Consider the following 72089-nt stretch of genomic DNA (forward strand, 5'->3'; position numbering starts at 1 on the left):
AACTATCTATGATCAGAGTTCTTTTTACTTTTTTGCTCATTTTAAAAAAAAGGTTGAGGTCTGCTTTTAGAGCAAAGGAGAGATTATCCAAGTTTCCTCTACAGGCAACAGTGGCTATGCTGGGTCAGTGCTGATGTAATACCAGGGAAACTGAGATTAATAGAAACTGATTAAATTTTAAAAGTGGAAAGTTTAATAAACTAGCTGACCAATGGGACTATCATTCAAAGCATTTGGTCCGGAGTAACTGGGGCACAGAGCTTATATCGGATTGTAACTAGCAAAGCAAGTAAGTGATAAAAGAAGCAAAAAGAATGCATTTAGGTAACTTTCTTGAGTATCATCAGGCAGCTATTGTACAAGAAAAATAGGTTTCTCACATACAATGATGGGAATGGGCTTGGGATGTATACAATAGTGGAATGAAAGAAATAACAGGATGCATACAATGATGGGAATAGGCTTAGGATGTATACAATGATGGGAATGAGCTTAAGGGGACTTTCTAGAGTCAGTTACAGAGAATAATGACTGGTCTTATTTTGGAAAACACTTTTGCAGGGTGATGCAGCTGAGAACAGGAATGGGAAGGGGCATTCTTCTACTTGTCATTTTGATCTATAGAGTGAGGAGGTCAAGTTCGAGTTCTCATGAGAAACCAAGAAGAGTTTTTTTAGGTTCAACAATCCCTACTCCTTTTTAAAAAAATTTATTTATGTATGTATTTATTTTATTATAGCTTTTTATTTACAAGACATATGCATAGGTCATTTTTCAACATTGACTCTTGCAAAATCTTCTGTTCCAACTTTTCCTCTCTTTCCCTCCACCTCCTCCTCTAGATGGCAGATAGACCAATACATATTAAATGCTAAATTATATGTTAAATACAATTATCTATATACATATTTATATAGTTATCTTGCTGCACAAAAAAATCAAACAACTATTTTTTGGGAAAGATTCAAATCCTAGAATCTTCTTCTATATAAGTTAAAGGCTGCATAAGCATTATCTTAATGAATTCAGCTTGATGCTGAACAAATGTGACAAGGTTTGAAAGTATACAAGGACCAATTGTTATTATTAGGATGAAGAGTAGGAATGGGCCCAACAAGGATGTAATAGGGATAATTAACCGGGGGGAGGAATGAAGAGGGACTAGTACCAGTTCTGTCCTGCTATCTGTTCCTTTGGGGACTCCAACTCTTTGAGGACTAGAGCCAAACTTTCTCTGATCACCCCAGAATTGTTGGCAAAAATCAACATTCCTCATTCAGGGTAGCACAAAGTTCACCCTACTTTTGATGAGAGCTGCAGTCCTCAGGGCCATTGTGCCAGCCAGGTCCTATCCCACAAAAAGGGGAAGGAGCTTGGTGTTGTTCAGGGGAGGAAAAATGGATGCTGAGCCGGTCCTATCCTTCTTGCCTGGGAGAAGAGACAGACACAGAAACAGAGCCACAAGGATACAGAAAGAGTCTGGGTTGCTGTGAAGAGTCCCAGTATAAATGCATTGCACCAGACCATAACGCCATGCAAACCAGGAATTCTTGGGAGCTTGGTACCAGACAGTGTCATCAGCAATGGGTGTGTTCTGTATCACAATTAATGGACTGGGGATCTGATGGATCTGACGATGATGTGATTAAACAAGTGCTTGTCCCCTGAATGCCTCTGAGAATAATTTTGGGTTGGTCCCATACACATGTCGACTGAGTCTGAGTTCTAGTCATCTGGTCTGCTAAGGCTAAGCCAGTAAAATAGGGAGGTTGGGAATCAAAACAGATCCAACAGTCACTTGCCAGTCAAGGATTGCTATAATTAAGAGTGAGATGTACACTAAAAAGAATGTTTACAAAAGAGCAGAGATGTCAGGGTTGTTAGGCTTTTGAGCCTTGTGCGAGGTTAAAACTTCAATTTGGGGAGAGGAAATTGATTTTCAATAGACCTAATACTAGGTCCTATGGGTTCCTTATCAGGTTTTGGGTTTAGGATGGCAGCAGCTGGTGCTGGTTCTGCCATCCACAGTGCCAAAGGGCCTATGGGCCATGGCTGACAGGATTAGACCTGACAATCTATGAGACATCCAGAAGTTTGAGAAGCTGATCCAAAAAGAAGAGGTATATTCCAATAAGTGTCAAGAGGGTGCCCGGGGGCAAAGATAAGGGATCTCTTGGGATATGAGCCTTATTGGTGGGCAGTGGGTCCCCATACCTGAAGGGGGGCAATGAATTTAGTCTGATGTACAGGGAAATTTATTGCTCCCATCCTAACTCATAGGCACACTGAACTACGCAGGAGTAATTTTTGTCAGTAACTCATCCTTATCATATCTGGAGCCCAAAGAGTCGGACCCTACCAAAACATTCCCTCTTTCCTCACCTTCACGGGGCAATCGACATGACTCAGGGCTTTTAAACTGAAGGCTTGGCCCTGTTTGGCCTTCTCATTGTTAGGTATGGGATCATACCTAGAAATTGAACGACCACCTGGCCCCCGACCCAAGAATCCATAAACAGGCATAAAGTGAATTTATAGTCATAAGGAGTAGAATGCAGGAAACTTGGAGAGAATAGATACTGCTTAAAATCTTTAAGGATATCCCCAAGGAGTGACGCTGAATTCACACTCTTGGAGAATGGGTGGGAGGGATCCCTGTGAAAAAGTCATAGCCCCAGTACAAACAAAAAGGGAAATCACAAGCAGGATGAGAGACAAGAATTAGAAGGACCAGCCCACCCAAGAGTTTCCCACAACAATTTTCCATAAACACAGAGTCAAGAATTCAGGAGTGAACCAGTCTCAGTTTCAGTGGGTCCTCCAAGATCTGTCTTCCACTCCATAGTGACTGTAGGTTTTAATCTGCCATAATGGATCCAGGAGGGGATGGACTCGCCTTTCACAGCAGAGTGTATAGTAAGGATTATAGTGTAAGGTCCTTTCCACTGAGGTTCAAGACCAGTTGTGGAGACTCTCTTTACCAAGACCATGTTGCCCGGCTGGAAGGAATGTGCTCTATCAGTGGCAGGAACTGGAAGACCATCCTGGATGAGATGCGACAAGTGCTTCTGAATTTTATGCAGGTTCTGGAGGAACTTCATGAGAGGAATTAGAAATTTCAGTAATTAGATCCTCTCTGACTAAAGGAAGGCGGTCTACCAAATATGATCTCAAAGGGAGTTAGCCTTGGCTTATTTGGAGTATATTTACTTCTTAAGAGGGACAATGGAAATAATGAAATGCGAGGTTCTTGTGTTTCCATGACAAGTTTGGTAAGGAACTTTTTAAGTGTCTTATTCATTCTCTCTACCTGATCCGAGCTTTGTGGTCTATATGCACAATGAAGTTTCCCCTCCATGCCCAATGCCCTGTTATTACCTTGTGATATTTTTGCAACAAAAGCTGGGCCATTTTCCAACCCTATGGCTACTGGGAGTCCAAATTGGGGTATTAATTCATGTAATATCTTTTTAACAATTGTAAGGGCAGTCTCATTCCTTGGGGTGACTGCTTCTACCCATCCTGAGAAGAGATCTACAAAGACAAAAAGATACTTATATCCAAATATTGATGACTTCAGTATAATCTATTTGCCATCTTTCTCCTGAGATACTTCCTTTTGCACAGTAGCACATCTCGTCCCATGACATCTAACTAAATGAGTGACACCTTTTATGTAATATCTATCAGTAACTGGTGCATCTTCTTTTCACACAGGTGAGTGGAATCATGCAGGTCCTTTATAAATGTTCTACTTAATGCCTGTGAGATAAATATTTTATTTTCTATAACCCACCAGGGGACCCTCCTTCTTCCCCCCCTTTTGTATGGCGAAGGAATCTAACCTAGGTAAGATTCATCAGGGACACCATACTCCGTCACCCAATCACCTGCAGAGGCTGCAGGAGGGCACGAGTAGCTTGCAAGCATAGAGATTTGTCAGGTGCGGCAAGGAGATCATCAACATACTGGACAAGGGAGCAGTAAGGATGTTCCTTACTGAAAGGCTGCAGGATCCAAATGAAGGGCTTCATCACACAGAGTGGGGGAAGTTTCAAACCCTTGGGGCAACTGGGTCCAGGGAAGTTGCTCTGAGAATCCTTTCCGGGATCTATCCATTCAAAAGCAAACAATGGTTGGCTAGCAGGCCCAAGGAGTATAGAAAACAAAGCATCCTTAAGATCAAGAACTGTGAGGTCAGCGGGTAATAAACTAAGAAAAAGGTAAGGGTTAGGAACAATAGAGTGAACAGTTGCGGCTCTTTTCTTGATTTCCCTGAGGCCCTGTACAGGATAATCAGAAGGGCCAGGCTTTTTAACAGGGAGGAGAGGAATATTCCAAGGGGATTTTACATGGAACAAGAGAGCCAGCCTCTTGCAGCCTGTTAATATGAACAGATACCCCAAGATGAGCTTCCCAGGGTATTGTCTGAGAAATAGGGGAAGCCGTGGCAAGCAGATGAACAACTACAGGAGAAGGATGAGCAGCCAAGCCAGGGAGGTTGTGTTCTGCCCATACTTGAGGAAAATCCAACTGTAAGTTAGGAAGGAAGGAGAAGGGAGCAGAAAGAGAAGCAGAAAAGGCTAGTAAGGGATGTTCAAATTGTAGGGGTACAGTAACAAGGAGCCATAGGGGGTTAGGAGATTTGGAATTTAAGTAAGGGAATGCTCTTCAGAGAAGGATACAGTTGCTTGGAGTTTCCAAAGTAAATCCCTATCCAAAGGGGATGTATGGTGTGTCGGGTATAACTAGGGAGGAATGGGTAACTGTGCCATGTCCTAGATGGACCGTGTGTTCAGTAGTCCAGGGGTAGATTTGACCAGTTGTTCCCTGTATGGAAGTTGATTTAGTGGATGAGGGGCCATGGGGGCTCTTAAGAGCCGAATAAGCAGCCCCAGTATGCACCAAGAAATCGACAGGTTGACCCCCAACATGCAATTGGACCCATGGTTCCCATGAGTCAAGAGAAAGGGAACCAGGGCCCCTCATGCCTTCTCTGTAAGGGCAAGAACTTGTCTGGTTCCTGGTTTCTTTTAAGGGCACTCATTCTTCCAGTGGCCCATTTCTTCACAATAGGCTTTTTCTTCTCCTAGCTTGCAACCAGAATACGGATGCCCTTATTCATGGCATGAGCTCGGAGCCAGGATGGAGGGTAGGAGACAACCTGGAGCCATACGTCAATGTAAGGATGTTGATCTGGACGGCCAGAGCCCCCGGTGACAGTCTGATGGACTGCCTGAACTACCTCTCTATTATACGTGCCCTCTGATGGTCATTCTACCCACCAGTCAGTCACTCATCCTGACAGAAAAGCCTGAGTTTGTTCTTCTTCCATGACACTCCCGAGTCATGGCCCCTAAAGGTTTCTGAAAAGTGACCAAGGAAACGGTCTTGACACTGAATTGCCCATTACAGAAATTAATAAACCAGGAAATACCCCACGAAGTGCTGGCCAGCTCCTGACCACACTGGCCCAGGTGTGTTTTGGCTGTGTCCAGCAAACACTCTTGGGAGACCAGACAGCTGGCAACCAGACAGAAATGGAGAACAAAGAGACTTACCCTCCAGAGGCTGCAAACCTGAATCTCCATACCTAGGCCAGATGGGGTCTGTCGGTGGTGAATCTGCTGGACCAAGTCACCCCTGGGGCCTAGAAGAACTTCTCAGGGCCAGCTCCCCTGGGAGTAGACAGGAGAAGCTGATCCCAGGCTCACCCCCGAAGACTGGACAGAATGCTGAACCTCTCACTGGTACCTCCCATGTAATGCCAGGGAAAACAGGGAAAATGCCAGGAGAGTAGAGACTGATTTAATTTTAAAAGTGGAAAGTGTAATAAGGTAACTGACCAATGGGACTATTGTCCAAAGCATTCAGCCCAGAGTAACTGGGGCACAGAGCTTATATAGGATCATAACTGGTGGGAGTGGTCTTGGGGTGTATACAATGGTAGGAGTGGGCTTGGGGTGTTCACAATTATGGGAGTAGGCTTGGGGTAGGAATGAAAGTAATAACAGGATATATACAATGGTGGGAATGGGCTTAAGGGGACTTTCTAGGGTCAGTAATTCCAGAGAACAAGGACTGACCTTATTTTAGAAAACTCCTTGTAGGGGTGATGACCCAAAGCAGCAGAGAACAGGAAGGGGAAGGGGTATTCTTCCACTTGCCATTTTGATCTACAGTGTGAGGACGCCAAGTTCAGGTTCTCATGAGAAACCAACAGGAATCTTTTAGGTCCAACACTGACTAACTTCTGGTGCATTCTGAGGTTTAGGGGCACACTTTTTTTGTGTTTGTGTTGGATGTCTTCCCGCTCATCTGCTGATCTACTGGCTTGGAATCTACAGACTAGCAGAGCTGCTGGAAATTCCTTCTGGTAGATTCCCCAGCGTGCCCTGGGTCTCGTTCTGCCTGCTGCACTCGGCCCACCTCCCTCTGGGCCTGATTGAAACAGACCTTTTCTGAAGATCTTCCCAATTATCTTCTGCTGTAAATTTGTCACACTCCCAATATCTGTGGGTTCTGTTGCTCCAAAACCAGAGGCTTAATTTGCTGTTAATTTGAGGGATAAAGGGGAGAGCTCAGAAAAAGACTGTCTCCTCTCCTCCATCTTGACTCCACCCTCGAGGTAGCCAGATTATGAAGGGCTCCGAGCACCCCAGTGATAGGGAGCTGCTGGAGTTCAATGATGACATGATCAGAACTTGCTTTAGGAAGACCACCCTGAGGGGTGGACGGAGTGGGGAGAGACTTAAGAAGGGACCAACCAGCAGATTACTGGAATAAGCTCCGTATGAGATGACAAAAGAGAGAAGGGTGTTCATGTGAGAGATGTTAGGAAGACAAAATGATCAAGCTTGGCAACAGACTAGCTGTGGGAAGTGAATAGTGAGAAGCTGAGGATCTCTAAACTGTGAACCTGGTGACTGGGAGAATGGTGGTTCTCTCCATAGTAACAAGAAGTTTCGAAGCGGGGAGGATAGTTTGAGAAAAACCATCGAGTTCAGTTTTGGACATGTTGGGATTCAATTATGGATGCAACACTCAAGTCAGCAGAGTGGTTGGAGCTGAATAATCATCAGCATAGAGATAATCATGACTTTGTGAAATAGCACAGAGGAGAAAAAAGATCTCAGGACAGAGCCCTGTAGAAAACCTAGTTACATCCTCTTGGATGTGGATCCAGTGAAGAAGCTGGTGTGGTTGAACAGATAGGAAAGAATGTAGTAACCTACTGTCATGAAAACTTAGAAGAAAGTATCAAGGAGACAAGGGCAATTGAGTTTTAAAACTGCAGAGAGGTATAAAAGAAAAAAGAATCAATTGGCCACTTGATTTGACAATTAGGAGATCAGTAGACTTGGTTCAGTAGAAAATGGAATCTACTTTTTTTTCCGGTTGAAATGATTAGCAAAGCGGAATTTAAGTCTAGCACCTGAGAACTTCTGTCATGTATCTATTTCCTAGGAAAACTATCTATCTTCAGATACTGCAAAGGTCAGCAATCATCAAACTTTATCATCAAAACTTTAGCTCATGACCTTTCATGTACGTATGTGTAAAAGTATGTTTGTTTTATTAAGTAGTTTATTAAGTAAGTTTTATTAAGTAGACTAGATGTTTGATAAACCCAAAGATCCCAACTATCAGGGTAAAATTATTTGATTAAAAATTGCTGGGAAAACTAAAAAGATAAAAACTAGGTATAGACAAATAGCTGACACCATAAACAAAGACAGTCCAAATAGGTAGGTGATTTTAGATGTAAAGGATGTATAGAAGAGAATGGGGGGAAAAATTATCAGTTGGCTCTATAGAAAAAGGAAGAATTCATGATCAGATGAAGAGAGGTTTACAGAAGACTAAATGGACATTTTTGAATACATAAAATTTAAACGTTTTTGCATAAACAAAATCAATTCATCTAAATTATAAGAGAAACAGTTAAAAGGGTAAAAGAAAAATCTTCATAGCAATTTTCTCTAATAAAGATCTCACTTTAAAGATATGTAGGGAACTGAATCAAATTTACAAGAATAAGAGCCATTTCCCAATTTGTAAATATTTGGTCAAAGCATATAACCAGGCAATTTTAAAATAAAAGAAAATCAAGTTTTTGAGAGGCATATTTAAAAAAACCCTGTAAATCATGAATTTTTAGAGAAACATAAATTAAGGTAGCTTTGAAGTACCACTTATCCGATTTGGTAAAATTGCCAAAACGATGACAAGTGTTGGAGGGATTGTGAGCAAACAGGTACATTAGTGAGCTATTGGAGGAACTATAGACTGGTCCAATCATTCTGGAAATCAGATTGGAAGTATGCTCCAAAAATTGTAAAAATTTTGCATATTCTTTGACACAGTGATACCAATATTAGGTCTATACACCAAAGACATCAAAGAAAAAAATCTCTTTTTGTGGTGACAAATTATTAGAATCGGAAGGGGATCCTCTTGGGGAATGGCTACACAAATTATAGTATCTGAATGTTATGGAATACTATTGTTCTGTAAGAAATTATAAAGGAACTGGCTCCAAGGAAAACAGATTTAAGAGTTGTATGAATTGATGCAGAGTGAAGTGAACATAGAATAACATTATACGACAGGATGATTAAAATCGGATAACTTTGCAGGACTTTGGAAATCTGATCATTTGATAACCATGATTCTAGTGTATTCATAATGAAATATGCTACCTACTGCCTTTCAGATAAGATGGACTCACATTGTAGACTGAGTTTTTTCTTCTTTTTTTAATATGATCAATGAGGGAATTTGCTTTGCTTGACTTTTTCTAACGGGATTTGTTGCTTTTTTTCTCCATGGAATTCTACGAGCAAACATGCCCCCGCCCCCATCATTCAGTCTTTCCCTTTTAAGAGCATCTCTCACCATGAGTTCTGTGGATTCCTGCTCGAGTTCCCAAGTCCTTCAAGTGGATTTACAATCGTCACCATGGATACTGGCCTCTGAGTTGCTACAACCTGGCACTCAGCTCACACCTGTGGTTTTCATGCCCTCACTCCTCCTGCTCAGGGTGATGTTACATCACCCATGTCCGCCAGCACCTGTTCAGCCCTTCCCCCTTTTACCCCTTCCTGAAGAGCCATGTTTCTCAGCTAGAGTTTTGATTAGCATACAGCTATTTACCGGCTCTCCAGTTCCCCCTTCTATTTCCCTGTTGAAGGAAATGTACTTTTGTACCACCTCAGGGTGAATTCTTCCCTTTCGACCAGTTCAGATGAAGCCCACCTCATCCTTCATGAGTAACACCCCCCCACTCTGTGCCAGGGCCTGTACCCCCGGCACCCCCACTTCATTTGTAGACTTCCAACTCCCTTTTCTTAGAGGTCAAGACATGAGGACTTCTGACCCTCCAATTAGTAACTAGACCTCCCACACAGCCATAGGATGGACTTTTATTTTCAGGGAGTTTGCTGCTTTGGGCTAGCTTTTTGTACTTTGGGAGGCCTTGAAAGCATTTTTAGCTGAGGACTGCCTAGTGCTTATAATTAACGTGATCTTGAGCACCTCAGGCAACTTAATTTGAGCCTCACTTCTACCCGAGAAAATGGGTATGGAAATACAGAACAATGTTTGGATTTGGACTGGCAGATCACCTAGTAGGACTCCTTTCCATTAGGATGCAATTTCTTCATTTGTGGGGACTGTTGTTTTTTAAACAATTTTCACACTCTCTCTTGAAGGACCCTGCCTCCCCACCAACCCTAGCCACCCTTTTTTAAAAAGCTTTTTCCCCCAGTTCTTCTCCTCAACTGGGCAGTTTTAAGAGTCTCTTCTTAGCAATCTGCCTCCCACAGACTGGAATTTTTCTTTACAGTTCTTTATCTGGCATTCTCAAAGACCACCAAAATAGCATCACTACATTGTCAAGGACTGGCTGGTGGGCTCAGAATGCTCCGCCACAGGTCGGAACATTTGGGGCAGATTCTCTAGAGCACAGCATCTTCCCTGATGAAGGTAGACCAATACCTGTAATTGCTTCAGGAGGTTCTGTAGCCAAAAGGAAAGGGAACATCTTGGTTAAAGTCTGACCTGGACCCATAATTAAGTTTGGGTTCTCCTTTGTCTCAGATTGGACATCAAGGAAAAAATATGCAACCCTTTCCCACCCTCCCCCTCCCTCTTACCCAGATGAGTAATAATACCCATCTATATGAAAACTGATCAATAGGGCTGGAACCTGGTAAGTATTTAATGTTTGTTGAATAGTTAATTTAAGAACTATACTGGAAGATCCCCATGTAGTCTTATCCTCTCCTCCCATTTCATTATAATGTGTATGTCAAGACAATAATCAATTGGAGCTCTGCTTATAAAAGTGTAAAGAAAAATGGAGGGTCAAGGTTGTGTTAACATCTGGTGTGTGTGCTTACAGAGAATGACATCCACACATTGTACGATTAAAAAAAGAATCTTTTTGAAAGGCGTATCTGAATTTTAGAATTCAATGTTTATTGCTCATTAAGATCTTTGAATGAAACTGAATACATTTTCAAAAGTGAGTCAACAAAACTTCATTATCTATACACAGCTTTTTAAGAACATGCCTAAGGGATAACGTAAAGGTTGACATACTTCATATTATACAGATTATACTACTAGAGACCATGTTGATTTGGGGGGGAACTGGGCAAAGAATGGGGGGACCAGGACCCTGAAGGACCAGGTGGTGTTCTCAGGTGCACAGACAACTCCTAATGTCAATCCTCTTCCTCCTCCATGCCCTATATTTGTACTGACTAAATTGTGACCACTACAACTAGGAAAGCTGTTGGGGGGATCATTTGCATTGTGTAACACAGGTTTTTCGGACACCTAGGCTTCCTCACATATAGACGTGGAGGGGCCCCTATGTTCTTGAAAGGTATGCGAGGAGAATGCATACTTGAGTATTGATCAAGCTAAAAACACTTTTCGAACATGGCTTACTAATCAAATGAAGACCAGCCTACTGAAATGTGGATAGACTTCTAACCAGGTAATTGGCCTTTGTGGACTAAAGGAAAGGAGTATCTGGATGAGAACGTTACCGAGTCTTGTAATATACCGAAGTACAGCAGTGCGAACTGATAAGAGCGTATACAGATGCATCTGTTTAATTAATAGAAAATGGCAGTAAATATAGGGTAGTTATAAGGTCTTTACTCAACTTTAAACTTTGATAACTTTAGATAAACCCAACAGAAGTCTACTGGTAAACATAAGGGAATTTCTTCAAGTAATTTATGAAGCAGAGTTAACAGTATGCTAATTTTTATTTTTCTTACTTGTGGATTATTTTATATATTGTGTTAACTGCAGGTTATTTTTATGTAATTAATTTTTTAAAAACTCAGGTCATTAAATTACTGAGTATAAACTAAAAACTGACCTGAAAAAAATATGTCCTAAAAAAAGATAAATTAAAAAAATAAAATAAAATCAAGCTGTCTGGGTATTAACTCTTAGATTTCAGTTTCTACCATGTAGATGTCTCAAGTTATTAAATTATACAGTGTACAAGAACTGTAAAGTGTACAAGAACTTGTATTTAGTTAAGAGGGAAAAAAAATCTAGATATGAATAAGTGATAGCTAATATTTATACAATGCTTACAATGTATCAGGCACAGCATTAAGTGCTTTACAAATGGGAGCTCTTTGGACTGTTATCCAAATTTCAGAATGAAAAACTCAGAAGGCAGAAGCATTATCCAAGTTTTGCTGTGCTGGCAACAGGGGTCTTCTGGCTTATCCATCAGGTAAAAAGCAGGCTAGTTTGTTTACGTCCTACTCACTTTTAGAAAATAATTAGGATAAAATAAACTCTTAAAATACACTGCCTGAAAAAGCCATCTAGGATGCTAGATGGTTCATCTTAGTATGCTATGTGAGAACACACCTGAGCTGTACCAAAGGGTATCCTGTGGATGTTGCCAATGGAATTTATTTACTGAGTGACTTATAGAAAACTTCAAAAAAGTATTTTGTTCAAGTTTAAAGCACGAAGACCACAAGGCTCAAAAAGAAGTGCTCACAATTGGGAGCTCACAATTATAGGAAGAAGCCAGAATAAAAGCATTTGTTGAGATAAGCGCTCATTTTCAAAGGCAAATAAATGCTTGGTTTATAAAAGATAAAAATTAAAAGGAAAGACTAGAGACTAGAGTTCAAAGTCCTTTAAATTGTTTCGGAATATTCCTATATAGGTTTCTTAATATTTCACAAGATTACTAAGTAAGCACCCATAATCTAGGGAATTAGCATTACAAAACTATAAATTTGTAAATTTAGTTAACGTAAAAAATACCGGGAATATAAAAAACCAGGAGTTAAAGAAAATAGTTGAAAATCTTTTTAGTCACCATGAATTAGAACCCAATGTAACTCTGCTAACAGAGTCTCCTTTCACCCTGCCTTGAGCTTTTATTAAACTTTGTTCCCTTCATGCTTGGGACTTAATCAAATGAACCACTAACTAATTCAGAACATCCAACTTAATCGAGGTTTTCTTCAAAGGTCATCATAATGTCGCTTTGCAGATTCATGTCAATGGTGCTGGCCATCTGCGGAAAAAGGAAGAGAAACGAAACCAATGTTGAAAACTAAGATAAAGTAGAAATCTCTTCGGAATGGATTGTTTACCAGAATCACACTGCTTACCGTAACCTCACTTTCTGAGCAGTTCAGATTACAGATTAATTTTCTACTTCACTTTGCATATATGAACAAAGTACTTTTGAAAACTTTTTGCATATTATTTGGTAAAATTTTAAAAAGCTATTAAAATGGGGGAAAGGTAAAATAAAATAAAAATCCTTATGGGTTAAAAAACAAACAAACAAACACTGGAAGCTTCCAAGAAACAAAAAATCACAAGGGATCCTCTGGCAGGTAAGGATTCCTCTAGCCACAAGGAAAAAATCAGAACAGTTTACAATAATACAGGTGGCACAGGAGCACTGCCCAGGATTGAGAATCCCCTAAAGGAGGCAGAGAGCATCGTCAATCATCTAGAGGAGAAATCGGCAATTTTCAAGTCTGAAAATATCCACCAAACAGCCAGAGGCACCACTCTGCAGTCTGCCAACAAACGAGAACTGGAGACCTGGCCCGAAGAAGAGGGGACCTGGGTTTGGGACCAGAAGCAAGTCTGCATCTGACAGCTGGCAGGGCCCAAAGGTGTTTACACAGAGCCCCCGTCCCCCCTTTCTGAGGCAGGAACTCTGAGGAGGGGGCCCGGGCCCGGCTCCCGTTTTACTTACGGCCTCCCTCCTTCTTCGTTCTTGCTCTTTCTTTCTTGCCAAATTGCGATCTTTGATAAGCCTGTGAGCTTCCAATGGGGCTGGGAATGGCTTCTGTACCTCAGGGTAATAGTCATCTTGAACTTTATCTGCATTCTTGTCCAAGTCCCTTTAAAAAGGACGTTTTTGTTTCATCAGAAAATAGTGAAAACTGTCCCAGGACTTTCTTGCCCGACGAATACGCTTAGAGCTTGTAAATAGTTTATTAGGCAACCTTGGTTACTTTAAGACTAGGATATTCAACCTGAAGTCGCAGTAACTTCAGCTTAAAAAAGGAAACTGCGGCGGCAGCAGGAGCGAGCCCGAGCCTACCCTCCCACCGCAGTCCCCTCCCCAGAAAAGCCTCGTGGGTGAGAGGGAGAGCTCGGGGGCTGGAGCCTCCCTCCCAGGGAGAAGGCAGCCGGGGGGCTCGGCCCCCCAAGTCTGCCAGCTCCAAGCTGCCCAGGCCCGCAGCCAGCCTCCCGTCAGCCTTCTCTCCCTCCTCTGCAGGGGCCTGACATCCCCATGCCCATCTATGCTCCAAGACAGCAGGCCTCCTGGGCACAGACACTGGCACCGTGTGCGCCATGGCGCCCCCTGGCTGCCCAGGTGGGCCTCCACGCCCCCCATGCCCAACTCAGGGGTTCCTGGCAGACACTGGAGCCGTGTGCCACGGCGCCCCCTGGCTGCCCAGGTGGGCCTCCACGCCACCAGCCCCCCACGTCCAACTCTGGGGCCTCCGGGCACAGACACTGGCACCGTGTGCGCCATGGTGCCCCCTGGCTGCCGGGTGGGCCTCCACGCCCCCAGCCCCCCACGTCCAACTCTGGGGCCTCCGGGCACAGACACTGGCACCGTGTGCGCCACGGTGCCCCCTGGCTGCCCAGGTGGGCCTCCACGCCTCCCATGCCCAACTCAGGGGTTTCCTGGGCACAGACACTGGCACCGTGTGCGCCACGGCGCCCCCTGGCTGCCCAGGTGGGCCTCCACGCCCCCCACGCCCAACTCAGGGGTTCCTGGCAGACACTGGAGCCGTGTGCCACGGCGCCCCCTGGCTGCCCGGGTGGGCCTCCATGCCCCCCACGCCCAACTCAGGGGTTCCTGGGCACAGACACTGGCACCGTGTGTGCCACGGCGCCCCCTGGCTGCTCGGGTGGGCCTCCACGCCCCCAGCCCCCCATGCCCAACTCAGGGGTTCCTGGGCACAGACACTGGCACCGTGTGCGCCATGGCGCCCCCTGGCTGCCCAGGTGGGCCTCCACGCCCCCAGCCCCCCACGCCCAACTCAGGGGTCCCTGGCAGACACTGGCGCCGTGTGCCGTGGCCCAGACCCTCCCGCACCTCTGTGGCTCAGGCTGCAGCTTGAGCTCCTCCAGCTTCAGGCCCAGCTGCTTCCTTCTCAGCTCCTGAGAGCGAGTCCTCACTTCTTTTTCAATGGCTGCTTTTTGGAACTGCCTGAAGAGGTTATCTGACGATTTGGATGACACGGACGGGGAGACCGTTTTCCCTAAATTGGTCCAAGAGTCCACGTTTCTGATCTTTATATCCTAAAGGAAAGTTTTAGTCCTTAATGTACCCTTAAGAACAAAGAAACGCAAATTCCTGCTACAGCAACAAAAGCACCTTCCACATCCACAATAGAGAGAAAGCTCAGAGGCTTCTTTCTATGAAAAATGCCCATCACTTTTCCTTTCTCTCCTACTGGTGATAGTTAAGGACAGGTATTACACATTTCCAATTTGGAACAATTTTCACTAGATTAGAAAAGAATTACTAGTTTTAAAAGTTCATTTTAAATATTGCGATCCACCTTGTGGATGAAGGGGAAGGGAAAAGAAGAACAACATACAAAAATCAGACCCAAGAAGGCTTAGCATAGGGAATTCTCCCCCTCCCCCCAGCAAAGTGGATCACACACTCAACGGGGTCAGAGACAGGATCTGAACTAAGGATTAAACTCACTAAGTTTGGTAAGAAATGCTGGATTCTGCTGTGGGGAAAATACAACATACAAATGTTACCATTCATGGTTCACAAAATGTATTTCATATACAAAAGCCACATTTATAGTAGAATCCAAAAACAACAAAATTTATGAGCAAATTTAGAACTGGAAACGGTAGATGTAAATGCATGAGGCTTGGTAAATTAAACTTCAAGACAAGGAAGAGGTTTGAGACCAGTATACACAAGATTTAGCCAAAAATGTCCACAGAATGATTAAAGACAGCTGCATCCTTTGGACGCCGCAATAACTTTGCCCCAAAGAAGGGCCGAGCAGAAAGGAATCCTCTCACCTTCTTCACAGGCCCTTGGTCAAGGTCGGGCTCTGACACGCTCTCCTCGGTGCCGGTGGGCTGCATCCCGGCCTCCCCTACAACACAAGTGGCCTGTTAAAGGTTTGGGCTCGTGGCACAGTGCCAGAAGTACTGACTTGGGAGTCCAAGGACCCAAACAGTGGCCGCTCACACTTACTTTCCACTTTTCTCACAGGGTTGCAGTCGATTCCTTCCCACACTGTGTTTGGAAGCGAGCTTGACTTTCCAGCCTTCACTACAGACAGGGCCTCATCTTTTCTGTCACCACTTAAGGAAGTATTCTGGGGGAAACACACCCCGAGGTAGCTCAGTGATCTCCCGAATCAATGATCATACTGGATCGTGGAACTCTGAGTCACAAGTCACTTTCTCAAATTGTTTCCACCAGTCAAAGATTTTTTAAAAAATGAACATTTCAGTATCTAATTTGATAAATTGATGGCTCCAACAGCAGCCAGCTAGTCAATGTTAATAAGCAACTAGACAGACATACAAAATACTTCTGTTATACTTGTCAGAAAGGACGAGGATAAAATATGGATGAAATAAGGAGTGGGCCCTCAATTTAAAAACCTACGCAGCATGGGACGAGTAAGCCTGGGCTTCAAATACAAAACAGGAGCAGTGCTGGACTAGGATAAAGTCTTTCATTTCTAAATCTGCGACCTTACTGCAGGATGTGAACTTTTTTTTTTAAAGGCAACCTATTAAAGTCCCAGAACCAAAACCCCCAAACAGAAGCCTTCCTGCATTTTCATTTCCAGAAGAGAAGAGAAGACTCTTAGAAACCACCTGCCCATCCACCCTCCCCCACCCCCCCGGGACCCTGGGATAACCACCAGGACATTGGTGGCCCCCTGGCCCCTACCGGCAGCTGCTCCCCATCAGGCCCCACTGTCTGTCTCTGAGAAAGTCTTAAAAGAGAACTAATGATTCCACATGGAGTGGAAACTACAAACACTACTACCTGCATGAGGAGCCTGAGACCAAGTCCATAGAGATCTCCCTGGTCAATTCAAAGCCAGCGCCAAAAAGCATTCTGACAAAACGGCTAGAGACCCTTTCACACCCTCTCGAGTGCAGAGACAAGCGTTACCTCTGAAGCAACGAGCAAGTGCTGATGGACCCCCGAGGCCTCGGGCAGCCGCTGTCCACCTCCCGGGGACACAGTTTTAGGAGGACCTACAAATGAGAAGAATGTCACTACCACATATACAAATATGCATTTATACAGCCCAGGATAGAAGCGCAAAGTAACCAGCACAAGCGCCCGATCTGGCGCCCTTCCCCTAACTTCCTTTATTGGTCCACTCTGCCTCAGGTCCCAGAAGTCGGATCCATGGGTGTCATGAATCCAACTCCAGGATCCGCTCCAGGAGAGTGGGGCTGGGAGCATCCCCAGGAGGGGTGGCCCCGGGCCCAGCTGATAGCTGCCCCACCTGCTTTGCTAAGAGGAGGGGGCCTGTCCAGGATAGGGACCCCGCTAGGAACGAGTCTGGGCACAAGCAGCGGGGTCAAGGCCGGGAGCTGCCGGGGTTCCAGGCTGGTCTGGAGCCCCAGCATGCCGCCTGCAACAGGCATCCCAGACCAAAGGGAGCCAGCCCTCGAGCCCCTCTGACCCAGCCAGCGGGGAGGGAGTCTAGCCGTGGCCTCCTGAAGCTGCCCACGGCCCAAGCCCAGGTGTGGGTGGGGAAGCAGAGCTCCGGAGGATGGACTGTGCTAGGCCATTCTGGGGCTGTGAAGGTTGCACGTCCCCAGCCTGAGTCATCCCTGGGATCAGAGATACCACACTCAGTACCCCAAGAAAACAGAAATAGGAACAGTCCATGCGCTTCCTCCAGAACATTCAGGGCCTAGTCCTAGTAAAAGTAAGCAAACAATAAAAAGAATCTTACTGTAAAAAGCCATTTTGTTGACAAGTCCATTCAAGACAAATCCCCAAGAGAATTGCCCCCAAACAAGCCAAGCTTCGAAGAGAAAGTTTGGACACTGTGCACACAGCTAAAATAAAGCCTGGAGTAGAATCTATGTTTCAGCCCAAGGCAAAAAAGGCAAGGGTAGCAATCATTATCTCGGACAGTAACAACCAAAATAAAAAAAAATATATATATATATTTTGCTCCAAGGCACTACACATAGAATGAATTACTCCAACACTTAGCATAAATGTACACACACACACACACACACACACACGAAATAACAAACAGATAAAAATTATTAAAGGAAAAGCTAAATGAGTTTACAGGAACAAATACAAAATAATATAGTTTAATTCTTAAGAGATGAAACAAAAGTTTTTAAAGAGAGCTAAAAATATGGGGAAAGAAATGAGAGGTATGAAACAAAGAAGTGAGAAGAAAAATAACAGCATTTGAACAAGGTATAAAACATTGTCCAAGAAGCAAACTCCTTTAAAATTAGAAGGATTAAATACAAGCTAATGATTTCATGACACAGCAAGAAATATAAGAACAAAATCAAAAGGCTGAAAAATAAAAAGAAAAATCTAAGTTCTCACAACAAAAATAACTGACCTAGGAAAAATCTTTAAGGATTGACTGTTGCCCTTCATTTTCAAAGGGGACCAAAATGACACCTTGTGTTAAAGAGTCAAATTAAGTATTTCTGACTATGAGACTGCTGGAATATCACAGCCAAAATAAAGAGTGAAGACATCATAAAAGTAAATGCTTCTCTTACAATTAGAAGCTAAAATAAAAAGGATGCCTTAGCACCCCCTGGGAAAAAAAACAAAAAAAAAAAAACTTCCAAATGAGAACTAGGAACAACACAGGCAAAATCCAGAGCTTCCAAATCTAAGAAAGCACAAATATAAATATTAAGAAGACTCAATCAGAATCACCTATGATTTAGCAGCCTATACAATAAAAGAAAGGAAAACATGGAATCTGATATTGCAGAAGGCAAACACACAACCAAAAATAACTTTACCCAGTAAAAGTGAGTAAAAATTCTACATGGAACAAAGATAAAATTGAATCTTCAATGAAAAATGATTTACAAGCATTCCTGATAAAAAGATCAGACTTAAACAGAAACTTTGAACACACATAATTGGGTAAAGAAACACATTTTACACAAGAGCAATCAAGAAAGAATAAAAAAAAAGGAAAAGGTATAAATAATAGGAAAGGTAAGATTCAGAGGATTGGAAGATGAATTTTCAAAGGTTTAAAAGAAAAAGAAAGTAAAAGATTCTGTCACTGATCTTTAGTTGAAAAGAAAGAACAGAGGAACATTAACAGATTGGATCAAACCTAGAACTAGAAATGGACTCACTACACTCTCCCTTTATGACAAATAAAGAATATAAGAGTTCAAATGCAACATGCCTATAAAATGGAAAATAGCAGAATGAATTATTTTTGTTTTGAACAAGAAAAATCCAAATGCAATTAAAATAAAGGACTGGAGTCGAATCTATGTTTCAGCCCAAGGCAAAAAGTCAAGAATAACAGTAACAATCTTAGTTAACAACAAAAATTTAAAAAGATAAAACAGATTTTACATAAATACACAAACATATATATTTGCTAAGCATATATGCATTAAATAACAGCATCTAGAAATTCTTTTTAAAAAAGTTAAATAAGGTTAGAGAGACAAATAGACAATAAAATTATTTTAAAAAATAGGGTACACCAATTTATGCTTCTCAGACTTGGATAAATGCAACCAACCCTTCTCTCCTCCCCTAGTAACTTGAACACAACTTGAAAATACATTAAATATGGCAGACTTCTGGAAAATAATTGGATGGGAATAAAAAGGAATATGCATATTTCTTAGATATGCATGGCACCTACACACCTACACACACACACACACACACACACACACACACACACACACACAGAGTCCATATATCAGGGCATAAAATCTCACAAATGTAGAGGTTAAAAATATTAAACACTTTTTTTTATATACTACAATCAATTGGAGATTAAATTGTTGGTGGTTAATCATATGTATCTCTGTGAGGTTTTCTTGGCAGATATTAGTCTGCCATTTCCTTCCTGAGCTCATTTTACAGATGAAGAAGGTAAAGGAAGAGGCAAGGAGGATTAAATGACTTGCCCGGGGTCATACTGCTAATAAATGTCTGAAGCCAGACTTGACCTCATGAAGAGAAGACATTTGAATTCAGGCCCAGCAGTCTCTCTCCAGTGGGCCACCTACAAGTTGATGCTAAAGAATGGAAGGGTCAAAGAACAAATCAAAGAAACAATTTCAGTAACAAAAATGAAATAATGAGATAATGTAACAAAATTTTGGGAATTCGGCCTAAGAGATTCTTAAGGGAAAATGTAAACAATTTCATCAGTTAAAAAAACTACAAATTAGGCATGTCACTAAAAAATAAACAAACATCAAATTAGAAATCTCAAAAAAATCTAAGGAGAAATGAACAAAACCAAAAAATCTCAAGGAATAGTTATCACAACCAGACTCACTTCACAATTTCTCAAATGATAGTTTAGTTTTAAAATCCTTACTTGAAAGAGATATGTTCATTTGTGCTGGTGGAAGGCTTTGCAAAGTCTGTGACTGTTGAGGTTCTTGGTGATTCTTAAGAGCCAATAGATCTTGATTTAATACTTCACAAGAAGACAAGATCTGGAAACAAAAAAACAATTATTAGAAAAATACTCCCTTTGCAAAGAAGAATATATTTGCTAAGTAACAATTTAAAATGTTATAAGCTATTTAAGTGTTCTTATAAGTATAATGAATCAAAGTATTTTAGATCTCTTACAAATACAAATGTGTATAAAGGTGTGTGTATATATATACACACACACACTATATATGCATAAACAAGTTTCATTATAAATATTAATCTTTGGCATTGCTCATGAAATATTATTATACAAGATAAAAATATACTTATGAACAATTAAACCAGAATATGTACTTTCAAATGAATCCTTTATGCCCCTAGGAAAAAATCATATACTTGTTTGGAGGCCTGCTTTTCAAGGTATTTAAAGTTCCACACATTAACACCCTCTCCCTGCTTCCCCCCTCCCAAAATTCACTAATTAGGACTATAAAACAAAAGTATGATCCAGCTTAATCAACCATGTTATTCAGAAGCTTTAACTCTGGATAAGATTTCATTAAAGATTCTTAAAAGATTGGTCATAGACCCTCAAGATAAAATTCCAATAAAATTTTGAGCTTCACTGGAAAAAAAACACATGGCCCCTTTGAAAAGGTGAAGACTTTGAGAGAAAACTCCTGTAATTTTAAAAAAACATACATACCCACACATTTGTGTGATTATATGCTTACTCAGCTCCTATGACCCAGCCCTCCCTATGTCAGCACCATACAGGCGATAACTCTCATCTTGTTACCACTCACAAGGATCCCCCCACGCCATTTCTCACATCGAATCCAACAATCCTTAGTATTTTCCCCATTTCTGGTCTTTTTCTATTTTACTGCTGCCCCCCCACGGGCCCTTCTGTCCCCTGGTCCCAACTACTGCTTGGCACTGTTCCCCTGGGGCCCCTCGCCCCTATTGCACCCCAGGCTGAAAGGAGCTGATGGAAAGCAGGCGCCGTTGCTGCCTGGGCTCATGACCCATCTCCAGTACCTGGGCAGACAGGCTCTCCCTCTCACCTGGGTGACAGCCTTTATCGTGTCCTTGGTGCTCCTGTGCCCAGCCCCTACCACCCTCCATCTCCAGGCTCCTTCACCTCCCAGGGCTGGAGTCTCCATCCCGGGCTGTCCTTCCCAAACCCAGATATCCCGGGAGGCTCTGGGCAGGGTTCATTATCCCCAGGAAGATCCATCCAGAGCTACATATGCAGTCCTCTCTGGAATACTAGCTCCAAGTCACAAACAGCCTTTAGGACATTTCAAACAGATTGCCCTCAGACATGTCAAAATGGTTTAAGAGAAAGCCAGGATTCTGCTATCTCTTTTCTCAACCCTTCCACCCTCTTCTAAACTTTCCCCATTACTAAAGAGAATGCAAAAGCTTTTACAATTGTCTCATTTTCATCAAAAACAGCTTTAAGAAATGGTTTACTTCAATAATGAGATCACAACAAAATTTATAATATTGCAAGATTAATTTTCCAACACCCCCCCAACAGTCAAACTTTTACCTCCACTAATATATATAACGTTAAACACCAATGAAAGTACATACCTGAAACCACTTGCATTAAAAAAAAAAAAAATCAACATTCTGATTTACATAGACTTCTGAAATATGGCTAAGTGTACAGTGCCTATTGTTCTTATTCTCTCCCACAAGTATTTATTTTTACTTTCCCAATTCTGAACCCATTTGACTCCTACTTCAACTAGCCAGGTATATCTGAAAAGTAAGAGATTATTTAGCCCTCAAGCTCTTTAAAGGAGAAAGATTATTTTATGGCCAAGTAGGAAATATAAAAGGCACGTTTACTCTAGTTGATAAATTTAAGCTTTGGAGCCCTCTCTTTACATTGGAGGGCAACTGGGGAGCTGGATTAAAGTGCTGAAGCTGGAGTCCACACTCCTACGCAAGGAGACAGAGAAGGAGACGCCAAATCACACCTGCATCCTGGCCAAGAAAGCCCCGGTGGGGTCCCAGGGAGCCAGACAGGCAAAGGAAGGACCGCAAATGCGGGGCTGATCTTATCTGAGTCTCATAACAACTACCAGTTGTAATCACCCCCTTCACTGAAGGGGAGGAGAGGGATGATTTGAACCCTGTACTTCCTGACAACAAAGGCAGAGCTCTGCCTGCTATACCAAACTCAATGCATTTGTGGTGGTCCTGGGCAGTTAAGGATCTATGCAAAAATAATACTGGGGCTTGAGTTGGCCAGATTTCAAACCACATTTTCAGTATTAAAACACGTTACACATTCTTAAGAAACCTAAATTACTTGAGAATCCACTTACCTTCATTTTTCCTTTGGAGGGGGAGTCACTCGGTCTGAGTCCAGTTAACTTAGGAAATGTTTCTACAAACATACAGAAATCCATTTCTCAGTATTTATTAGTTTAGAAGGTGACAACAGTTTATTTGCAGACTGCCCTATCTCCCATAATTTGTATTAATAGAAACTGGATCACTGAAGACTGATTTGAAGGGAATTAAGAAGCAACTCCTGATTTGCGTTTTTATATAGTATCTTCCACGGCCCTTTCATGGTTAGTCAAAAATTTCTAGCAATTAAAGCAAACAATAAAAAAAAAAAATCCCAAACCATTCATCTCCAGTAAAACAATCAGCCCCACCTGCCGCGCTCCCTTCCAGGTCCACACCACAATCCTAGGCCGTCTGACCACCCCCAGCTCTCTGGGGCTGGGATGGCGGCCTTTGGCTCGCTTGACCTCGGCGGCAAGGCTACGCTACTCTCCAGCCCATAAGCTGCTCCAGGGGAGCCCTCCCAGATGACCGAGTCCCAGCAAGGCAGAGGGACCCGGTTCGGAAAGAGCGGGGGGCTGGTGGTGGGGCGGCTCTGAAGAGCCCGCGGCCTTCCAATCTCTCTCACACCGACAGACACACGCACGCAGACCCACACACAACCTACTAGAGCGCTTGTCTTGGTTTAACCATTCTTGGGCTCCATGGAAGCTAAGCCTAGTCCTTACTGGCACTATCTGTCTAATGATACCTTCCTAATTTCAATAATTACCTTCTGTCTCCTAAAATGTTTGGGGCTAGATGTTAAAATTGCCACATGTTCCAGCTGACAAAAGAATGTTAAGTTCTTGAAGTGTTCTCTAAATGTCATGACTGACAGTATCAATTAATCAAGAATTTGAGGATGGCAGAGAAAAAAAGGGGAGAGAAACGTGTTAAGTCTGCCAAATTCTACGACTTCCGCTTAAAACAGAATGACTAACCTACTTGTGTTTATCTTTCTTTACAAAAACATATATGCTTCATAAACATATGTGTGTGTGCGTGTGTGTGTATGTAAGTGATACGTGCTCCATTATTATATTAAAGACTATTCCGTCAGCATTCCGATACAGGTTTTAGAAGTAATTAAAATTAAATGTAAACATCAAGTGACCACAATGTTTAACAGGAAGAATTCTTATGGCCCCAACTATGAGATGCAGGTAATTTATAAAGCTGTTCAACCATGTTGGACAGATACTCTGCACGGGCCATGAGCCAGAATAAAGTAGGAGGCAATGACTGGCCCCTTGGCCTTTGGCAAACTGCCCACGGGCAGCATCACAGAATTTTCCAGTTGGCACGGAGGCTTATTTTTAAAAAAAATTCAGCATTCTTTAAAGGATCACCCAAAGGACAAACCAAGGGGCTTCTGGCAGGCACGAGCAGGCCCCAAGGCTCACGGGCTTCATGTAGGCAGAACACCGGGGAGAGCTTATGACTGAAAATAGAGGTGGTCAGATAACAGGGAATAAACCAACAGCTCACATGCTCCACTGATCCTGGTGCAATATGGTTGGGAGGAAGGGCTCCCAGGGCCTGTCTGGGGGATGCTCTGGGAGGCAGCGTTTATGGGAGGACAGCATCCGAGAGCGGTCCAAGGTGAAAGGGCAGGGACGGCTGGGCATCTGCTGCATCTGGGGGTGCAGGGAGGACTGTAAGAAGGCTGCAGCTGTGGTACACTATTCCAGGGAGACTAAATATAAAAATTACTCTATTTCAGAGCGAGATTTACAAGGCATTTCCCTCACAACAGCCCTGTGAGGTAGGTGGTACAAGTATTATTGTGCTTATGTGCAGGTAAGTTTCAGAGACAAGATTTAAACTCAAAGTTAATGTCCAAGGAAATTGGTAGGGTTTATTTTTTCACATGGTTGGGGGAAAAAGACTAGCCTACATATAGATAACGTGGGTATAATATAAAAGTACTCTAAAGGGGGAGGGGGGAAACAGCCCAAAATTCTATAGAGATTTAGGGAGAAGTTTTTAAAAGATAGAAATGAGGAGGTACTACAACTAATTGAAAGAGAAAGAACAAGATAAAAATGTCCAATTGGAGGCTGATATCTAAGAAGTAAATATTTAGCAAACTTGGATGGTCTGCAGAAAATCACATTACTTGATTTGGATGAAGAACTGGCAGATTGGATCACAGAAATTGGGAAGAAATACTGTAGAATTGAAGACGGGCTAATATTGTTCCAAATCCTAACAACGATATAAAGAATGAGCAGTAGGCTGGATTTTTATTTCGGGTGAGAATTTAGAACCTATTAAAAAAGGATTACAAATATTAGTAATAATGTAATAAAGTGCTTTGCTACAAACCAGCATGCAAAAAAAAAAAAAAAAAAAAGAAGAGGACAGGTCATACTAATATAACTGATAAGATTATTTAAGAGGTAGCTAGAAAAAGGCTATTCACTGTTTTTAAACAAAGCATGTGATAAAACCTCTTAATATTTTTCTGGTGTAAAAGATGGTAAGTCAGAAGCTAGTAAACAGTATAAACAGATTTAAAATTGCTTGAAAAGCTACACTGAAATCATTAATAACTTGATTTACCAAACTCCATAGGTCTGCCTTAAAAAAACTGAGCTTAGCACTGTACTGTTTAAAATTTTTATCAATAACTTAGATTTAAAAGTTGTGCTTATCGAAACTGCAAAAATAACTAAGTTGGAAAGGAAAGGCAAATCAGGGATGACAAGAGTCGATTTAACTTCAATAGGCTAGAACACAATCAAATCTATTAAAATGAAATGTAACTGTCTTGAATTGGATTCCAAAGAGAAGTTAGAATAGAAAGTATCTCATCTCGAAAAAGAGCTGAGGGTTTTACTGGGATGCAGTCTCCATGAGCCGACAGATCAAAGAGACAAATAAAGCCCCAAACCAACCAAAGGCCTCTAAGAGGGCCTCCCGGAAACAAAAGCACCATAGTAATTGCTCTATTTACCCCATCAGACTCAGGGAAGCTACGGAGGAGCAAGAGCATGTAGAAGATGGGTTCGGGCAGCCAGGCTATGTTCAGTCCCCAGCGAAGAAGCTTAGAAATGGAGCAAGGGAAGGCCATCCAAAGGATTCCCCAAGGCAGCTTTCTCTGTGAGCAGCATGGCCAAGAAACGCCGCCGGGGAGAGGCCTAGGACTGCCCCCCAGACTGGCTGCTCAAGTTCCCCGAGGGACGGACGTCCTGGCAGCATCTCCACCCATTCTGCTAACAGAGCCAGGCACCAGGGGGTGCGGGGGCCCCGGTCCTCCAGACCCCTCCTCTGCCCTTCTCTGCAGCCTTCTCCCCCCTTCTCCCAACCGTGTTTGCTCCCTAGGTTAGGACACTGCTCTCCTACCTGACTACTTTTTATCCATCTTCTTGGCTGGGTCTCTCTCCAAGGCCTCCCACTCCGCAGGCTCCATCCTGGGCCCTTTCCTCTTCTCCCTCCTTCCTAGCTTGGTTGGTGGGTCATCTCCTTGGCTCCCATGGAGGCGACGATCATCCCTATGCAGGGAACTCTGGGCCCTACTTCCTACACTTCCCACCTCAGGGCTCCAACACCTACTGTCCCCGGCTCGTCCTCCGCGACATCTGGCTCTTGGTGCTTTGGGTCCTCGACTGCCCTCCATCCCTTCCCACCGCCATGGCACCCCTGGGGGGCTCCCTGCCTCCTTGTTCCCTCCTAGCCGTAGCACCCCTCCATCCAGGACCAAACCAAAGCCTTCCATGACCGGCTGCTGGCTCCCTTGCTGCCCCTGCCCCCCGCCGGCCTGGCTGCACTTCCTCCTGACTCGGGGCCTCTTCTTGCTACGCTGCCCCCCTTCCCCGGAGCATTCCCCCCTTCTAGATCCCCTCCCCCTCACACTAACCTTCTAGATCCCCTCCCCCTCACACTAACCTTCTAGATCCCCTCCCCCTCCCCCTCACACTAAATCTGGTATCCTGGGCCGCATCAGAACGTGGGAGGACTGCCCGTCTGCCTTGCTTGGAACCCCGATCCCCAGAGCTTAGCACCGCGGCCGGCACCCAGGAAGCCTAACTTAATAGAGGCTTTCTGTGACTGGATTCAGGAACAGGAATAAAAGCATAGAAGTGAATTAGACCTCAGAATCCTTCCTGTGCACCTATCTTACCTGGCCCCCAAGCTCCCCAATAAGGGACATTCCAAAACCTAGAAATGGATTGAGTATAATATTGAAACCTTCTCTTCCAAGGGACCTATTAGTGAACAAGAAAGTAATTAGCCATTAAAACTAAGTCCTAGACTCTCAAAGAATAGATATCGCTACTTCATATTTTATTTAGACACTATTTAACAGAAAAGTTAAGGGGGTCACAAAACTGATCTCATAGCTCACAGCTCTGAAATCAAGTCAACCTCAAAAAAGGATTTTAAAAAGTCCTTTTGTTTTGAATTGCCATCAATATGTAGGAGTACTAAAAAAAAAAAAAAAAAAAAGACCAAACACCCAAACCCCAACCCATGCGACAGCCATTTTCATTACATGGCATGAATTGGTCTTGTCTGTGATAGTTACATACCTGTTTACACTGGCTTAAATACAATTTTCTTTATACCCTTAGTTTTGGCTGTTTATCCAAAAGGGAATATACTAATATACTGCTGGCAATTTTCTTCTGCGTTTTACCCGATTAAACATGTGAATTGACCCTGGACTAGGAAAGGGGCTAGGGATATTGATCAAGGTAATGGGGCCCAGCTGATTGTCACTCCATGCACGCCACCTTTACTTCGTGTAAGACTCTCTTAGGTGCCCATGGCAGAGGCATCCACGCAGGTCCTCCCCCAAAGCTCCCTAGCAACCCCAATTAAGTTAAAATATAACTGGGAAACATCTTGTGAAAACTTAATAAAAAAGCCAACAACTCAACATGTTAGTTGTAATTGTCCGGGTCAAGAGAGAGCTGACACCCAGTTTCGTCGACACCACTGCACTAGACAAGCCTCAGGCCTCCCTGAAGACCCCAGCTTTAGCCAGGTGTTTAGGCTCCTTCACCTGAAGGACTGGCTCATCCTGACTCCACATCAGGAATAGTTCTATACCTAGATCGATATGCTGCCATGACTCTTCTGTCCACTTTTGCCTTATTCTGTTCTATTGTTTAACGACACTTAACCAGGCAGCTATTATGCCCTTACAAAGCTTACCAATATTTCCCTGAGACCTTACCTGGAAGTTTGAATACTTTTGTGTCAGAGACCTCTTTTGAGCCATGGAGTCCTCAGAAAAAGATCTGTTGCCCACACTACTGAAGCAAATGCTAAAGCTAGATGTTATCTAAAGATGTACTTGGACAGGGAAAAAAAAAAATCATAGGCCCATCTCCTACAGGTCTCTTGACTGAAATCTTTATACACAGGACTTCAGTCAAATGGAAATTGGAGTACTTTTGAAATGCTTTTCCCACGTCTGTAGACTCTCTTCCTCAGAAATCAATGTTACAAAAAGCTTTAATTCTTCAGTTGCAAGTGGTATAGGAATCTTACTTCAAAAAAAAAAAAACTTCCCAAATTTAATGTTAGTAGGGAAGTGAAAAGCTCAAATTTTAAATTTTATGTCAAATATATACAGTATATTAAATGCTGAAAGGCAGGACACATCAAACCACTTAAAGAAGACAATGTGATGATACACAAATGGTAACAATACAAATACTGGTCTAAGGTTTTTAACATCAAACCTTCAGAGATAATATAATTGGGTTTATCATTTTAGTACTAAGTCATGGTGAAAACATTTCAGCCTATCTTCTTTTCCTCCCATGATGCAGATACAACCCATCCATGCTTGCCCATCCCTCTGGTCCATGTCTTCCCATAAATTCACTGGGGTGGGAGTGGCTACTCACAGCACAGATGCTTTTGCATTTGCTTGCAATTGCAAGGATACCATTAGAGCACGGAGGCTTAGCTTCCCTGTATCTTGCTAGTAGACTACTAAACCACCTATTTTTCCAACCAAATATTTCTGATGCCAGAGAATGATGATGCAAAATTAAATGATATGGGTTAAGCTCAACTGTGGATTCTTAATCTTATGGAAACCCCTTGTTTCTCTGAAATTTGTATCTTGGAAAAAATCATTAAAATGTCCTTTGATGCTGTTGTTTAATTTTTAATGTTCACTACATCCATTCATAGGAAACGGTGGGTAGCTAACCTTGTCCCTGAAAAAACATCTACCCCTTATGGTCTCTTAAAACCTAGGGGAGTAAGGTTAGGACGACAAAAAAAGACATTTGATGTTTTCTAAGTCCTTTCATAGAAGTCCTTCGCTTATTACACTTTTGGACAATTTAACTAGGCTCAAGTCTAGAACAAAAAAAAGGGCATCCCCAACCTCACTTTATGGAGTCACACTGTTTTCATTTAAACAAATGAAAATAACCTTTTCCATTAAAGGTCACCAGAGTTTAACAGGAAAGTAGAATTAAGAGGGTGTTGAGATTTATTTACTCTATGTACATACACACACATACATATACACACGTACACACACATATATGTATATACACACAATGTATACCCACACACATATGCCTTTCCAAGAAATTTAAGTATCTTGCTAATCTCAAAACTGGATGAAAATAAAAAACAAAAAACTGTGTTCTGTTTTGTGACTTGAATGATTCTGGACACATGCTGGCACACAATCTTTAAAAAGCAGAAATGCAAAAGGCCAAATTACACATAGTCCTTGAGAAACACAAATATTAACTTAATAGCATTACTGAAAATAGGTGAGGTACAACTGGAGACGATGAAAACAGTGGAGGCAGAATGCACTGAGGATGACAAAGATAGCAGGGCTTGGTTGCTGGCATGTGCAGTCATAGCTGATCACATACATACTTGTTGGCTACCTGCCCGCAGGAGGGCACGGATTCCTAAGAAGGAAAGGCCTCTTCTCCAGAAAAAATGGGCCCTCAGAGATTTCTTGCCTTTGTGACCTGCCAGCGGCAGGGAGAATTTAAATGACTCACTCTTAAGTCACACTGCCAGGAGTCAGGAGATAGAGGTAGACACTACAATGGGCCACCTGCTTTGTTTCGTTTGTATGGACTAGAATAATCAACCTATTTGTCACCACAGGTAAATTGGCTGCTAGAAAACCTCTAAGGACACACTGAGTCTGTGCACAGGTAAGCATCCCTCTCTAAGAATCTTAGTACTTTCACAAAAGCAGCTGAGAAATGCCTAAGCCCTTTGCAGTTTGTCAAAATCATAACACATGGAATTTTTAATGCTTACAACTAAAGAAAAGACAGAGCAATTTACCATGTCAGTTCACAAGCTCTTTATTGGATGAAAAATTACAAAGAGTAAGTACAATTTTAAAACACTAAATGCAACTTAGATTTTTATGAAGGTTGCTTTTTGTTTAAAAAAGTCAAATGGGGGAAGCGGGGGTGGGGGAAGAAAGTTTTACAATATCCCGAATTTTTTAACCGTTTAGCATGACAAGTTTTAACTAAAGTTCAAAATGTTTAGTACTCTATAAAAATGCAATATAAAGTCATCACAATATAATTGAGGAATGTGAAATCCAGAAGTCGGTACTATATAAACTCAAACAAAATAATGTCTAAAAGTTACTGTAAGCCAGTAGGCAGAATTCTTCCAAATAGCAAGAATTTTTCATGTGACAATATTGTATTATTAACTAGGGCTCAGCCTTGATGCTGCTTAGTATATAATTCATTTATGAACAAAGAAAAAGGAAACTTTCAATGCATGAAAAAATATCCCATATTCTTAACTTTAACCTCTGGCCAATACATTTATTGAAATTTTTGCCAACTCATTAGTTTTGTGGCAGTGATTGTGAGTGAACTGTAAGACTATTTTCTAAAGCAAAAGACCCAATGAATGAAGCATGAGTTACTTCTTTGGACAGAATTCTCAACTGTCTCAAACTTAACTGTACAAAGTAACAGATTTAGCACAAGTGAGAATTTGACATTTGAAGTGCACAACCATTTTGCTATACTTTGAATAAAAAAAAGGGAAGTCTAATTCGAAGGAATAGCCGGAATGGTTGGTTTCTCAATTCAAAACACTAATTCAGTTCAGAATGAAGTATCATACACAACAGAGAATACATTGTACAACCTCGCTATCCATGATAAATCAGATTACAGTCACTGTAAAGTGAGATGCCTTTAGTGACCCTTTAATTTTGTGATAAGCTAATGTAGAGCTAACATTTTATAATGTTTTATTAAGCAATTGTCCCTATTTCAGTCAACTGTTAATTCTCTCTTGGACATTACAAGCCTATCAGAGACTTATACAAGTTCACAAACTTCAAGGCAGGAAGATAAGATTGGGATGGAAAACAAGGCAAATGGATCTGGCAGTACAAATCATCGCTTCCTGTTAGATGCAACAAATATTCCTTCAAGATAGCAGTTCTAGCCTTTCAAGGAACACATGTGCCACCTACACAGAGAGACTGAAAAAGGGCAGCTAACCTGATTCGGAATCGCTGCTATCGGAGGAGCTCGAGTCGCTGCTGCTGCTGCCCGAGCCCGAGGAGCTGCTGCCGCCGGCGCTGCTGCTGCTGCTCTCGCTCAGCCTCGTGGCCCCTCCAGCTGCCTTGGACACTTGAGTTTTCTCAGCTGGAAAATAGGGGGAAAGATGATAAACTACCAGGAGAATTAAGGGGCCGCACCAACACTTTGAAACAGTCACCTACATTTTGTTTGGCGTTTTCTAGAATTTAGCTGGTTACTGACATCCAGTAACCGCTTTTCCAACTCCTGTTTTTTCTGTGAATGAAGCTCTTCTTTGGATTTCATTATTTTCTTAGCTGCATGATTTAGGACAAAAAGTGAGCATGACCACAACCAAAGACAAATACCAGTTAGACTGCTGCTAATTTGTGGAGCTACGTACCATGAAGTTTCCGGGGTCTCTTTCTCAGACAGGCCATGACGTATTTTTCCAGTTCTCTCAGGGTTGATGCTTTTAGTGTTTCAAAGTCAATTTCTATCTCATCAGGATTAGAATTTCTTAAAGATGGTTCTCTCGACTCTATTATATGGACCACTCGCCCAAGCTTGTCTCCGGGGAGTTTGTTTATATCCAAGCTTAACTGTCTTTTCTCATCATAATTCATAGGCTTAGTATTATCTTCATCCTCAGATTTATACGTCAACGTTTGTTGCTTGGTCTTTTTTGGCTGACTGTAATAAATATTACTTAGCTTATTAAGTTTAGGTAATTCAGCGAAAGAAATATATAGAGATTATAGATACTTAGCTATCTGGGTGTATATATATACACACACACACACATATGTACACACAAACACCCACGAAGAAGATGAGGTAAATAAACAGATAATTATATAAAAAGTTCACCTGTTTTTCAGCTTTTTCTTTAGTTTTATTTGCTTCAATTTCTTCCTCTGACTTTCATCCTTGTTGATAAATTTCTTTTTTTCTTTCTTCTTCCCTCGTTTAGATCTTTCATTCTTTTTCTTTAGCTTGTGGTAAGGTACTTGAGACAGAACTTGTAGTTGTTGATGAACAGCTTTAAGCTAATAAGGATAAATATTTAACATTTTAAATTAAACATTAAAGAATTATAAAACGAAGGTGGCTGCAAATGTAGATATGTTATCATAAATTAACTTAAGACCCTCACATTCCATTGAAATCTGCACATTCACTTTTATTAATTATCCTAGGAGAAAATATCTCCCCTTTCCTTTAAATTAATAGTTTCCAACTTTCAGATATGAAACAGACCAAAGAAACATGAAATTTAATTTTAATTAAAAAATAGATCCAGAAGTTGCTCAACAGGCTAAAAAATTTCCAAAAGAAGCATGTGTCAAAAGTCTCTATTTTAATCATAAAACAGGTAATAACTAGCAATTCATTAATGAAAAAAAAATTTTTTTTGAAGCTTGAAACTACATTAGTCCATGAGGCATTATTTCAAAAAAGGTTTGTAAATTGCTTAAAACCAGACATCATTTAATGTAGCTAAAAATATAGAAATTTAAGAAATTTTAATTAAATAAAAACCATTTCCAATTTCTTTGACCGTTTTACCTAAACAATCAGCTTGGTTGATTTAACTGGAGCAACCACCCTCATGGTGCACCAATATGGCCTTACCAATCCTCCCTAAGAAGGGACAAACCTGCTCCTGAAGTTTTGCCAAGTGCTGGACTCGTTCATCAGCTGACTCTTCAGAAGAGTTGTCTTCGGAGGAAGCATCACTGCTACTTTCTCTACGATATGTTTTTGTGACATCTTTTTTAATGTAACATATAGGCATCCTTTCAATAGGTTCATCAGGGATCTTAGCAAACTGCATCTCAAAAACATCCTAAAACGCAAAAACCTTCCATTTAACATACGCTTAACTGCCCCTGAGGAATGACAGCTGTAGACTCCATCCATCACAAGCACAGGGAAGACATTCCAGCTTAGGCACTTCTCTGTGCCTCAAGAGGCTAACTCCTACCCCTCTAATTCTGGATGACTGATCCTGTGTTCTCAACTCATCCAAAGGGTTCTTCTCATCTCTTCTGAAAGGGTCTCCTGCTAAGTGAAACAAAAACTAGCATGCTACAGAGGAGGCTACACGCCTTAGCTCCCATGAAACAAATCCCACAAATCAAGAGGAAAAAAACAAATTACTTTGAAGTGGGCCACAAAGACTGCATGCTCCACCCTCAACCACACTGAGGGACCCTTTATTAATAGTGACAGATTTATTTAAATTAGATAGCAAAACCTCAAAAGTGCTGAACTGCGTGTTCAAACTCTTAGGAAAAGATTCCTGAATATTAGTTGTTACAAAAGTCACACAAAAACAAATTAAATTCTTAAAATGAAAAAATTGCAAAGAACTGAAATAACATCTCACCTGAAGGGTTCTTGCCATTGCTACAACTTCATGATCTGGAGGGTTATACTTGTAACAATTCATAAACATTAACCGAACATCAGCAGCAAATTCATGTGCATCCTTATATTCTTGGTTGTCCATTTTTTTCTATAAAAAATAATTCAAGTGTTAAGTGGATAATAAGTTCCAAAAGCATACAGAAACAAAAGGCATCGATATTTAGTGCTTCCTTGAAGTAACTCACATTTTGGCACACTGCTTCCCCTCTTTCCTCAAGCAAAGGACACCCTGCATTGGATTAAAGTACACCTGGCTCTGTGGCACAAACAATCCTAAACAAGGCAGTAGCTAGAGAGCAGGGATGAACCCAGTGACTAAATCTGGGGAGCAGGGGAGACGTGGAACTACACGGGACAAAGGCACACAAGGTGAAAACTGCCTAAGGAGGCAAGATTGCCCCAGGCCCCATATCTATCTATGCCAGCGACATCCAGAAGTCCAACCCATATTTAATAAAGACCACTGGGAGCCGCAAAGAATCTGTCAACAACGACCTCAATATTCAGCCCTCTGGACCTCTGAGATCCAGAAGGGACTAGCAGGGCAGACTGTACCACCCAAAGCCCAACCCAGTTGGACATGTAGCATCAAGTCAGGAATTAAAGCTGAAGAGGAGAGTAAACTAGAGATTAATAAATCTAAAAAACACTTGCAAACCTAAAAGTGCTCCAAACAGCAGCAAACACAAACTAAAAGAAAAAAAACGAACAAAAGATAGGCTTTGCACAAGGATCCTCAAATTCCTGGAGGGTGGGGGGAAGGAAGTGAGAATTTGAAAATTGAAATGAAAGAACCGGAGAGTGACTATATAAAATGTAAAATGGCCAACTTATTGAGGAAATGGAGTTCCTGTAAACTAAAACAGACTAAGCCATCCATGACTCCAAAAGACAACAGCACAAACAGAAGACAATAACTACTTCATCAGGAAAGCAGGTTGAGGACAATTTAAGAATCATTGGACTATTTAAAAACCACAATTAAATACTATCTTGGACACTATATTTCACAAAGACAAACAAAAAGAATCCACTCAAAGCTCCTAAAAGGAAGCTCCACAGGAAAAGTCCTGGCAATATTGTGGCCAAAAACTCAGGGGGAACACTGCAAGCATCCCCAAAGGGAACGGGCAAACACCAAAGAACCCCATGATATGACAGTTTAAACTATAATATCCACCTTATAATAAAGAGTAACTGAACCTGCAAAGCTGGACCTCTCCCAAATCCGTGGCCAGATAGGAATATTGAATGTAGAATCCAAAGCAGCTTACAAAAGTCAATTTAAGTAACTGGGAAGAAACTTCACAATGATTTTGTTCTAACATTCTGGGGGGAGGGGCGGAGGTGGGGGAGGGACAAGCAAGTATTCCTCTGGAAACTTATAATGATGAACCATATATAGGGAAAGTTAGTCAAGAAAATAAAACTCTAGGAATGAAATGGTTCTATTCTGAGGGTCTGGGAAGAAAAGACCAGAAATACTCTGTGTAGAAATGGGTTAAGAGAACACAATTTGTTATTTTTCTAATTGGGATTCATGAGAACATACTGTGCACAGAGAGGAAGGGATGGGAAAAACAGGTATCAAAAAGATCACTCCTCTGAAGTGGACAACAGAAGGATGAACAAGATAATCATAGAAACATGGCAAACTCCATATGGACCCAAGCAAAGACTGGAGGAGAGGGTAGAAGCAAAACAGAGGAGAAAACTCAGGAGGAAATAGTTGCAAGCAATTTTCCTGGATGTGAAGGGTGATTAAAAGGGAAAAAAAAATTATAATTTAAATGGGGTACCTCTCACTTGGGGAAATGTTGGAACAGATTGTAGAATATAACATAGGAGACTATCATTATGCCAAAGTAGAGGAGGACACATTTTAGAGAATCCCGGCTACCAAGAAAGAATGCAGAGTCAAGCATAAGCAGGGGCTAGAGAGCCTCTATAGGAAGCCAGAGGCCTTAGGATGAAGAAGGTCCTGGGACAACAGCCACAGACCCACCCACTCCTGGAAACTCATACTGGGGGGATTCAGTGTGCTTGCAGCAGCCCATCTTCTCTACCGGTTCCCGGTTACACATTTTGTCTCTTGATGGGAACACAATAAACACCAAAAAGTCTGGGATTCATAAAGCTACAACTGTGAAACAAAAATCAACTGAAAACCTTAGTCCAAAGACACAGGGACTCTAGAGGACTAGGCAAACACAAGACAAAACCACTTACTTTAATTGTTCCAAGATCCATTGGATTTTTAACAACATCATAGTAATTATGGAGTCCTAAAGCTGTAACATCAACAGGTTTATAAAAAGGCCAAGCATATGCTACATGTTTCTTTGCAAACATTTCTTTAAGAATCTCATTACAGTATTTTAATTGCTCGGTTAATTTAACACTTTTCACAACTTTATATTGTTGCTGAGAATCTGGTACAATATTCTTCACGACTTTCTCTTTTAAAAGTGGTATTTTAGCAGATTTGTGTTCAACTAGAGTTGGTGAAGATTCACTACTTGCTGTAACGATTGAAGTTGTAGGGGTTGTAGTATCTGCCTTTCTTTTCACACCCCTTTTAACCTAGAAGAAAATGCAAAAATTTTAACAATTATAGAATTTAATTTTTCAGAACTCACAGAAAATATAGGTTATGGCATTAAAAATGAAAACGCAGACAAATTCTAATAGTAACACTTAAAACAAGAGTTCCAAAAATCCTCTTAAAAGGGAAAAAAAAAAAAAAAAATCAAACTTTTTTTTTTTTTACAAAGCATTAAAAAACAGAAAAAAGAATAAGGTGTTCAAACATTTTAGTCCCTTAAAAATTATATTTATTAGATGATTTTATTGCCATCTCCCTGTTAAAATTTTGCTTGACACATAGAAAAGAACATCCTGCCTTACTTGGGTAGTACAGCTCGGCAAAGCTGCTTTAGCCACATGCAATGGAGAAAGTGCCGTCTGCGGACACACAGGTGGTGGAATCGCTTGCTGCTTGGCTATCATGTCAGATGCCTTGGGAGACGGTTTCTCCTTAATAGTAGAAACTCCTGAAGATGGCTGAGTACCTAAGACAAGGTTCAAATTAGCCAAATATTAACAATGCTTTCAGAATTCCACTTTTGTGGGATTTTTATTCATACATGTACATACACAATATTTATGTGTTCTATTTGACCCTCATTTCAACTTGTAATTTAACTGACATCCCTGAATAACATTTTCAGCTTTTTCCAGGTTTCCCCATTTTAAATTGAGCAGAAGACTGAGGGCCTTGATTAATCCAAGGGGCTGACAACAAACGCGCGCTGGTTCAGCTCCGAGGCTCCTCATCCCAGAAGTGACCGGACCAGGGACCAGCACCGAGCAGAGCGGCCGGCACATCCCGCACACTCCCCAACGGTTACCAACCGCTCCAAGGGCACATCTCCCCTCGGTCCGTGCTCAGAAGGTGCGGAGATAAAGCTCATCCTCCTCCAAGGAGAAAGCCTTAAGACCCAGGCTGTACTGGCAAAGTCCCATCCTTCAGAAGAAGGAGCTCAGTCACGATCGGAGCATTAGCCCAAAGCTACATTTAAATACATTCTCTTTTTCCTCGTTCAAGATTCCCGTTCTCTCAAATGCTAGTGGGGCAGCCACAGCCCAGAGCACGGAAGGACTGTCTCTTGGTTTGGCCATCTCTCTCTAGGCTAGAGGGGCACAGATGATGGATCGCTTAAGTAAAACGACTTCTGAAGACTGGTATACAAAAGAATACAAGGTTAATATTTATTTTCCCCCGACAGTCCACCATAACTGGCCAATCCTGGCTGTTCTCTGCCAAGGTTCCGCCCAGTTCCCCCTTGCTGGTCAAAACCAGAACCTCAGCAGGACTGAGAAGGTGCAATCGTAGAAGCTGGCAGATTTTCTCTTGTAGCCAAGCACCAGCTTCTGATGAGAGAAGCTGAGGCACTTCGGGAAGCTGAAGGGCCACACAAGAAAGGTGGGCTTTGATTCTTAGGAGAGAAACCAAATGCACGACAGCAAGACTTACTAACAAAATCTGGACAAGAAACCCCTTAATTTTTAAGCCAAAATACAACATGACTCTCGACAGGTCTGACCAAGCTCTCAGCTAACGGCACTCTCCCACCCGTTTTGCTTCTTACCTTTTCGTTTCCTTTCTTTTCCACCTATTACTTGTTCTTCTGGAGGCATCTGAGACATTTTTTGCGTAAACAGTTTCTCTAAGGCTTGTGCCATGAGAACAATGTCATCACCTGGCTACAAAACAAATTAAAGACTCATGTTTATCCAGTTTCAATTCCATCATTTAAAAAATATTTGGGGCATACAGCATTTGGCACATCGCAGGAGGCTACATTAAAGCCAATCAGAAAAGTTACCGCACTACTCATAGTATCTCTAAACTTTAAAGACAGACTCTCCAATTGAAATAACATTACTCTATATGATTATTATAACCAACTTTGTCTCTGAAAAAGGGCCTTGGCTGAAAAGCCAGAGGGAGGCAGATGTGGGAGAACCTCAGAGGTCACTGGGACCGGTGTGCTCCCACTTGGACTGGGTGGCCTCTGGCTTCTTGCCTGCCTCTAGTAGGCTTCTCTAGGAGACCTCTGTCCTTCCTTTCCAGACTTCCCTTCTCTACCCCAGGCATTCCTGCCTCATGCTGTTCCCTCCACCTGGAATGTGTCTCCTCTTCCTTATTGCCATTAATTCCCATTCCTGACAGGTACAGTGCAGCACAAATACACTACCTGATGCTATCTGGGTGATCCCCCCCAGCCTTAAGTTTTCCGATTAATACCTATTTATAGTATAGTGTAAGTATAAGGGGAATACTACCTGTGTCCCCTGTATTGCTGTAAGGATCAAATGAGATAATACTAAACACATAGCAGTGTTAAGCATGCAGGAAATGTTACATAAATATTAGCTATTATTATTATTCTTCAATGGATGAAGACAGAATGTATGTAACTGCAATCATAAATTGAATATATTTTTGCAGTACCCAATACTATAGATATATATATAAACAACGTAGCAGAACAACATACCTTATTGTATAAATAACAATTGGAGAACATTGTTTTCAAGTCTTCTATACATTCTGATGATTTCACATAGTATTTATGTTCCAAGCGCTTTTTAATTGTACTCAAATCCATTGGCTTCTTAATAATGCTGTAATAGTCCTGTGGGGTTTAAGTTTAGAAAATGTAAATGCTAACAAGAACACATTTACAATTAGTGCACAAATAAAATAAGCAAACATTTAACTTAATTTGTTTTATCATGAAGATAGGATCTGAAGACCAAATAGCTTTGTAATAATAACAGATTCAGTCTCTGTCACAGGAATAAAAGATATACAATTGCACAACTAACCTTACATCAAAATTGACAGATGTGACAAACTTGGCACCAAACTAAGAATAGCAAAAACTAGTATACTCTATTTGAGAAGGGAATAGACTTACAACATACATTTTTATTAATAATTATTCATTTTTATTAATAAAACAACAACAGTTTGCACCAAAATTTCTCAAAGAATCTATTTGAACCTAGAGGGGCCAGGGGCATAATCTAAGAGACATGGGCACCACCAACACCCCAGATCTTAAATACTTCAAAAATCTACCATCATTGCTAATCCAGTGAGCCTGTGCTTTCCCCCAATAAGGTTCCAAGTGACCAGCTCACAGCAGGGGACCAGGTTTCTGGCCTGAAGATGTCGGAGCTACACACTCGGTTCTGGAGGAACCCAGACAACTTTACGAATGGCACAAAATCAGGCTGAAGGCTTCAGCAAAAGCTCCTGGAAATCTGAGACCTGCAAAAGCCTCAGGCCCTACCAATGACTGGGGGACCCTGGTTTCGGCCCTACCTGATGATGCTTTTAAGGATAAAACATCCATAACAGCATTTTGGGGACAAGCCAACTGCAATTCTAAGGCCAGAAAAAGGATCTCCTGGTTCTAGAGAGGAAATGTTTTCTTGTTTTGTTTTCCCTTCCTCTCTGCCAGGTGGGTGGGCCGGGAAGGAGGCAGGGGTCTTATGGCATGTTCTCCCAGCAGCTTCTTGGGCACGAGGTTCTCAATCTGACTCTGCCAGCTCGGGGAGCGTGGAGGCTCCCTTCATGCTGTGCTGAAGGCCGCCTGCTCTGTAACCCAGCTGATTTTTTCCAGAGTTGCCTGGAACTAGAACTTGCCTAATCACAAGCTGATGGGAGTCAGAGGATAATCTGAGCCCAGGCCCTCCTACCACAGCACGGCCCTCTCGAGCGATTGGGAAACAAGAGCACTCCTGCCTACAACGCGGCTCCCAGGGAAAAGCTCAGAGCGCCAAGGCAGCCAGCAAAGCCAGGTTTGGGCCGCCCGTGGGAAGCCCTCGGGGCTCCATCCACCGCACCCCAAGGTGCCCGAGCCCCCACTCACCGGGAGCTTGAGCTTGGCAGCATCCACGGGCTGCTGGAAAGGCCAAGAGAAGCTGTGCCGCCACAGCGCCTTCAGGACCACCTTCTGCAGGAACTGCAGCTGGTTTGTGAGACGGCCCGTTTTTTTGGCATTTATGTACTCTGGTGGAGGGGGGTTGACAATAGCCATCTGTCGACTTGACAGAGACATCGTGAACAGCTTTTTCCTGATGGGGAGTTGTTTTCCCTACACATATATCCTGGGGAAGGAAAAAGCAAGATGGGGTCAGACTTAACTGAGGCGCCCAAGAAGTCAATGCCCCAGCTCCTCCTCGTCCCCCCCGGGGAGAGGAGAGCAGGTTCAGCACCCCTGGCCAAAGGGGCAGTCTTCTGCTACTGGAACCTCGGGGCTAGGCCAGTGTCTGCCATTTGACCAAACATTTTTTATTCAATCAAAACCATCTTACCCTTTACCTTTTTTCCCTATAAAACCAGAGTTTGTTCATTGTATAGTCTGTTTTTAAAATATTTCCATTTACTGTAAAGTTTTACTTAAATTCAAAAGTGCAAAAAAAGATGCTCCAAGTCATTATTAATCAGAGAAATGCAAATTAAGACAACTCTGATATACCACTACACACCTCTCAGATTGGTTAGAATGACAGGGAAAGATAATGCAGAATGTTGGAGGGGATGTGGGAAAACAGGGACACTGATACATTGTTGGTGGAATTGTGAACACATCCAGCCATTCTGGAGAGCAATTTAGAACTATGCTCAAAAAGTTATCAAACTGTGCATACCCTTTGATCCAGCAGTGTTTCTACTGGGCTTATACCCCAAAGAGACACTAAAGAAGGGAAAGGGACCTGTATGTGCCAAAATGTCTGTGGCAGCCCTGTTTGTAGTGGCCAGAAACTGGAAAATGAATGGATGCCCATCAATTGGAGAATGGCTGGGTAAATTGTGGTATATGAATGTTATGGAATATTATTGCTCTGTAAGGAATGACCAACAGGATGAATACAGAGAGGACTGGCAAGACTTACATGGACTGATGCTAAGTGAAATGAGCAGAACCAGGAGATCATTATACACCTCAACAATGATACTGTATGATAATCAATTCTGAAGGACATGCCCTCTTCAGCAATGAGATGAATCAAATCAGTTCCAAAAGAACAGTAATGAACTGAACCAGCTACACTCAGCGAAAGAACTCTGGGAAATGACTATGAACCACTACAGAGAATTCCCAATCCCTCTATTTTTGTCCACCTGCATTTTTGATTTCCCTCACAGGCTAATTGTACACTACTTAAAAGTCTGATTCTTTTTGTACAGCAAAATAACCGTATGGACACGTATACATATATTGTATTTAACTTATACTTTTAACATATTTTAACATGTATTGGTCAACCTGCCATCTGAGGGAGGAGGTGGGGGGAAGGAGGGGAAAAATTGGAACAAAGCTTTGCAATCGTCAATGCTGAAAAATTACACATGCATGTATCTAGTAAATAAAAAGTTATAATAAAAAATAAATAGTAATACTTAAAAAAATCCTTAAAACAAATAAAAATACCTCTATTTGTTTTCCTAAAAATATTTGCAGAGTTGATGATGTATTTGGAAGAATACCTACTAGAAAAAGAAAGACACTCAAGTCAGAAAGTGGGGATTACAGATGGGAGAGTAATCAAAAAGTTGTCTCTTGGACAAGATCACAAACCAGTTAAATATTGATAGAAAAAAAAAAAAAAAAGATTCAAAATGTTAACATCCCATATCCAGCTTTACATTCTTCATGTTCTATTCTAAAGCCTGGCCAATCCAGCCTTCTTCCCTGTTTCTTATTATTTAACCCATGCATAAGATACATTCACTTCTTCCTTAAAAAAAAAAAATTATACCATTAAAAATCCATCCTCTTCCCAAGCTGAAAAAACACAAAACTTTGTAACTAATATGGATAGCCAAGTAAATTCTTGTAATTGGTCTCATTCTGTATCACTCACTCTGCTTCCCTACATTCCTTCAAAGCTAATTTTTAACAAACCTTAATTTCTTTTGTCAAACTGAGCTCTTCCAAGAGAAAGGAAAACTCAATGGGGTAGAAAATTATTCCCTAGGGCTAATGAGGCCCTCAGCAAGATAAAACTTACTGGTTCATTTGTATCCCCAATGCTTTTGCTTTTGCACACAAAAAAGTGTTTACTGTTTTTTATTCATTTCAGTCAAGTCCCTAAAGTACAAAAATTCAGAGCTTGATTTTTCCTGTTTATTTAAAATGCTACAGGATCATTAGGAAATTTACTTCTAGGGCAAATCAGCAATCTGCTTAGTTTTCCTATCTTTCTTGGCTTCTACAACTCCAAGGGACTGGATACCCTCACCCTAAAAAACAGCCTCTCCCGACTTCTTCCTTCTTGATGATCACAAAATTAGCTTTAATGAGTCCACTGATCTCATCTACACAGGGGAATGCTCAAATTCTTTATTTCCAACTTTGTTCTAGCTTCTGAATTCCATGTTTTCATTGACAATTATCTATGAACATGTCAAATTCAACTTGTATAAAACAGTCCTTAAACATTTATTAAGCACCACTATGTTCCAGGCACTGTGCTGGAAACACAAAAAGGAGGTCAGAACCAGTTCCCAGTCCCTCCAGCAAACAACCTTTTCTTCTTTCAAACTTTGCTTTTCTTCCTCCATTTCCACAATTAATTCTTACTCTCTTCTCTAGGTTTTGATCTGGATGTCTCTTGGTTTCCTCCTACTTTAACTGTCTGACCACCGAGTACCCTCCTTTCCCTTCTCCTATGGTGGAGCTCTCTCCTCGGTATATTTCACTTGGTGATCTCAAGGAGAAATACTGAAAGTTGCTAGTCCTTGTCTAAGCCACCCAAGGCCCAGACATGCCCCCGTTAAGTCTGAAGTTGGGAAGCAGGGGCTGGAAGGGGCCAAGAAAGAATCCCACCATAAAGTGATGATGGGGTCAAGGAGGCTCAAGCCACAAAACCCAGCCCAGAATGGCTCTAAAACACCTATCAGTAAAGACAAAGAAAAACACAATTTGGGCACAAATTTAATCAGAGTCCCTGGAAGGGATGAGCCAGGAGTTAAAAGTCTTTACCATGTGATGAGAGTGCTGGAGGAAAAAAATATAAAAGAAACAAGCTTCTGAAGAAAGAATTAGAAAGTATATTGTCACCAGAGAAGCAGAAAACCTAGCCTGGACAAGACCTGAGGGGCTCCAGGCCTAAGACCTTCCCCTCATCCCCTCTTTCCCCCCAGGCCATTCACAGCTCTGACCCTGGTACCCCAGCACTATCCCTGTAAACAACAGAGTCCAAACTGAGGGACCTAAGCCCTGTGCCAGGCTTGGGAGGGTGGGGGGAGAGAGAGGCATGAGCCTCTCCCCCCATATCAAACCCCACGCTCTGCCCTCAGATGCCAAGACCTCCAATCTACCCGGATACAATCTCGGGGGCAAGGAGGGGTGTTCATGCCATGCCTCAGGGCACCCAAGGTCCAGAGCCCAGAGTTATTGCTTGAGAAACCAAGGCCGCTAAATGACAGTAATGAGGCTGGGATGCATTTGAGAACCCTGGGACAAGATGGGATGCAGTCCTGGGGTCCAGTCACTTCTTGAAATCCTTAGGAATATTAGAGCTCAAATGTAGAGCTTTTTGATCAAAGAGAAAAAAAAAAAGCAGCCAGAAAGAACTCAGATTCTGAGGTTCCACAATTGGACTCACACCTCATTTAGCTGCTACTAATGGAGAGTTTGAAATCTGATATTCCAAAAGGCAAAGAAAACTAATTGTACAATCAGTGGGGAAAAAAGTAGACCTCTAATAAAATAGAGGACTTCCAAGCATTCCCAAAGACAAGACAAGAGCCGAGTATAAAGCTGACATGAAAACACAGAAACCAAGAGAATGTATAAACACAAATAAACAATCTTAAGGGACTCAGAGGGATGACACTATCAGAGCCTCAGAAGGCTTGGCAATGGTTCATTGTGTTTTGATCATCTTAAATGACGAAAAAGGGGAAGAGGCGATGTGAAGGAGGACAGGGTAAATTCTCACATAACTGGGGGGGTCAAAGTAGAAGTCTACACAAATGGAGGTGGGGTGACACAAACCTTGCTGTGATTCAAAATGGTCAAGAGAAAATACACGTTTTGTCTCCATCACACACACACACACACACACACACACAATTGGCTGTTTCTCAGTCCATCTGCCATGCCTGACTGACCACCGTGGACCAGTCTGTCCAGTGGGTTTTCTTGGCAAAGACACAAGAAGAGGTTTACCATTTCCTTTATCACTAGATTAAGGCAAACAGATGGCTTGCTCAGGGGTCCACAGCTAATAAAAGTGAGATAAATTTGAACTCAGGTCCCTCAGACTCCAGGCCCATCCCACCTACCTGCCTCGGGGAAAGATTAGTGAGAAGCAACATAATTGACAAGTATAATTGTGAATAAATTGATGGCCTTCAGAAAATGGAAAAAGAGCAGAAGGAATTACAAAGTAGGACCTAATGTCATCTCATTTACAAAAAAACACTCTTGAAACAGTAAAAACAAGGGGCTGGAATTACATTCTTGTTGTTTAAAGCAAAAGTTAAAAAATTAAAACAAAAAAAAACAAACACACAAACAAAAACAGGAGTAGTAATTATGACTTAAGAGCATAGATCTAATCAAGAGTTTAAAAAGAAAGCAACATTTTGCTGACAAGTATCAGAAAGCGAATTGATATCAACACTAAACATGGATACACCAAAATGGTATAATAATTAAACTCTTAAAAGTTAAACAAATTATAAGAAGAAATACATTAATTAATAACAGGATTTAAACTGACCCCTTCTCAGACTCAGAAACTAAACAAAAGTACCTGAAGGGAATTTCAGAATAAACTAAATAAAAAAGATCTCGGAAAAATAATAGAAATTGGAAAATAGAAAAACACAAAGGACCATGCACATATTTCTGAGCTGAGAATAAAACCTCAAAAATTTTGCATCAGAGCATAGGAATATCAGAATTAAATGTAAAAACAGTCAATTTTTTTAGATCATAATGCAACTAAAAAAACAACTGTAAGTTAATGCATCTAGAATAAGGAAGTAATGGAACGAAATCAAACTGATTAGGAATTAACCTAAAGAATGGGTGACTCAAAAAACAAATCACACTCAAGAACAATGATTTCATGGAAGAAAATAATCAGGGAATACAGCCAGAACAGTACTTAATTGAAAAATTTTCTTTAAACACTTCTATGAGAGTACAAGATTAATAAACTGGGCATTTAACTTAAAAAACCTAGAAAAATAAACTATAAATTCCAAATGAACCTCGTAACAGAAATCCTGAAAAATCTGAACAAAATTCATTTAAATTTTAAAAGAATGAATAAAAATAGGAGCCATAACAAAGCAAGAAATACCGCTCTCCACAGGGGCTTTTCCAAATCATTTCATCTGCCCTTCAACACCACCGCTCCCTCCCCCCCCGGCCCCCAACACACGAGATCTTTGCCTCACTAAAAAAAAAAAAAAAAAAGCCAATCTGCCCACATTTTTTTCCTTCTTTCTCATCTTTCTCTCAGAGAAGCCTTCTGCCACGTTCTGCTACTTGAGATAGGAAAATGAACAAGTGTCTCTATTCATTACCAAGAGTGGACCCTTCCATCCACAATAAACCCCATTCTCTCCTCTCCTCCAACCTCTTCCTGGCATATCCCTCATCTCCCTTTCTCCTAGCTCCTTTAAAAAGCCATCCCGGCTCAGTAGCTAAACTTGTTGGAAAGGACATCTACACCAGGCACTTTCACTTTTTTCTACCCATTCCTCTACACCCACTTCAGCCAAGTTGGTCTCTCCGAAATTACAAATGATTTATTTAACTGCCAAGCGCAAAGACTTTGGCGATCCTCATCTTTCTCACCTCCTCGCAGCCTCTGGGGACCTTTTCTCTCCTCTGGGCTTTCTGGACACCAATTTCTCCAGGTTTTTCTCTTACCTGGTAGTTCTGTTAGATCCTCATCCAGGTCATGCCTTCTAATCCTGGGCCCCTTCTCTTCTCTCTATACTACTTCACTGGGGATCTCATCAGCTCCCATGAATTTAGTCATTTCTCATCAGTTAAGTCTACAATCGACTTGCCTTGCCTCAATTTCAACTCTGATCTTACATCTCCGATTACTTTTTGTTTATCCCAAACGTTTCATATTCTTAATCTTAAATAAAAATCTTAAATTCAGCAAGTCCAAAACCTAAGTCATCATTTCCCCCCTAATCATTACCTCCCCACTTCTCAATTTATTCCTGAGCTGCCATTCTCCCCCCCCCCCCCCAAATGCAAGTCTCGCTCTCAGCCACGGGTCCCTCTCCATTTCCAATCTATGGCCCAAGTCTGTCATTTGCAGCATCTCTATCCCACATGCCCGCTTCTCCCTGACACTGCTGGGACCCTGCTCCTCCCCTCCCCTGCCAGCAGAGTCCCCCAACCAGCCCGGCCTCCCTCCTGCTCAGCTCTGACCCCCTCCCCGCTCAGCCACTAAAGGACTTTCCCCAAGCATAGGCTGACCACACTATCCCCCCCCCCAACTCAGTGAACCCAAGTAGTCCCCTGGCACCCCTGGGATTAAATGACATCTTCCCTTTGTGCCAGACACTGCCCGATCCCTCTTCTAGCCCTTGCCATTCTCTCTCTTGGGGATATTTTCACTGGTCTGGAATGTTCTCCCCCAATCTGACTTCCGGCTCTCCTGGATTCCTTCAAATCCCAACTACAATCCCAGCTTCTACCCGAGGGCTTTAGTGCCTTCCCGCTTTATCCTGTATACAACTTATTTTCCTACTTGTGCTTGCTTGTAGTCCTCCCTCCCCCACTAAGGTATAAGTTCTGGGGGTTGGCAGGGGTGCCGCTTTTTGCTACCCTTGAATCATAAGGATCCTAGCTCAGCCCTTCCTCTCCAATTCCTCCAGAAGAGCAGCCAGAACAATTTTCCTAAATCACTGCCCAAGCCTGAGGAACCTCTCCCATTACTACAGGCCTTTCCCAACCCCTTCAAACTATTAGCACCCTCCCCATTTACTTGGCTGATAGTCCATTACAAGTAACTAAATAGAAATTGCTATCAGTATCTTGTGGACAAGGGCTTTGTGTCTTTGCCTAGTACAATCCCGGGTCCAAATTCTTCCCTGCTGTTGCTTCCAAGCCCTTTCCATCTGCCTCCCATTTCCCTACTTACACCCCCTGGAGGGATGACTGAGCTCTGCCCTAATTCATGGGGGAGACAGTTCAAAGCCCAGGAAAGGACAGGCCCCCGATTTTCCTCCCCGGGGCTCAGCTCCTTCACCTCTAAGTATCTACTTAATTCCACAGGCTCAGTATCTCCCTAATCTTCAACAAGATTAATCATCACAGGTTTGATAGCAAAAGTCATCTATACTTATCTCCAGTCCCTTTCAGCCCACCTCTGCCTTTCTTTATGGATAGATCACTATAATCTAAAGAGGTTTAATATTTAAGGAACCCCAATCACCATAGGCATGTTTTAAAAAATTAAACAAATGCATCTTGTTGGATTTTGCAATGTTTTAACTTTTAAAAATTAAGTTTTATATTTTAGAATTTCACCTCAAGACAGACATTCTGTAGAGTAGAACTACTAAGGTTTATAAATATTCCACTTCAATTTTATTTAAAACCCTGTCTTTGGGCATTTTTTGGGGGGGGGCTTTCTTGGAATTGGGAATAACCAGACTTCAAACTTCCCCTTTTCCATGCTTTGAGCAGTGCTACTAAGACCTAAGGGCCCAGAGTTTAAGCACCACAAATATCTTGCAGTTGACCCTTTTCCTAAATCAAAGCCAGTGTTTGTCTAAAGTCTAGTGGGAAGTACTGAGCAGAGCTCCAAGAGAAAACACCTCTATTTCCTGGCTCCAAATCCAACTCTTCCATCCCAATTGTTAGCTTCTCCCTCAAAGGACCATGTATCAAGCAATCTGCTGATTCAATTGTTCCAATTGTTCAGTGATGAAAAGAGCCATCTACACCCAAAGAAGACTGTGTTGTGAGTGTAGTTCACAACATAACATTTTCACTCTGTTGTTGTTTGCTTGTATTTTATTTTGCTTCTCTTTTTTTCTTGTGCAGCAGGATAATTGTATAGATTTATATATATATTTTGGACTTAGATATTGGATTTAACATATTTCTACCATGTTTAACATGTTGGACTACTTGCCATCTAGGGGAGGGCAGGTAAAATTTTGGGGGGTTAGAACGGGGAAAGGGGGGAAAATTAGAAGACAGAGTTTTGCAAGGGCTAATGTTGAATTGTCCATGCATGTTTTGAAAAAATAAAAAGCTTGAATCGAAAAAAAAAAAAAAAGCAATCTGCCAGAAATTTGGCTTAGACAAGTATCTTGCACCACATTCTATAATCAATTCGTGACCTTAATGTTAAATACTACAAAGAATGAAAAAAATTATTCATCTTTCCCAGAAACAAGGAATAGACAAAAAATAAATTAAATTTAAAATATTTAGATAATAAAGCTTAAAATAAATTTAATTATTTTAAGTATCTGAACAATAAAAACTTAAAGTAACTTTAAAGATTTAAAATAAATTTAAGCATTTTAAATAAACAAAAGTTTAAATTATTTTAAAAGCTTAAAATAAATTAAATATCTTACATCCAAATAGTAAAAAGTTAAAGAAAATTTTAAAGATTTAAAGTAAGCTGAAATGTCTTAAAGTATAATAATGAAATAAAATAAAATGACAAAAAATAAAAATAATAAAATAATGAATACAAAAAACAAGGAAGCAGTGGAATAGGGAGGGAAGGTTTCTATCTAAGTTCAAGTAGAAGTGTGGACACGCCAGCATAGCGGTCCCTTCCAAGGTCAGCTAAGGTTCAACACCAGCTAAAAGCAATCCTCCCCCAGCAGAAATTTGCTTCCAGGTCCAGCAAAAGCATCAGCGTCAGACCACAACTAGCACCGAGAATGTAAGCTGCCCGAGGGGAGGCCAGCCCGGCCTCCCGCAGGTCGAGCCCCGCCCAGCCCACGCTCGCTCAACTCCCCTGCAGCTTCCAAGCCGAAGCCTGGGCCCGAGCGCGCGTCCTTGGCTGCCCAGCCCTAGCCCGAGAAGCCCCGGCCCACGAGGCCGCCGTCCCCGGGGCTACCCAGAGGCTCCGCTGGCGCAGTGCCACCCGCTCTAACCGCCCCAGTAACCGCCGCGGGCTCTGCGAAGGCCTGGCCCACTGGGCCCGGAGCAACCAGCCACTCCCTCCCAGGCCGAGCTCGAGGGCTGCGGCCTGCCCGCCAAGATGCCCCCAGGACTGTAGGGGGCCAGAAAAGGGAAGGGAGAGGGCCCGCAGGGGCAGGATACTCACGCCGCTCACCCGTCGCCGTTACCGCTCACCCGAAATGGCGGCAGTAAGCGGGCTCTAGCAGGCACTTTTATAGGCGATCTGGTAGCGTCCCTCCGCTCATTGGTCTATCTGGATCACGTGTTCCATACGAGGGCGTGGCCTGCCCAGGGGCTGCGGCCCAAGTTGAAATCTGTGCGTTCCACTCCAGTCTGCACGTGCTCCAGGAGTCGTTTTGCAGAAATCTGGGTTTTCTTGGAGTGGCGCGAACTTTGTTGCAAAACAACACAGAATATAGCGCGGTCTTAGTCGTTTAAACTGGGCGACCAAATGCATAAGACAATTTTTATTACGATGGGTGCAATGCAAACCTTTCCCTTTAGGACATTGCCCTTCAAGTTTGGTAAGCTTGCTTTGGGCATGATACTACAGAAATGTTTTGCAAAAAGCAGTTTATAGTTTGCAGAGATTTTGGCTTTTTCTCCCGCCTTTGCATCTTAGCGCGCGTGACCTTCGTTGAATGTTAGAAACATGCAAAACAAAACAATCCAAAATCTAAACCCAATACAGAATAACTTTATTTTAAGATTTGAAAAAGAAAAAAAAAAATTCTCCCAACGATTCTCTAAGGCAGGTAGCGTAAATTACCCCCATTTTACAAACCAGGAAACTGACAAAGCAATTTGCACAAGACCAGGTGCAGCAAGTAAGCACTTGCTGAGTTATTAAGTTATTAAATAGAGTAGGAGGACTCCAATTTCAGATAAACAAACTGCTGGATAGGAAGTGCATTTTTCAAAAGTCACACGCCCCAGTAGTGGCCGAATCCGGATTTTGACCCCGTGCCCGACTCCAAATTCAGCGCTTCTCCCGCAAGCGGTTCATTTAGCCGAAAGTCTTTCAGGATCTCTTATTGAGGTCCAGGTCTTAAAGGTCTGGGAGGAAGGTGGAGGTGGAGACGGCTAGAGATCTGGGACCTGCAAGTAGAGAGAAAGGCAGACGTTTGGAAAAACAGAGCACTCTTCCCTTCCCTCCAAAACCAACTTTTCAAAACGAGGCCCCGCTCCAATTCAATTCATTAAACATTTATTAAGCTCCTATTAGATGCCTGGCACAGGGTCAAGGTCCCTAGGTTGACCTTGAAGCACCTACCGAGAAAGCCGAAAAAGGGCACCGGGCTTTGGGCGCAGAGCTCTGCTTGCGGGCCCCGCAGCCCCCGGCCCAAGGGTCGGAAGGGAAGAAATGAACCTTCCCCGAGGCTTGCAGCAAAGCTCTGGGTCAGTTAAGATCGCTTCTCGGAATGGCCGGCCCTCGTTCGCTCTTTATCTCCGTACCCGGAGCGGGGAGGTGAGGGAAATTGGACGCCGGGCCATTTAAAACGGAGCTCTTCGGCGCAGGCTCCAGCAGCTTGGGTCAGGAGCAAGGCCATTTTCCCGGTCAACTCCCCTTCAACAACTCGTGGCTTCCTTCGTTTCCTTCCCCTCCCCCACCCCGGGACCGAGTATCATTCCCAAGACTATTTTTTAAAATCTCCTATTTCTTAGTTCCTTTTCGTTCTCTCCCGCGGAGGGAGGTAGCAGCTAGGAAAGAATTGGGGAAGGAGACAAACTTAGTCGTTTTGCATAGTTCCATTCAATTCCAATTCTATTTAGGGCTTTCTACGTGCAAGACTCTGGGTTAGCGGGGATCTAATAGCGGCTATCTTCTCAGAGGGTCATTGTGAGGATCAAATAATCAGCATTAAACACTGGAATTATGGCTGGCACATAGTAGGGGTTATTCTGGGAATAGAAATCTCCCCAAACCCCATGAGACAGTTCTTGAACTTAGGAAACCAAACTAAGGAAGCCTACCTTCTACTGGAAGGGAACAAAAAGTATACAACTATCTACCTATCTGTGTATTCCCGTTTCTCTCTCTGTCCTCCATCTTTCCCTACCTATATTTCCATCTTTCTACCTATTTATCTCTACCATCTCTTCTCTCTGTTTACCTATTTCTCCATCCATCCATTCACCTCTCTCTCTATCCATCTGTCTATCTACCTATTGACCTCTCCATCTATTTACCTGTCTCTCTGTCTCCCTATTTCTTCACCCATCTATCCATCCATCCACCTATCTCTCTATCCATCTGTCTACTTCTCTTCCTATCTCTCCATTTACCTGTTTTTCCCTGTGTGTCTCTACACAAAATCATTTCTAGAGGCAGATATCAAACACTTTACAGATCTAGTTTCCACCAGCTAAGCAAAATGGAATCTTATTCAATCATCCTATAATTACCACCTGTTAATAATGATCCCTAATAGTGTGGCAAGATCAAGTCAAACTCATGTCCGATTTCCAGCTCCACCCTATCAGGTTTCCTCCCCCCAAACACCAACCCTGCAGTGCAATGAGGGAAGAATTTCTTTCTTTTTTGTCCTCTCCCATAAGCAGTATATTGATTTTCTCCCTCTACAACTTGATTCAGGCTGTTGACTCCCATTAAAAAAGGCCTGGGACCTCCTCTTCCTCTCTCTTTCCACCTGTTGGAAATCTTCTCAATTTATGAAATCCTGTAGCTCAGGTCTTTTGTTTCCCATAAAAATTATTTACTCCCCTGTTCCAAATTACTATCAGGAGTTCTCTCTCTTTTTTGAATTTCTCTACCCTGTATAGAGAAAGGAAGGAAATAAGCACTTATTAATAGCCTATTTTGTGCTGACTGTTTTACAATATTACAATTGATATTTGTCACAAGGGGAGGAGAAGGGGCTATTATTAACCCCATTTTACTAATGAACAAATTGAGGCAAACAGAGGTTAGGAAGAGTCTGAGGCAGACTTGAATTCAGATCTTCTTGGCCACAAGCACCAATTCCATAACCACAAATATAAACCTATAGTCACCAATAGACATCAGGCAGGTTTTGGAATCTGGACCTCAGCTTGGGGCAGATAGATAGGGATGGCCGGCCTTGGAATCAGGAGTTGCTTGATACTAGCATTAGTGTGACCTGGACTTAACCCTATTGTCTGGTCAGAATAAAAAGGGGAAAAAAATTTTTTTTTTCAAATCCCAATCCCTAACCCTATGTCTGGCTGAAAAAAAGAAGAAAAAAAGACCACTTTCAAATCCCAGTCCCTTGTGGCAAGGATATTTAATTTCTCCACTCTCATCTTGGTAAAAAGGCACTTCACATTTGGGAATGGATTATTGTGTAGATCAAAATAAAATGAGATAATGCCTACAAATTGCAGCACAGAACACCAAAGAAGCTTCTGTCATTATCAGGCACAATTGTCAATTAACTGTATTTCTCCAGCTAAATTGATAAATCCTGAGGGTCAGGAGTCTAAGTTTTTATTTCTTTGTTCCAAGACCTGGAGAGCTAGAAAGTCTCAGTGAGTATCATTGGCCCATTGATTCAGATCTATTACTCAAATACTTTTCCTTTCCTGTATCCACTCAGCCCCAAAATGTCATCAGATCTCATTCTTGAGAAAGCTTAAGGAAAACTGTCTTTATTTAAAATTTGAAAATCCCCGGTACCATATATGTCTTGTTTAGACCATTAAAATAACTTTTTTTAAAAAAAATAATACACTTTACTTAGTAGCTACTGGTTAGAAATCTGAGTTTAAAAAAACCCAAAGACTTGCATGTAAATACTTCTGCTCCTTGCCAACTGTGGGAGCATGTTTCCCAATCTCCATGTGACTCATTTTCCTCGTCTGTAATATGAGAGACCATAAAAATTGCATATATTTACACAGTACTGTAAAGTGTGCAAATAATTTCACATTTGTGAGGTAGAAACCATGGAGATTATTTGAACTTTACAGATAAGGAAAATAAGGATCAGAGAGTTTTAAGAAGTTGCACACAAGCAGAGAGCTTCTCTAATAAACCCAGATCTTGAGATAATGTAGAGCATTTTGTCAAATTAAGAATTTTCTATTAGCTATTGTTACTACTCTGTAGTTATTTACAAATATTTTTCTAGGACCAGAGATAGAGGGAAAAGGAGAAAGACTGTTTTTGTTCTCTAACAAAGACAAGCTGTACAGGAAAAAAAGCAGTGAAAGTGCAAGTTTTATAAAACCCAACTTCAGGATGATTTCAGAAAGGTCTGGAGAGACTTACATGAACTGATGCTAAGGGAAGAGAGTAGAACCAGGAGATCATTGTACATGGCAACAAGATTATATGATAATAAACTCGGCTCTTTTCAACAATGAGGTTGTTCAGACTAATTCCAATAGACTTGTGATGGAGAGAGCCATCTGCATCCAGAGAGAGGACTGTGGGGACTGAGTGTGTATCACAACAAAGTGTTTTCACTTTTTTTGTTGCAGCTTGCTTGTTTTTTTCTTTCTTATTCCCCCCCCCCCCTTTTTGATCTGATTTGTGTGGAAATGTTTAGAAGAATGGTACATGTTTAACATATATTGGATTACTTGCTGTCTAGGGGAGGGAGTGGAGGAGGGAAGGAAAAGAGAGAAATTTGGAACACAAAGTTTTGCAAAGGTTAACTATCTTTGAACATATTTTGAAAATAAAAAGCTATTATGCAAAACCTCAACTCCTCGGCTACTTCCTTGAAAAGGCCTTTCCTGTTTCACCCAGTCCTTTAATTAAAAATCACCCAGTAATTTAATTAGTCCTAATTAAAAAGGACCTCCAAATGACTTCTTTTTTCATATATTTATTATGTAGATTACATTAAAATATAATATGTTATATAATAATATAATACAATGTTTTAATAATATGTTATGTATATTTTTATATTTTTCATATATTTATTACTAACATATCTGTGAATGGGTAGAATATAAGCTCCCTGAAGATCATTCATTCATTCATTCCATGAGCAATTAGTAATCTACACTATCTAGACTAATGTTTGATATGTGATAATTACTATTAACAAATAGTTGTTTATTAATTTATTGATTGACCAGTAGGAAAAAATACTATGCACAGAGATATGGATGATAGTTTGGGTTTTTTTCATAGCAATTTTGACATTTTGACTCACTTTGCCTCAAAGAATAGGAAAAAACCTTAAGACCATAATTTTTTTAAGAAAAAGATTATAATGAAACATGAGGAAAGATCTGTCCAGATATCAGGTTATATAATTATAACATATCCAGATGTCAGATTATATAAAAATTATAACATATCAAAATAACAATTTATATAATAATTTTAACAATCCAGATACCAGTTTATATAATTATAACATATCCAGATACCAGATTATATAATAAATATAATATACACAGAAACCAGATTATATAATAATTATAACACATCCAGATACCAGATTACAAAGTAATTATAACATATGCAGATACCAGATTATATAAAAATTAAAACATATCCAGGTACCAGTTTATATGATAATTACAACATATCCAAATACCAGATTATATAATAATCATAGCATATCCAGGTACCAGATTATAAAATAATTATAACATAAGCAGATATCAGATTATATAAAAATTATAACATATCCAGACACAAATTTGTATAATAAGACAGACAGATACTAGATTACATAAAAATTATAACATATCCAGATACCAGATTATATAATAATTATAACAATCTAGATACCAGTTTATATAATTATAACATATCCAAATACCAGATTATATAAAAGTTATAACACATCCAGATACCAGATTACAAAATAATTATGAAATATGCAGATGTCAGATTATATAAAAATTATAGCATATCCAGACACAAATTTATATAATAATTATACTATTTAAAGAGATAAAATTATAATGTAATTATAGTAATAATACATATTATAACATAATATAATCATTATATATTATAAAAACCAGTTTCACATCTCTAACTACCTTTCATTCATCTCAAATTAGATGTCCTGCCGAAATCTCAAAATTAACATGTCCAAACTCATTTTCTTTCCCCCAAACCCTCCCAACTTCAAACTTTTCCTATGACTATCCCAGTTCCTCAGGCTGAGATCTAAATGTCAGACTCAGTTCCCCTCCCTCTCACCCCCAAATCCAAATGGTTGCCAAGATCTATCAGTTTCTCCATTGCAGCCTCTCTCAAACACGCTACCCCATCCCTACGGCCTCCTGCCGGACTGTTGCACCAGCTTGCCCAAAGGGTCTGTCCATCTTAAGCCTCCACCCTGTCCAGTCTAGCCCCTACTCAGCCCCTACAGTGATTTTCCTCGTCATTCCCTTGGTCAGTAGTTCCCTAGCATTTCTAGGATTAAATATAAAAACTCTCTTTTAAAGACTTTTATAACCTAGACACATCTGGACACCAGATTGTAGCCTTCCCCCTATTCTTCTTAGGGAATTCTATTCTTCTTAGAATTTTTAAATTCTTCTTTAATTAAACGTTATGATCAGCTGCATATTCTTTTATCAGCTGGCTGCGTCCTCCACGCCCTGCTCCAAGCCTGGAAGTCTCTACCTCCTTCAGAATTCTCTCATTTGAATCTCACAAGAACCCCTGAAAGTAGGTGCTACTATTACTCTCATTTCACAGATGAGGAAACTGAGGCAGACAGTGGTTAAATGACTTGCTGGAGATCACTCAGCTAGTAAGTATCTGAGCCCAAATTTGAATCAGGTCTTCCTGACTCCAGTTCTAAGGCTCTTTATCCACTATCTAATGATATCTCTATTCATTATCTACTTCTATCTTTTAATAGAATATCTCTGTTCACTATCTACTCACCTATCTGCCTAAATGGACTAAAAGACATTTCTAAAAAGGGAAACTGATGACAAAAAGCCAATCTGATTTTATTAAGAACAGATCTTGCCAAATTACCCCTATTTTCTTTTTTAAAAACCGTTTAAATTTTTTTCTTTTTGGTGAGGCAACTGGGGTTAAGTGACCTGTAACACAAGTGTCTGAAGTCAGATTTGAAATCAAGTCCTCCAGATTCCAGAGCTGATATTCTTATCTGTAGCTGCCCTTCCTATTTGGTTTAACATCTGATTTAATTTCCTATCTGATTTTAATGTTACTTTTTTATTTGAAAAATTTTAAAAGAAAACATGTATTTTAAAATTTTTAAATTCATTTTGATCTTTAATACAAAAAGAAAAAAAGAATATCCTATGTACACAGCACAATATAAAAACATGAATTTCCATTTCACATTGTTTATTTGAAAACCTGTATGATGCTAGGGAATTTAGCAACAAGAATGCTAGGGAACAGAATAACAAGAGTCTGCATTAATCTTACGCCGACCCTTCATTGTGTACCTGGCACACAATGCTCCATCTGCGTAAGCAACAAGTCTGTGCAAAGACAAGTCTTGTGCAAACCTGACCCTTGTGGTCTCTGTGGCTGGTTGGATCTGGGTCAGCTCATTCTTGGGAATGGATGTTGAGGTCTCAGGTGTGAGTTCTGTCCGGCTGACTACAGGTCCGGGGCACACCTTGTAGACCTATCAGAACCTGCATGGAGCACGCACCAGATCGAGATCCCCATCGTCTCAGGAGCTGGGCTCCCGGACACACAAGCTAAACACATACTTGTTGCACGTTGGCAAGGGCAGGTGAGCGGGGTACAGGACAGCTGAGAGAGAGAAAAGAAGAAGGGACAAGATGATGTAACCAAGCAACAAAGCTTCTCTAACTGCATAGTTGTATCCGGAGACGTCCAAAGGTCATAGAGGCCACAATAATTGTGGGTAAGTGTGGGTAGTGCAGCAGGTCTGCAGTAGCTGAGGACCCCAACAGTATAACAAATACTATGTATCATTTTCAAAGCTAGCCTACTTTTCCATGTTTTATTTTGTTCTTTGATGTATAGTTTTTATTTTTCTCTCTCCTCCCACCCCCAACCAATCTTAGAAAAGGCTACCATTAGGCACAAATAAGTATAGATATGTAAAACCATACTATATATTTCTATTTATCAGTTTTTTTCTTGGATGTGGATGACATCTTTCTTCATAAGTCCTTTGTAGATGATTTGAGTGTTATAATACTCAAAAAGACTTAGTTGTTGAAAGTTGTTCTTGAACAATATTGCTATTACAATATACAAAGCTCTCTTTGTTCTGGTCATTTCACTCTTCATTATTTCATGAAAGAATTACCTTATTTTTCTAAAATCAACCACCTCATCATTTCCTATACCACAATGATATTTTATCACAATCATATACCACAATTTGTTTAGTCAATTCCCAATTGCAAGGCATCTCTGAAATGTCAAGTTCTTTGCTACCAAAGAGAGCTGCTACCAATATTTTAGAACATATAGAGAACCTTGGCAAATATAACTAATAATGGTATTGCTGCGTATACACAAATTTGGGCATAATTCTAGATTGCTCTTCAAAATGGTTGGCTAGTTCACAGTTCTACCAACAGTGAATTAGTGTCCCAATTTTTCCACTTCCCCTCCAACATTTATTGTTTTCCCCTCCATTTTATCCAATCTGATAGGGTATAGAATGATATCTCAAAGTTGCTGTAATTTGAATTTCTCTAATCAGTAGTGAGTCAGAGCATTTTTTTTTTGTAGACAATATATAAGTTTGATTTATTCATCAAAAAACCTGTTTATTAATATCCTTTTATAACTTTATCATTTAGGGAATGACTTGTATCCTTATAAATTTGATGAAGTTTAAGAAAACATTTTACACAGAAACAACAGGATTATGTGATGTTCAACTGTGATGGATTTGGTTCTTTTCAACATGGTGATTTAAGGCAATTCCAATAGACTTGTGATAAGAGAGAATTGTCAGCATTTAGAGAGAAAATACAAGATTCTGTGAAGTTGAATTTTGAAAACTATCTTTGCATGTATTTGGAAAAACAAAATATTAAAAGTTAAATTTGACAGTTTTTATATTGGAGATATGAGACTTTTATCTGAGAAACTACATAAAATTTTTCTTTCAATTTTCTGTTTTCCTTCTAATTTTGATGGCTTTGGTTTCTTTTGTACAAAACCTTTATAATTTAATATAAATGAAAAGACCTATTTTATATCTCACAATGCTCTCTATCTCATATTTATGCATAAACAAATACAACCACATGTATGGTTTTCTCAGTCAATAGATGGCCTGAAGGATCCCTATGTATGGTTTAGTGGCCCTGTTTTGATTTGGGTCTGGCACCATTGGGCTACACTATGCCATGGTAGTCTACTTTATGTGTCCTCTGGGTTCCCGCCTCCCATGTTGTTCTCCGTACCTCTCAGAGGGAGTTCTGGACCTCATCCATTATTTACTAGCCCCTACTGCCCCATAGGGCAGTCAGGGAGGATTTGCTGAGCCTTTTCCAAGCCTGCTTGGCCATCATTGTGGGTACCCGGTGTCTGCACCTGTGGCTGCAAGAGGCTACAGTGTAGCAGACTCAGCTGAAGCAGGCAAGTGCAGCAGGTGCTGTGGTCAGATCTCAGAGACCCCTGAGGTTATCTGTTGCATCCCAGGTCCTCACCAGCAGTTTTTTGACATGAGGGGGAGAGGTGGATGCTTTTTACAACTCTTTCTCACTTGAATCCAATTCATACGCAAATACAATGTGCTTGATCCTCAAAACCACAACAAGTAACTCAATTAGGTCAATCTTTTGTGTCCAGAGAGAATAACTTCAAGAAGCCCTTAGAGACAGCACAGAGATCATAGCTCAGTGGAGGGACTGGAGAAGGCTCCTCGAATGCCCTTTCATGCTGGGAGTAAGGGACTGGGAAAGAGAAAAACTAATTTGATTATTCAGTTAATCCAACCATTGCTGTCTATAACACTGATTCTCAGAATCTGGTCTGCATTCTGAAGGGGCATCTTGGGATAACCCGTTTTACTGAAACACAAAGGTTAGAAGCCAGTAAGTCAATCTGTACTTATCAAGCACCTGTTATTATTAGAGTAGACTGGAGATGCATAGACAAATAGGAAGACAGGCCCTGCCCTCAAGATCACAATCTAATGGGGGAGACAACGTGCTAGCATCTATGTATAAACATGATATAGAGAGTGCCTTCTCAGACGGAAGGTTTCAATCAGGAAACTAAAAAAAGAAAAAATAAAAAAAAATTGAAAATCTAAAAAGAAAAAACAAGAAGAATATTGAAACACTCTTCAATGGTTTCAATCAGAAAACAAAAAAAAAAAAAGAAAGAAAGAGAAAAAGAAAAATTGGACAAAGAAGTAAAAATTGAAAATCTAAAACAAATAATATTGATGCACTCTTCAATGGTTTCCATCAGGAAACTAAAACAAAAGAAAAATTGGAAAAAAAAAAGAATATTGAAGCACTCTTGAATTCTTACCAACTATTCCAAATTCCCAAAGAGGTGGCTCTTCTAAGCTACTTTAGTCTCTAAGGATGGGTGCCTGAGGGAGAACAAAATGGAATTAGAACAAGTAATGTTCTAGAGTGAGAAGGACTAGAGGTATAGAGACCAATAAATTAATTAATAAACAAATATACTAGCACCAAAGTTGGGAGGTGACAGTTGTAGGCCTTCAACATCATCAGCTTCCCTCTGCCATTCCCCTGGCTCCCCCTCCTTGGCCCAGACAGGCTACTTTTATTTAGCTATAAACAGATGACTACTTGCCAAAGCACTCTCAAAAACAAACTTGCCTAGAAGAAGCAAGGTTACTTAAGTTTTTTGGGTCACATCAGTATCAATCTACATCTGGCATCCTTGGGGCCTATACTCTATTATCCCTTACATATTGTATTTCATCATATTTATAGGGCATACCATATAAATTTTATGGTAAGTATATGGCATATAAATTAGTATATTCATATACCAAAATTTGTTCAATCAGTTCCCCAGTTAATGGGCAAAGAGATTTCCATTCTTTGCCACCCCAAAAAACGCTACAATCTTTTTTTTTTTTACATTCTTTGTCATAGTTTTGTTCTACTCGGGATTAATCATTACTTTAGTTTTGTTGTTGGGTAGTTTTCAATTGTGTACAATTCTTTGTCACCCTATTTGTTGATAACTTTTCTTGGCAAAAATAATGAAGCGGCTGGTCTTTCCTTCTCCAACTCACTTTACAGAAGTAGAAACGGAGGCAAACAGGATTAAGTGACTTACTTAATCGGGGGACAGCAAGTGGTTTAGTGGATAGAGCACTGGACCTGGGATTAGGAAGGCCTGAGTTCAAATCTAGCCTTACTAATTACGTCACCTTGAGCCATGTTAAAATCTCTGATGAAATTGATTCCCTGGAGAAGGAAAGGACAAACCAGTCCACATCTTTGCCAAGAAACCCCAAGGAAACAACAACAGCTCGTAAGAGTTTGAGGTCAGAAATACGAGTATTCTGGACTGTGCCATCTCATTTTACCCTCCCTCTAATTCCCCTTTCCCTATTTCCCTGTTGAGTGAAATGAAGAATCCCCTAGGTGGCTACGTGGAGAACAGGCCTGAGAAGGGAGACCCCTGTGCACACATCTAGGGTGAGTGACAAGGGCTTGAAGTGCCAAGAGGCTCTGGGAACGGCGGGAAGCGCTCAAGATACTGTGAAATGGTAGAACTTCTTGTGAATACATCCAACCATTCTGGAGAGCAATTTAGAACTATGCTCAAAAAGTTATCAAACTGTGCATACCCTTTGATCCAGCAGTGTTTCTATTGGGCTTATACCCCAAAGAGATACTAAAGAAGGGAAAGGGACCTGTATGTGCCAAAATGTTTGTGGCAGCCGTTGGTAGTGGCCAGAAACTGGAAACTGAGTAGATGCCAGTGGGGGAATGGCTGAATAAATTGTGGTATATAAATGTTATGGAATATTATTGTTCGGTAAGAAATGACCAGCAGGATGATCTCAGAGAAGCCTGGAGAGACTTACAGGAACTGATGCTGAGTGAAATGAGCAGGACCAGGAGATCATTATATACTTCAACAACAATACTATATGATGATCAATTCTGATGGACCTGGCCATCTTCAGCAATGAGATGAACCAAATCAGTTCCAATGGAGCAGTAATGAACTGAACCAGCTACACCCAGTGAAAGAACTCTGGGAGATGACTAAGAACCATTACATTGAATTCCCAATCCCTGTATTTTTGCCCACCTGCATTTTTTATTTCCTTCACAGGCTAATTGTACAATATTTCAGACTCTGAATTGTACAATATTTCAGAGTCTGACAGCAAAATAACGGTTTGGTCGTATATACTTATTTTGTATTTAATTTATTTTGTATTATTTATATGTATATACATATTTAACATGTATTGGTCATCCTGCCATCTAGGGGAGAGAGGTGGGGGGAAGGAGGGGAAAAATTAGAACAAAAGGTTTGGCAATTGTCAATGCTAAAAAATTACCCATACATATGTCTTGTAAATTAAAAGCTATTAAAAATTTAAAAAAAGAAAAAAAGAAAGAAAGAACTACTTGAATACGTGGAGTGAGTGAGGACGAATCTCCGGGACGTATGTGAGGTTTTGAACCTTGAATGATGAAAACATGGCACTGCCTTTGAAAGTAATAGGAAATCTAAGGGGAAGAAGCAAATTCCAGGAGAATTGTTGGCACCATCTAGTGGTGGGAAAAGCAGCTTCATACTTTGCAACTGCATAGTGGGGAGCTGCCCTTTTTGGTCAGTTACCTTGTGGTAACTTATTTTGGTCAGTTACCTTGTGGATATAATATTTGTGAATATAAAGTCAGCTTCAAGAATTACTAATCAAAAAATAAACTTAATCCGTCTTCAGAAATGCCAAAGGAAAACCAGAATAGGACACTGATGAATGTTTATTAGTGTACTCACATATTGACAAAGAGAAAATCTGGCGGAGGGGACTCTGAGGCACCTTTGGATAGAGCCACGTGGACTTACACAACTTACATGCGTAACACACATTTAATTCTGTCAGTGATCTTGTATGAGGATGACCTGTAAAATACAATGTTCTCAGAAGAAATCAAAATGACGGTATTCCAACAGAAAGATAGAAGGTTGGCGATGTATTCTACAGCATATCTCTAGGGATGATTTCAATTAAATTTAAGTGAGAGCCGAGAAGTGATTATAGCAGGGGTTTCCTATCATTTTTGTAACTCTTTGCCTTTTCTCCCCTTCCCCCCTCTCTCCCTTTCCTTCTGCCATAATTGTAGGGTCAATTATAGGTTCACTAAGCCTCTATATTGATATTGTAGCAGGGAGAGCACATTGTTTATATGCTCCCAAGATTGCAGTTCTGATGGCCACTCCCTTTATCAAAACAGTTAAAAAACTTTGAAAAAGAGTTATAACTTTTTTAAAGGTCCCTTACATACAAAATTGTTATTTTAAAATTTTTTTTCAAAAATTTTTTATAATGATAGCTTTTTGTTTTTCAAAATATATGCAAAGATAGTTTTCAACATTTATCCCTGCAAAACCTTGTATTCCAAATTTTTTTTCCCTCCATCCCCTAGACAATAAGCAAATGGATATAGTTTATCTACAATTTCTTTAAAGATATTTCCACATTTATCATGCAGCATAAAAAAAACTAGATTAAAAAGGGGGAAAAATGAGAAAGAAAAAAAAACCAAGCAAATAACAGCAGCAATAAAAAGATGAAAATTCTATGGGCAATTCCTCTAAACATATTTCTATATTTATCATGTGGCACAGGAAAACCCAGATTTAAAAGGGGAAAAAATGAGAAAGAAAAAACAAACAAGCAAAAAAATGAGAAAGAAAAAACAAACAAGCAAACAGCAACAGCAATAAAAAGTGAAAACACTATGTTGTGATTCACATTCAATCCCCATAGTCCTCTTTCTGGGAGCAGATGGCTCTCTAGATCTATCACAAGTCTATTGGAACTGGCCTGAATTATCTTATTGTTGAAAAGAGCCAAGTCCATCACAGTTGATCATCATATAATCTTATAGTTGCTGCCATATAAAATTATTTAAACATTTTACCCTTAATAGTAAAGACCTAGAAATAAAGTAGATAAACATCAATAGGGGATTGGCAAAACAAAATGGGATCCTTAAATGTGATTGAAGTTTGACTCTGGAAAATTTGCCTTTGTTCCCTCTGCGTATATGTGGAGATCTATGAGATTGAGGATAATGATGAGATGCCTGGAAATCCTGTTGAAGGAGACTCTTGAATAAACTAGGAATATTTAAAATAAAATCTTAGGGAGCCATAAATGTCTTTACATGTTTAAAGGATGTGTTTAAGGGGAGGTTAAATGTATTTTTTTTAATCATAAGAGAATAAAACCAAGACCAATGCATGAAAGTGACATAAGAGATTTTGCAACAATATAAGGGGAAGCCTTTTCAGAATAAAAAATATCCTGAAAGACAATGGACTGATTTGGGGAACAGTGAATTTCTCATAATTGAAGATGTTGAGATGTAGCTGGACAAGCCCATGTAAAGGATATATTGAGGACAAATCTTTAACCCTAGAAGCATTAGAGTTTATTGAGAGGGGAAATGACATAGTTGTGAATTCTTTTTTACTGGGACAAATTCAGTTATGGGGGAAGAAGACAGAATATGTAAGGACAGAGGACAGAGGACAGACTATTGTGGGTCTATTTGTCCCTTAATTGAATTGTCGATGCTTGACCCATGAGATGCTAACTGGAAAAGGATATAGCAGAAGGGGAAACCCCTAGAATAGTGGTATCTCAGTATTGGGGAATGGCCAGGAGCTCAGCGAGTTTACAGGGGCAGTTGAACCACATGGGATGATATGGGAATACTTGCTATATAGACAATGAGGTAGAGATAAGCCTCCTGGGATGCTGAGAGCTGGAGGCATAATTCTTGTCACTTTTTGGTAGTGAGAGCTCCAGAAAAGAAAAAAAAAAAAAGGAAGGAAACAAGCATTTATTAAGTACTTATTATTTGCCCTGAACTCTGCTAAGTGCTGGAGATACAAATAATGATAATAAGTAAATATTGTCTTGATTCAAAATTTAAATCCAGATTGCATTAGTACATTTTTATATCTTTATTGTATTAAAACATACTTAAATGAACTAAAATCAAAACAGTTGAAAACTTAAAAAAAAAAAGGATAGTTCATGCTCTTACACTTTAATGTACAATGTTTTTTTTAAAAAAGGGAGCAGTAAAAATGAAATCCACATAGAAGAGAAAGGGGAATTAAAGTACCCAGAACAAAGACTAGTTTTAAAATCCAAAAAGGTCAAGAATGAAGGGGGGGCGGGGTTGGATCCTTTCCTAAAATAGAGGCTCTAGGATAAACTCAGCAATGAGAGAAGAGAAGGGGTATTTCTAGAAATGAAGGTTCCAGGTGCTCAGGAAAGTTCCAGCAGCAGAAGAAATATGATTTTGAAATCCACAAATTCAATAATGGGGCCTGAGGGCAATAAAGGGATTGCTTCATGAGTGTATGATTGAATTGGATGATCTTTGAATTCCGTTCCCATTCCAATTCTTAACTTCCAAAAGTCTACAATTCTTATATTATTAAGGGGACTTGGGGGGGTCAGAAGTCTTCCAAAAGTCAAAGGATTATGCCTCCTGAATGTAACTTTTCTGTTATGTTAATGAATTTATCGCACCTTTTCACCATTTAATCCTGGGGATAATAGATTGAAAGGTCAGCATTTGATATAATGTATCTCACATGACTACCTTAATACTCTTCTAAGACAAATTTTTCTCTCTCATATTGTTCTGATTCATATTCCTATGAAAACCACTTTTCAGCATTACATGAATGTTGTCGGCTATTTAGATTTTTCATTTTACCCCAAATGGAAATTGAATTTATTTAAAAATTAATTGGTTTGAATCTATGATTCACACGAATATTTTCTAGTGAAAAATAAATCTGCTTTAAACAAAATGAAGTAATATGTATGTAATTAAAAACTAAAATTCATTCAATATCATCATGGTATAAATGATACATAAAAAGTATGAATCTGGCAAAAGTAGGAAGGATTGTTGAAAGCTATGCATATAAATATTTTTGTAGATTCATGGCTTCTTTAAAATGTTTTTGGAAGATTATCTTTAGTAACTGTACATAGAAAGTAACTTCTCTTAGGAAAGGTGCCATTTAATTTTTGTTTTGATATTTTCATTGCTTAGAAGAATTGTTTCTATTAAGTGACTAATAATGTGAGCTAATGCCTAAATTTTGCATTGAAAAGGTGAATTTAATATGCATCTTTTTCTGATTTGGCCACTAGATGGGAGGAGAGACCAACAAACCTTATAATTGGCTCTTTCTCCAGAATTTTGCCCTTCAAAAATAAGGAGGTCTGTTCTAGACCAAAAGTTCTACCTCAGCATGAATCCTGCTATGATTAGAAGCTGTCTGGATCGGTCACAGCAGCTGGATTTGGGAAGGAGGTAAGAACATGGTCCAGGACTTCTTTCTGGGGATTGGAGAAAGATTGAATTGAAGAAATGGAAGAAGCAGTTAAAAGGAAAATTAAATAGGAGTAAGAATCCAAAGGGTCCTGAACCAGAAGGAGTTTTTAATTGGCCCTGGAGGCCATGTGTCCATAAAACAAAGGGAGCTCCTTTGGGACCTCAGTAGTGGGAAATCCTCTGCATCCTTTCCATCATTATCTTACTCATCCCTCCTAGGGCTTGGCTTGGGATCCCTGGAATGTAATGATTGCCCAGAGTTGTGGCAAAGACTAGTATGAATGTCTTTTAAAATATTTTTTTTCTCCTTTTTTAAACCATTGATACTTTTCAGCCTGACCTTAGTAACTATAGCTCTAGAGAGCTCACTGTCTTTGTTCTTATCCTCTATTTTAAAGAAGAGGAAATTGAGGATCAGTTTGCTTCAGAGACTTGTTTGAAAGTCACTCAATTTATAAGTAACTGAGGAAAGATTTGAATCTAGGCCTTTTTACTATAGAACTGGTACTCTTTCCTCTATACTATGTCTATCTTTGTGGGTATCTTTATACTGACAGTCTTTATAATGACAGTCTTGAAAGTATATAAAATAAGATATTTTAAAATATGAAATTTTCTTAAGTTTCACATCAGCTATTAGTTTCTCTTCTATAATAATGGCCTTGTTTATGTCAAATGTGTACTACTCTCTTTGGTGCCAGTCACTGCTAAATAGCTGACTATTTAGGGTGTATTTTCTCTGAAAAGCTTGCATATGCAATTCACATTAGTATTCATAGGAACCATATGCATGCATTAAGCTATGAATATATCTGGAAGAAGAAAACTAAATGGGATAGCAGAAAATCATTGCTCCGTAAAAGCAATCCACTTTATGGGTTAGATTTATTGTGAAACATATAAGTTGGGGCTGAAGTAAGGTAAATTTGTCATATTCAATTCAATAGGTATTTATTTAGTCCCTACTGTGTACAGTGTTCTGTGAAGCTCAAACAAGTCTCTGTTCCTTGAAGTCTTCCCATCATTAAATTTCATAGTTGGAAGGGATTTGATAGGACCCCAATAATAAAATTGATAATTGGTCATCTTTGAGTGGAATTTACTACCTTCCAAAGAAGTTCATTCTACGTTTGGAAAAGTCTAATTTTTAGAAAGTCTTTCTGGATATTAATTTTAAATTTGCCTCTTTATAATTTTCATCCATTGCTTCTAGTCTTGCTTGTTCTTTGAGACCAAATAGAAGAATCCTAATCCTTTCCCTCCCATGATCATATTTCAAAGATTTGAGAAAAAACTTTTTTAAAATCCCCTAAGTTTTCTCTTTTACAGTATCCTCAAACCTTCCAACTTGTCTTCACTTGACAGAGCCTCCAATCCCCTCATCATCCTTATCATCCTTCTCAGGATGTTCTTTGGTTTATCAATGTCCTCCTTTTAACCATGGTTCCTAAAACTAAACACAGTTACTCTATATGGAATCTGACTATAACATAGTACAATAGCATCATCAGCTCTTTAATCCTGAAAAAACCTGTCTATTTTACCTTACTTGAATCTGATTCTCCTAATGCAGCTAAGTCTATCTTACCTTATTTGAAACTCGCTCTCTTAAAGCAATCTAAGTCTATCTTATCTTACTTGAAACTGACTTTTAAAGTAGTCTAAGTCTATCTTACCTTACTTGAAACCTACTCTCTTAAAGCAGTCTAAATCTATTTTACCTTACTTGAAACTGACTCTCTTAGAGCAGCCTAAGTCTATTTTACCTTACTTGGAACTGACTCTCTTAAAGCAGTCTATCTTACCTTATTTGAAACTCACTCTCTTAAAAGCAGTCTATTTTACCTTACTTGAAACTCACTCTTAAAGCAGCCTAAATCTCTTTCCTGACTTGAAACTGACTCTCTTAAAGCAGTCTAAGTCTATTTTACCTTACTTGGAACTGACTCTCTTAATGCAGCCTTTCTATCTTACCTTATTTACCTTAAAGCAGAGTGAGTCTGTCTTATCTTATTTGAAACAGACTGTCTTAAACCAATCTAAGTCTATCTTACCTTACTTGAAACCGACTCTCTTAAAGCAGTGGTTAAGTAATTTGCTTAGAGTCATACAGCTAGGACGTGTTAAGTGTCTGAGAGATATCTGAACTCAGGTCCTCCTGGCTTCAGGGCTGGTGCTGTATCCACTGGGACACGTAGCTGCCCCGAAACTGATTCTATTAAATCAGTCTATCTTACCTTACTTGAAAGGACTCTCTTAAAGCAGCCTGTCTATATTACTTTTCTTGAAACTGACTCTCTTAAAGCAGCTTCAATCTATATTATCTTAGTTGAATGAGTGAATGCAAAAGCATTTACTGACTGCTTATTATGTATAAAGTAGTAGTCCCTGCTCTACACAAACTCACATTTTGATTGGGGAGAGACACCATAGTTTGAGTTTCAGCTGCAAGTTTGATGGAAGGCCTCATGGTCCTTAGTTGTGGTGGCAAAGCAGGTGGTGGTAATGTCTTTTTTAAAAACGTCATTTCCAATGTTGAAACTATATCTATTTCTGATGTTGAAACCTTTGCTAGTGACAAAGACTTGGGTGTCTCCTAATTCAGAAAATGTCATCAGCTAGGGATGCTACCAGTCATCAAAGGGAGAATGGGACATAATCCAGATTATTAGAAGCTTGAAAAAGCTTCTTTAGATAAAAGGGAGAAGGAAGATATATGTGTACCACCTTCAGCGAAGAGAGGGAGCAGAAGGAAGAGCACAGCTTTAACAGCCTTCTCTCTCTTCCCTTTCTCATCCCCCACTTTCAAAACATGCTCAAAACCCACCTTTGCTCCAAATTCTGGAATTTTGAGGCTGTAGATCTCCCATAACTGGTAGGCCTGGAGAATATTCTCAAGTGAGAAATAAAATTAAGTGAAGATTTCCCCCTTAAGACATAGTACAGAATGCTCTTATTAAGGATTCAGTTATCCGATAACATTCTATGCAATATCCTAAAGATGCTGACCACTGATATATTTGTATTTTATAACATATTTGACTACCCAGAGAGAAGAAAATCTTTATGGGATGTTTCTCATATGTCGTTCCTTTGATTATAAAGAAAATTAACTTTCGAGGCTTTGAAAGGTTTGGGTAGAGATTCTCATGAAAGGTTTCTTATTTCTTTTTTAAAGAATAAAGAACATGTTTCTTTTGTATTTTTAATCATGAAAATATATTTTCAGTGATTCACTATCACTTACAATCACTGATTTCCTTCTTTATATTCATCAGTTTCACAGTTTAAAGATTTCCTTGACAATAACAATTTTATATAAACATAATGATTCATGACAGCTTGCTAGTAACTCACTATTTCCACTTTTGATTTTTAGGATTCTTTGTTCATATTAGAATATATGTCTATGCATTTATTTTATATCATAATAGTCACTTGGTAGAAAGGTCACTCTGCACAAGGTAGTGCAGTGGATGGTGCAATCTCTGAGACTTAGCTGAGAAGTCTGAGCATTAAGAAACTCTCAAAGACTTGGCTGCTCTGCAATAGATGGATTGTGAATGCATTCCTGCACCAATGGAATTTACATGGTTCAGGTGATGGACAATGTCTGTTGTCCAAGGACTAACAAATCTACAGAAATTCCTATTAAAAAGTGAGCTTTTTGAAATCAAGAGATGGTCTTTGGCCTTTTCTTGTACCACTAATGTTTAGCACAGTGTCTGGCACACAGGAGGTAATGAACAAGATGAATAAAATGACCAAGTCCAATGAGGTCCATCAGCAGGTTGGATACAGATGATGAATTTTTTTTTTCAGTAATTCTTGATGACCTCCCTTCCAAGTTGTTGAAGGATTAAAAACCAACAGTGGAGGGAGAGAGAGAGATAGAGGAAGGACCCTTTGAGCTTCTGGCCCCAAGCCAGTGAATGAATGTATATCCCCACCCAGAAGGAATTCCGACTTCCTTTACAATCTCCCTATTGTATTGGGGATAAAGCAATTAGTTTGCCTCTGGCCTCTGGAAACACAGTCAGCTTTGCGTTGGTCCAGATTCAAAGCCATTCATGACATGTGTGGTCCTGAGCTGCCTAAGCATGACTTCAGCTCTTTGTGCAGCCAAATTTTTATAATTTAGTTCAGTTCAACAAACATTTGTGGAGTCTGCTTTGGGTAGGTAGGTAGGTGATTTTGGCCTTTTTTGTTGGCATGAATGACTGAAATCCTATTAGTAGAAATTGATTGACCAAGGAAGGGAAATAAGGGAAAGGGATGGGAAATACCATGGGCCAAATGGGAGATTGGAGCCAATGGATGAGTATTCCAATCATCGTAGGTCTAGATATGTGAGATAAGTACTCAATATGTTGCAAACTCACACCCTTCTCTGCCCATTAAATGGAGTGACATAGTCTCCATTACACAAATACACTAAAACCTGTTTTGTCAATAAATGAGCACTTATTTTTTTCTCCCTCCCACCTTCCCTACTAAGAAAAAGAAAGAAAAAACTCTAAACCAGTGTAATAATATACAAATGAAGCAAAATAAATTCCCACTTTGGCCATGTCTAAAAAATGTATGTGCCATTCTGATTTTGAGACAATTACCTCTATGCCATGAGGTAGATTCATCACTAGGTGCCATATTTAGCCTGGTTAGCCATTTAATCACTAATCAATTAGTATACTGTGCAATATTAAGAACAAGATTAAGACCTCTCTTTTTCTGTCTCTGTCTCTGTCTTCCTTTCTCTGTCTGTCTCTGTCATTAAATGTATGTTATTTAACTGTGTGATGTGTCTAGTGGATAGAACTGACCTTGAAGTTATAAATATCCTTGTTCAATTTCTAATCTCTAATACATACATACTAATAGTGTGACGTGGCCAAAACATTTAACCTCTTGGTGCAGCCGGTAGCTGATTTGAAATTACAGAAAGGCTACCAATTTGTATAGTAAACGAATCCCCAAATTACTATGACATCTAAAATATAATTTAAATACTCAATTCAGGGATATTGGGGGAGGGATATTTTATGTGAAATGGCAGGTGAATCTTGAGACCCTGTGAGAAATTCACATCTATTGATTGCCATAGAAATGTCAGAGATGTTTTATAACAGACTTTGTTTTCTTTTAAACACATGCTTCTTTTCTTATAGAAACTCTCTATGATACATATGGTTTAAATTAATCTTTAGTACAACACACACAGTTCACTTTCCAGGTGTTTTTATTTGTAGAAATTCAAATAAAAATAGACATGGAATTTATCGATTCCGCTTTGCGTGCTAGTTGCCACTTGAGACTGGGGAAGGAATCAAGAGATAAGCATCATTTTGTATCCAAAGAACAGTTAAGAGATTTGTCTTGAAGGGGAAGATAATCACTGCTTGCATTTAAGCTTTCGATAGTGCTTTAAATATATCATCTTATTGAATCCTCATGAGGAAACTGAGGGCTGAAGAAATTAAGTAGGAAACCCATGCCTGCAATGATTGATGATCATGACCTCAGATCAGAGCTGACTTGGAGTGTTCAGATTTCCAGGTCAATGTATCATAAGGAGTTAGCATTGTTTATTCTCGGTTCAGGACATGTATACTTATTGGCCCCTTATCAGTTTTTGGCAGAGCAGAGAAACAGGATGTTCATCTCTCAGGTTAATGGCAGTGAATGGTATTTCTCAAAGAAAATTTATTTCCTCCTTCCCTAATTCATTTCTTTCTTTCTTTCGCTGAGGCAATTGGGTTAAGTGACTTGCCCAGGGTCACATAGCTAGGAAGTGTTAAAGTGTCTGAGGTCAGATTTGAACTCAGGTCCTCCTGAATTAAGGGCTGGTGCTCTATCCACTGTGCTACCTAGCTTCCCCCTTCCCTAATTCTTGAAAATAAATTTTGTAAAGGCTCTTTGTCCATGATGCTTGGACAGGCTGATTTGCATCAGCAAGGCAGGACAACATTTTCATAAGGCTATTTTAATGAAGGACTCAATAATGATATAAAATGTGTTGGAAGTGTGTGACTGTGCAGAATGGAGTAGTCCTGTGAAGGTTCAGAGCATGAAAAGTATTGTGAAACTATTTCTGGTGAGAGGAAAGCCTTTTAGTGGGCTTCTGAGTCAGAACTGAATTAGGGGGAAAAGGCTACAATGGGGGAATTCAACTTCTGTTTCTCCCTGGTGGTGCGTGAGATAAGAACTGCTGAGTTTGTAGGTAGAGAGAGGAAGTAACTCTAGCTTTTGTGTGTAGGTGTGTATTTATATATATAAAAAAAATATTTAAATTATATTATTATATTAACATCATATATTAACTACTAACATATTAATTAATATATAACATGTATGTATAATAATATATATAAAATTCAT

The 72089-nt window shown here is 40.3% G+C and overlaps 1 protein-coding gene and 1 long non-coding RNA gene across 2 annotated transcripts; both read right to left on the reverse strand.

Moving 5' to 3' along the window:
* Nucleotides 1–10461: 10461 nt before the first annotated feature.
* Nucleotides 10462–49448, reverse strand: BRDT (bromodomain testis associated). The gene is made up of 20 exons (XM_052000007.1): nt 49360–49448; nt 39939–40176; nt 38556–38693; nt 37644–37758; nt 36400–36563; nt 35722–36075; nt 33452–33580; nt 32720–32908; nt 31930–32108; nt 31463–31752; nt 31263–31376; nt 31039–31185; nt 22540–22601; nt 20130–20250; nt 16706–16791; nt 15767–15890; nt 15589–15665; nt 14633–14838; nt 13274–13421; nt 10462–12574 (listed from the first exon to the last, which is right to left on the reverse strand). The coding sequence occupies exons 2-20, from the start codon at nt 40125–40127 to the stop codon at nt 12506–12508; spliced, it is 2901 nt and encodes a 966-aa protein (XP_051855967.1). The 5' UTR covers nt 40128–40176; nt 49360–49448; the 3' UTR covers nt 10462–12505.
* A 443-nt stretch (nt 49449–49891) lies between these two features.
* LOC127560619 (uncharacterized) lies at nt 49892–50862 on the reverse strand. The gene is made up of 2 exons (XR_007953379.1): nt 50488–50862; nt 49892–50312 (listed from the first exon to the last, which is right to left on the reverse strand). It is a non-coding gene; the product is annotated as an uncharacterized LOC127560619 (long non-coding RNA).
* Between the last annotated feature and the right edge of the window lie 21227 nt (nt 50863–72089).

Source organism: Antechinus flavipes, chromosome 4 (genome assembly GCF_016432865.1).
Source record: "Antechinus flavipes isolate AdamAnt ecotype Samford, QLD, Australia chromosome 4, AdamAnt_v2, whole genome shotgun sequence".
Classification (NCBI taxonomy): Eukaryota; Metazoa; Chordata; class Mammalia; order Dasyuromorphia; family Dasyuridae; genus Antechinus; species Antechinus flavipes.

Excerpts from the sequence above, each read along its gene's own strand:
- BRDT (XM_052000007.1), bottom strand. The coding sequence starts at position 40,127 with ATGTCTCTGTCAAGTCGACAGATGGCTATTGTCAACCCCCCTCCACCA. Across the intron at positions 38,694-39,938 it reads CTGCCAAGCTCAAGCTCCCG|GACTATTACAGCATTATTAA; the intron begins GTGAGTGGGGGC and ends TAAACCCCACAG. Across the intron at positions 33,581-35,721 it reads TGGATCTTGGAACAATTAAA|AAAAAAATGGACAACCAAGA; the intron begins GTAAGTGGTTTT and ends TATTTTTTATAG.